General features: G+C 42.4%; 2 protein-coding genes across 2 annotated transcripts; both read right to left on the bottom strand.

Moving 5' to 3' along the window:
• Positions 1–15,309: 15,309 nt before the first annotated feature.
• On the bottom strand, positions 15,310–54,356 carry RESF1 (retroelement silencing factor 1). Its single transcript, XM_030959497.1, is given in 8 exon segments — positions 15,310–16,984; positions 18,134–18,208; positions 18,964–22,680; positions 22,683–24,255; positions 35,810–35,913; positions 39,074–39,158; positions 45,565–45,742; positions 54,149–54,356. Coding segments are annotated over 4 exon segments (5,469 nt in total). The 5' UTR covers positions 24,217–24,255; positions 35,810–35,913; positions 39,074–39,158; positions 45,565–45,742; positions 54,149–54,356; the 3' UTR covers positions 15,310–16,841.
• Positions 29,806–33,090, bottom strand: LOC115909986. The gene is given in 4 exon segments (XM_030959756.1): positions 29,806–32,061; positions 32,063–32,509; positions 32,511–32,714; positions 32,785–33,090. Coding segments are annotated over 4 exon segments (3,213 nt in total).
• Positions 54,357–72,089: the final 17,733 nt, after the last annotated feature.

Here is a 72,089-nt window from a genome sequence, read left to right as displayed (position 1 = left end):
GAACTGAGAATCTGACTCCATGTTCTTAGAAGGCTAATTTATTATTTTGTGATCTATATTATATTAAAGAATGCTGTACTAAACTATACTAAAGAATAGAGAAAGGATACTTGCAGAAGGCTGAAAAGATAATAATGAAAAACTCGTGACTCTCTCCAGAGCCCTGACACAGCTGGACTGTGATTGGTCATTAAGTCAAAACAATTCACATGAAACCAATCAACCAACCACCTGTTGGTAAACAATGTCCAAACCACATTCCAAAGCAACAAAACACAGGAGAAGCCATCAGATAATTATTGTTTTCATTTTTCTGTGAGGCTACTCAGCTTCCCAGGAGAAGAAATCCTGGTGAAGGGATTTTTCAGAAAATATGATGGTGACAATGTGTGAGCCCTGTATGTGCAGCTTTTCCCTGTGCAGCCTGTCCCTTGCTTGGGGAACTAAGTAGGTTGAGCTTGACAGTGTCACATTGGTGTTTCTCTTCCACCTGTGGTAGATGGGAACTAGAAAAACAGGGCTGGAGAGGGGAGAAAGAAGAGAAAGAAGGCTGGAAGGATGTCTTTGTCAATATGACAATAAGAAAAAAATCAAAATCAGAAAGTGTATGGGAAATGTGTGAGGCTTCAGTGACTGGCTGAGAATTGTCAGTGGATTGGAGACAGAACCAAGGGTGAAAGGAATTGTCCTCAGAGATGGCAATCTGCCATCTGATCCTTGTCAGTAGTCTGGGGATATGACCACACACTGAAACAGGTCCTCCCTTCCTGTCCCTTCAGAAAACACAACCAACATACCTTGCTGCTGCCATTCTCATGGGAAATGGATGTCAGGGAAGGAGCTGCTAGGGATGACAAGCCAGCTGCCTGCTCCCCTGTGCAGCTCTCTCTTCAGTCTAGGTCTGTGTGTGCTCCAGATTCTGCTGTCTTGATGGAGGAGCTTGAACAAAAATATCAGAAGAAAACTTACTTGGGTGACTAAGCACTAAAAAATGAAGTAAAAGACTTATTATAGCCAGCTGATAGATGAAATTATGTTGAAAAATGAGATTATATTCGGGAAAGCTGTTGGCAGCCTAAGGGGAAAAGAAACCTCACTATTAAGCAAAGTTTCTTTTCAATTATTGCTATTAATAAGCTGTGGTTGTAATGATTGGATACAATAAATGTAGGTAGAGTCTATATTAGCTGCTCTGAGACTCCCGATTTTCCTTCTAACCAGTGATCTGCCTAAAGAGAAAAGCAAAATGTATTACAGGTGCCCAAAATTTGCTGGTGGATTACTTCCCTGACCCTATTCAGTGCACAGCATCACAGCTGCCAGGCTGGCTCAGGGAGGCAGCAGGATGGGGATGCTGGGACACTGGGATCAGGCAGTGCCCGAGGCACAGCTCCCCAGACACCCTCCCACCTAAACTGACAGGCTGTCCCAATTCTGCATTAGCCTGAGCATGGCTAAACTGCTTCCTCTGACTGCAGTTAACCTCTACATGAACAAATCCTTCAGTCTTTGGAGCGTGAGGTACTGACTGTCAGTGGGAATTTTAAAAAACCCTTCTCTGCAGCCTTTTGTTTCATTTTCTGCACATCACGCAGATCTGATGTTTTCAGTGAATGCCTCTGAATTAATGGTGTTTATTCCTTGAGTTAGGAATGAGATCTGGAATAAATGAGTATGTCTCTAAACAATCCTTCATGCTGAATGTTGCAGACCTGCCAATACATGTGGCAAATCACATTTACCTGCTCCACAGACTATTTCATCATCTTAACCACTAACACAGCTCCGCGCTGACGCAGCTGCAGGGACAGCAGAGCTGTGCAGTGCCCAGGGTGTTTGGTCTCTCAAATGGCCAGGGCTGGTTTCTGTGGTACATTCCAGATGTGTTCCTGCACTTCCCACTGCATCACTTGCAGACATTTCTGAACAGCAGGGAGCAGCAGGCAGGGCCAGCTCGTGCCTTCTACAAGAATTATTTGCCATAGGCATGGATGTTCTACATTTCTGCTCTCTGTTCTTCCTCACAGATTTATATGTCAGTAGTTCCCAAGAAGCTTCAATTGGTTCCCTGGGAGTCAAAAAAAAATTTTTGGTCTTTGAGTAGCTTTGTTTTTCCTAAATCCACCTTCAACACTATGTAGCACTCTGTTCTGCATATTCCTCTTCTTTTTGTCCTCTCTCCATTCCTCTTTATATTCTCTGCTTTCCTCAGGTTTCTTCTGCCACCCTACCACTGATACTATGAAGCTGCACAACAAAAGCCACATTTCTTTACGTGATTTAATTTCATATTCATACTGCATAGAAGACAAGAAGTTCTGCAAAGCCATTAATAAAGTGAAAATTCACAGCATATCTATATATAAACCCTAATCTAAATAATACTGTCATTGTTGCTGGGCTCAGCTGCCATGTGCTGACAGAGCACTGATAAAATACACATGTGATATATCTCCATCCTTAAAAACACATATAAAAGTGCAATATACCAATGAGACCAGTTATTGTTCACTCTGTGTATTGAAATGTGCCAAAGCCAGCAAGGACTCGCTGTGAACAAATCTATCCCCTGTCTCAGGCTTTTCTGGTTGCAGCATCAGAGGAGTTCTCAGACAGACCTCCCACTCCCAGCAGTTATTCTGCCACTCCTTGCAGCTGTCTTTGTAGCCTGCTCTTGAAAATTTTGCTCATGGAGACTCCACAAGTAGATCAGGGAACCTACCTTTAGTCTTTGCCTTCAGTTTATAACTGAAGGAAATGGTTCACCTGAAACTCTGGAAGGCAAAGTATGTTGGGGGAAAAAAGAATTCTTATGTTTATTTTTGTTTCTTTCACTCTAGGGTGCTCAACAACTTGAAGCAAACAGAAGGGGAGCAAAAAAAACCTTCAAAGAGATGTAGCATGTAAACCTCTATAATTTCTGGATTTGGGTTTTTTTTATCCAGGAGGGATAATGCTTCAGAGAAACAACATTTAACTTGCTAGCCAGGAGTTACAGAAAGATCTGGCAGGACTGCCCAGCTAACAAAGCAGCAAGAGAAAAGCAGCACAGATGAATGCAGAGCAGTGCACACGGTGAAGTGACCTTAATTCTACGTTCTCAACAGCTTTTGTCACCAGGCGTTCTCCGACGTCACTGCAGACAGCGCTTGCAGGATGAAGCTTTCTATCCCCTGAGCAGCAAAAACACCAGCAAGGGAATATATGGATTAACTATCTTATATATATGGATAAACTTTTGGTACTCCATAAGGCTGTGGTGTACCCAGGCATCTGAGAGGCTCTGGCCACTGCAAAAATGAGATTTTCCAACTAGAAAGGATACAGATATGGGGAGTCAGATTGTTTCCTATTTCTGACTCATGTCAGCTATAGAAAAAAGCAAAAAGATTTGGTTTTCTCATTTTGAAAAAAGAAATTAAATGAGGACATGGTAGAGGTCTAGAAAAACATAACTGACATGGAGCAGGTAGTGAGGGAATGATTAGTCATTATTTTTCATTAGATAGAACCATGGGGCATTCAATGAAACCATCCAGCAGCAGGTCAAAGATAACTGGAAAAAAAATCCCACTGGCACATGTAGTGCTTAATTGTTTTGCAGGACATAACATCCTGTTATTTTATAAAATCCTGAATTGTTTGGATGCCCAAAGTATAAATAAATTCTGAAAGCTGCTAGATGACTTCCTAGAAGGAAAGATCTGCTAAGGACAGTTAGACAACATTACACAGATACAATTTCTAGATGATAAAGTTTCTAAATTAAAACTTGCTGGAAATTGGAGAAATATCTTGGAAAAAAATATGAATCCAAGATTGGTTTTATGACTTTTTCTTTACCACCAGTGCTGTAGTAGAAAAACAACAGATCAGATGGGGTATATGTCTATAGTACAGCTGTTTGTCTTCTCTTTCATCAGAATGACTATTTACAAAAGCTATATATAGTCAGAAAGGGGAAATTATATTAGAGTAATTGGTACTGATTGTTTCCATGAGAACATCAGACACTCAAAACCAACACTACTTCTCCCTTAGAGAAAAATCTATGGATCTTGAATTGTAAAGAAAGTTCAAAATTTTAAAGTTGGAGGAGTGGAGACATGAGAGCAATAGAAATTTATACAAGTGAGGGGAAAAATGGAGAACACACTGAAGTGGCCCTCCTGTGAGGTTGATATCTGATCTCCAGTAAAACAGTGAGCTTTTCTGTTGTTTGCAGCATTGTTTTCATGTGCAGGGTTAAATTTTGCAAGGAGTCCATAGGGCAAAATGATGATGTTTTCATATCTGTCATTTTTCTCTGTCATGAGGGGTAGGAGGAAAAATTAAACTTTATCCCCAAAAGCTGATTGAACCCAGAATTTGGTAATCAAATCATATAAATTCAGGAAATGCAGAGAAATAAGAAGAATAAAGAATGGAGCACTCATGTACAACCAGGCATTTTTCTTCACATTGTTTCTAAAGGCGATGCCAAGAAATTTAAGACAGGCTTAAATCAAAGTGTTGCCTTAAGCATCAGCATTTAATTTCCTTCCAGCTCACAGCCCAGACAGTGCCAAAGAGAGATTAGGAATTGGATCAACAAGAGACCTGATTTCCATTTTGATAAGGAACTATAATTACTAGAACCATCTTGATAGATAGGTACTGTTAGAAATTAGTATTGCTGGAAGAGAAATTTGTTTCTTCAGCTACAATAATGAACTGGTTTTACTGGCTATAGAGGCACTGGTTACCTCAGTGGCTCTTTAACAGATTTTGAGAAAAGACTCTTCAAAGTATACGTGCCCAGGAAAGATGATAATGTTCATCTCCAATCACAGGACAACTAGATTAATCATTTCAACCTAAAAATTATTGCAGATTATTCAGACACATACTAGAGATTCTTTATATCCCCACTGAGTCTTGCAACTTTAGAATGTTGTTGTTTAAAGGTGGTGATTATTTGTAATTTTTGGTATCACACATCTTACTGAAATTTAAATCACATTACCAGATATGAAGGTCTAATTAGTGTCTCAATACAATGCAGAATCAAGTTAATTGGTCCAGATATAAAGGACAGTTTTGCTTTCATTTCATATCTGTAAATCTTTAAATCTCTTCAGAGTCTAAAACTTAGGCATAGGGGTAGATATTTTGTTTGGGTTTTTTTCAGCACATTTCAACTGAAGTGTTTCAGATTTTTTTTCTTGGGAGGATGGGCCATGTATACCTTTTCTTTTAAGGGGGAATCCTAATAAATTCCGTCAGCTTTTTTTCATGGGATTTTTTGCCCCCAAAGACCTATATCCTGGTGTCTGTGCCCAGACAGAAAGGTGTATGTATATACTCCTTGGAAAAGGAAGAAGTTCTTCTAAAATAATTTTTTTCTCTATACTCCTGTGATTTGCATTGTTATCAGACCTCACTTGTGTCAGAAAAGCAGCAGGAATAGCTTTTATTTTCCAGCAGAAATTTCCATATGGGTCAGCCTTTTTGATCTTGTAATATTCTGCAGCACTGGAGAACAAACTCAGACAAATTATCATCAACACATGGAAGCTGGAGATAGATGACTGGAAGTTTTTTGGCCCCATTTTTTCTCTTATTCAGCCCAAGCTACTTTATTTTTAGATTATGCTACTTTGTACCCCTTCCATAAATATTCCACTCTTCCCTTTGATTGCAAGTTCATAATTAATTTATATTAACACATTTAAATCCAGAACAGGCACTCATGTAATGATTTGCAGATTTTAATAGTTCTTTGCCGTCTCCTGTCTCTTCCTCCATTGATCATCTACCCCACTATTTCTTACCAGAATTAATAAACTTTAATCCAATTGGTAAAGCCCTAGATAAGCTTCATGTGCAAAAATTACAGTGCTGAGCCCACACTTCCTTTTTCTTGTATCTTGTGCTAACAGATTCAAGAAAATAATAACCCATGAACAATACTTGTTCATGAGTCCTGTGTCCTTCAGATCCAGTGCTCTCAGTTCCTAAGCCAAATAAATGCTCTGTAGCCACCAGTTTGATGTATTTTATTTGCCTGACCTAGAAAACAACTCCTGGCTCATCTATATCCTACCTGGAGTTTCTGCACAGCCCAAGGGTGCTCCAGGCTGTGAACACTCCAGGCTGGATCGAGTTTTCTTGTTCAGGGGAGATGCGACAGAGCAAGTTGCTCACAGAGCCTTCAGAGGAATGTCTAAACACCAGAATTACTCTAAAAACTGATCAGGAAATGATACAAAGCTAATTCCTCTCCTCAGCATTTTTCCACATTCCACCCCTCCAGTCCTCAACTTCTGGGCAGGCAGCTTCAGCTTTGTTCCACCCAGTTTCAGGCCAGATCTCCACCTTCTCACTCTCTCCAGAAACTGGTCATCAAACAACTCATTTTTTTTTAAAACTGCCTTCTTCTACCACATGGCTTTCCTTGAAGACTTCCATGCCTTGCCAGGTAGTGCAAGGCTTATTTCTGCTCCTCAGATAGGAGGCAATGTTATTCAGATTACTTTAACTAGAGCTTTGTTTATTTTCTCCACAGAAAATATTAAAGCAACACCCAAAGATCCAAGGTTCCAGTCAAAAGTAATTTATTACAGCCCTTTCTGCTTTTGCAGGTATGTATTTTTCATCAAGCACCACCAAAGTGGCAATTAATGCATTTCTGTCCTTTTTTTGGCCCATGAGAGCAGCATAGTTAATACATGCTAGTTTCCAAACCCAGATGCATCATGTTGTCATACCAACCTTAGTTTGATTTTTCCAGCTCACATGAAGAAGTAGCTCTTGATAACTGGGTCAACAGGAGGACAACATTTAATTACAGTTCAGAGTAGTCTTGATCATGTGTTTCCTTCTTTTTGATGAAGCCCAAATAAGATCAAAGACTACAGGTCTTCTTTTGTGCCATATGGACCCTGTACTGAACAGTTGATTAAAAGTCTTTTTGGCATTAAACAGTTGGCTCCTTTCCGAATATAAAAACAACTTTTGCAGAACTAAAATTTTCCACTAAGAAAACTTTCTGTTTACAATTAGAACAATTGAAATAATATATCTTCATTGCACTCAATGAAGAATATACTGAAGTTCAAGTTCAACTTCCTCCAAGTTACCCAAAATGTTTCATTCTGAAGGACTTCTACAATTAACTGCAAATGCCAATTGCAGTGTCTTGTATGACACAAATTAGAGCGTCAATCTCCATTCTTTCTTAATGTCTTGGTATCTGTGACACAATTCAGTGCATTCTTTATTTTAAAAACATGAATGTTTCATTGTGGGAGCCACGGGATTTTTATAGCTTTATGGAAAATGTGTCTGAGCAGAAAATTCTGCTTTATAGCGAGCATCAGGTTATTCAAAAGCAACATCCAAGATGCAATGCACAATGTTGGAAAAGCTTCATGTGACAAATCACTCTAAAGTCTTTTTTAAATTAAGAATTATTTTACAGATAATATGACTTGGTCCTGTGAAGTTATTAATATGATTATTGCACAGTGCAGCAGCATTCACTGGTTATAGAATGAAGTTCTGTTAGCAGTCACAACAAACTGACTCCAAAAACCAAAATTTGGTCTGTGTGACTGTAGATTCACGAGAAGTTAGAGCAAACTATGTTTCCCTTGCTCAATGTCAAGCTGCTTTGTTTTCACACAAATTTTTAGCACTTCCAGAACAAAATCTTAGAGGGAAAACACTTCATATTTGTATTTTTAAAAGTGCCTAAAACTTGTATAAAGATATGATGTAAGTTTAATATGAATATTTTTCTCTGAGAAGATGCAAAATGAGATCTTTCTTTCAAAATCAGGATTTTTCCTGGTTAATTATTTAACTCTTTGTTCTGCTGGCCAATTACAAATCATTTTGGCAGCATCACACAGTCAAGTATTTGCAAGTTTATACTGCTTCACAGTGCAAGGAGTTTTTTGTGCAAGTACCCAAATTAAGCACTTGCACATTCAGGAAGTACTTATCATGGTAATTCTTAATCCATAAGTACCAAGAGATTTTACATCATGGAATTTTCTTCTGTTAAAGGGTCAGATCCTGTCCCTGCCTACAAACCACTGAGGTATGTGTGATACCAAGCTTGATCAGCTGAGCTGCTGTGACTGATGCACTGAAAAATAAAAGCAGATAAATTTGATTATCAAGGTGATGTTTGTCTGACCCCTGGGCAGGTGAGCTTTTGCCCTTGACTTCAGGCTACCCAAGGAAGTGGCTGGGTCACCATCCCTGCAGATATTTAAAAGACCTGTAGATGTGACACCTGGGGACGTGGCTTTGTGGTGGGCTGGGAGTGCTGGGTTAATCATTGGAGTCCATGATTTTAAAGGTCTTTTCCAACCTAAACGGTGCCATGATTCTGTGACTTCAGATCTCTGAAGCACAGTTTTAAATATCTCCCTCAAAGCGTCCCTCGATTTCTGCTTCACCAAGGTAAGACCAGGCTAGCTGAGAGAAGACAAACCTTTTTCCTGAAGTATCCACCATAACCTCATCCTCTCCAATGAGGACTTTCATCATCACTTCAACTGTGATATCTTGTAAAGGGTCTTCTGCTGCTAAATAGTTTTATGCAACAGGCAAAGAGACTCACAGGCATCACTTGGAGCTTCAGCAAAGGCTTTCCTAGGGCCTGACACCTTCTGACAAAAGGAATTTACAGCATAGGCATTTGCAGACATCTCCCTGGAAAATTAGGAGAAGGGAGCCAGCCATGTGACAAACCCATCAGAGAAGCTGCCCCAGTCCCAGGCTGTCCATCATCCCTTCCAGAAGGAAGCAGTGCCACTCCAGAGGATTGTTTCTGGCTTTGTTGGGCTGGCGTCAGAAGCTCCCCGCCCTTCTGAGTTTAAGGGTTGCAGAAGCAAAGCCCAAACGTTTGACAATTTATAAAAACAAGGTTACTTTGTTTTCCACCCTAATTTTTCATTGCCTGGGCTGCTCTGCTGGCAGGCAATTCCATGAAGATACGGTCTGATAAACTGACTTTGAACACTGAATCAATTGTGTGATTTAAAGCAAGAGCCCAAACTCTGCCAGCAAGTCATAAAGCAAAAAAATTCATTAGAAAGGGAGCTGCAGTAAGCCACTCTAATAAGGGGCATCCTAATAGTTTTATGTTCAAAGCAGCCTTTAATGATAAATAATACTGTGTTTGAGAAGTAAAGAGACTGAAATAATTGTTTATGAAATTGCAATATATGGTTAATTTAGAAGAAAAGAAAGAATCACAGACATGCAGATTTTTAAGTCCTTTTCCACAGAGCTGCCTGATACAAAGGCCATGAAAGACTGGTTGTTATTAAGTGAGATCACTCATGGCATTTCTTTTCCTCTTTCTAGCCACAAAAAAGGCAGTAAGGAAAATTAGACTGACAAATCTTCCCCTAGATGGAAAGAAAAAGCAGAGCAAAAGAAAATCCGTCTGTTCTCACTTGTGGAATTTCATGTTATCCCATATAAGGCCAAGTTTATGCAGCATATGCACTAAAAATCCTAAAACCCTGAGTGTTATAAAATCATCAGGACAACTGCCAAATGCCAGTTTCAAGGCATCGGTAAGAGGCTAAGACAAAATTCAGGGCACTTCAGGATTCCAGTGCATGGTAAACTGCACTAGAATAAATGGCACAAACAGATTAATATTTCATGTCTCTCAAGCTGAGAGATATATTTCATGTTTCTCAAAGGCATCTTTTTTTGACAGGGGACAGACCCAGCAGAAGGGAAGCGCTGATCAGCTGAGCCTCACTGCCAGCAATGGGATGTTTCGGTGCCCTCTGACCAGCGTGTGCCCCCAAATATTCCTGCTCTGGGTAGGCCACCACATGAAGAGCAGGAGACTCAGAGCCCCACCCAACCTGACCTTGAATGTTTCCAAGGATGGGGCATTCACCACCTCTTTGGCCAACCTATGCAAGTGTCTCACCACTCTTGTCTGAATCTACCCTTTCCTATTTTAAACCCATTGCCCCTTGTCCTGTCACAACAGGCTCTGCTAAAGAGTCTGTCCCCCTCCCAGCCTGGCTGCAAGGCACAGCACAGAGGTGGCAGGTGTCCCTCCATTCCTCAGACCACCTTCCATTGCCACTCCCCAAATCCAAGTCCCTGGACCTCTAGGCTTTGGAAAGAACAGCCAGTGCCAGAGAAATTATCAATTCTTTCATGCCAGTGTTACAGTGTCACTATAGGACATGACATAAAACAACATGGATACTGCAATCTCCAAGGTAAAAAGGACATTTAATTTCTGACTCCAATATTTATAGATTTTCAAAAGTGACAGTGGATTGGAGGGTGACAGTGCCACCTCTCCAATGACACTGGACGAACTAACAGTCCATCAAATTTCTCCTCCTTCAGAAAAGAATGCAGAACAATAACTATTTAGAAAAAAATGCATTAAAAAGTCCTTTACAAGAAAGTAAACATCAAAAAGCTTAAAAAAACTTAAAGTAACAGGGCGACATTACAGTACTGGCCAAGACAACCTTCTCTCTGCCGACAGGGCTGAAGCCCCTGGATGGGAGCAGAGGCACGCTGCAAACTTTGGGTTTCTAGCAGCGAGGCAATGGCCACAGGCCCTTAAAGAACAGACAGATGTTGCTGTAGTGCCGAATGCAGTCTCCACACTGTCATCTAGTGGATTTAGTGGTGATAGACAGAGCTCAGTTTAATACTACGCTGTAACTGCAGCTTAAACTTTTTTTTTTTTGCTGTACACTTTCTGCCTTTTCTCACCCAGCTCTCCTGGGATTTCTCCTTTCTGAATGTTCCTTTTACAATAATTTTATTCTCCTCGTTTTAAACCTTTACTACAACAATGCCTTTTTCTTTGGGTTTCTGTAATTCCCAGGCAGGCTATGTCCCCACTGCTAGCCAGTGACTACAGAAAGTATTTCCCTTTCTTTTAGGAGACTCTATCTTTTCCTTAAATTAGGGTAGAAATAAGTTTCTTGCGTGTGCAGGGCAGCCCTTAGAGATTTATTATGAGTGAGGTAAGTGCCCTCTGATACCCCTCCAGGCTTCAAATTCAGCTCTACAGGCTGCACACACTGGGTGTCTGTAGCTACACAGCGCCTCTGCCTCTCCAGGCTCCAGCCCCACAGTTTGCAGGCTCCTGCTCTGAAAAAGTGCCAGATAAATTCAAGTACTACAAACACAAGGAAAACAAAATTATGCCAGTTATGTTTTATGCCTAAACCTAACAAGCATGGAACTATGATAAACCTAGCAGTATGCATGTATGATAAATATTAGCAAAGCAGAGTATGACAGGCAGCCCAAAACCCAGTTCAAGAGGGTCTGCAAGATGCAGCCGTTGGGTCCATGCCCATGAGGGCATGGTGGTGTGGAGGTGTTTGTCTTTGTAGCTGTGGACTCCCAGACAGTGGGATTCTCAATACTGATCCTATTTTGCTAAGCCTACCTCTTGGTATTTGATTTTCCCTTTCATCTCTAGGTTGTAGTGACCTGTGACTTCTGTACTTGCTCATTTATGGAGCCAGATTGCTCCTCACTCCTGGGGAGTCAGCTCTGAGTCTGTCCCAGCGGCAGCCCACTATTGATAAGCAGGGCCCCCAATGCAAGGAAGAATGATGAGGACTTTATGATATCAGAAGGTTAATTAATTACTTTATTATACTATATTATTCTATACTATATTACACTACATCTAAACTGAAACTGCACAAGCACTCAACAAAATTTCTTTACTGCCTCCAGATTGACCATCAGGACACAGTTCGTAGAGATTGGTTAAGAAAATAAAATACTTATATTAGAATTTAATTAAGTTTTTTTAGGCAAATAATTTTCTAACATGTTGCCATTATATTGCAAAGGTTCCATATTGCTGTCTCCTTATTGCAAGAGTTTCATACCTCCTTGGTGTTTCTCATAGGCAACTCCTCAGAGCACTGACTCTTCCTTCCTCTTGAAGCAGCCAGCTGACTCCAGCTCCCTTCTCACCCAGCCACCCCACTCTTTTATAGCACTCTTCTCCTCATTGCTTACAGCTGTGGCCTGTTAAAGTCAGGCCTGTTCCTAATCTTTGATAATTGGCCCAGCTGCAATTCCTTAGGGGTAAGATTACTTTCCATATTATCTTTATTTTCTTATATTCTATCCCCCTACACTAACACATCCTACATGTTTCAAAACACAGGAGCAGTAAAAGAGATTAGAATTGATCTCTGCTTCTCTCAGGTTCAGAGAATGTGAATCCCACTGCCCACCACTCCATCCCCATCCCACAGCTGCCTTCCTGAGGAGTCAGCTCCCTAGGCTCACCCAGAGACAACTGATCCCTTCTCTCTTGCTCTGCAGCTGGTTCAAGCACTGGGATTTTGCAACATCAACCCTATGGTCTTACCAGATGTTAAATCAGCAATTAGCTAAATATATTACCTCCAGGTCAGCAATTCTCTCCCCATTTTGCAGTTATAGTAAGTCTGTGATTTGGCCAGTCTCTGTCCTACAGAAGAAATGCTAAATATGTTTGTGCTGCTTTAGCAATTTTGTCACTGGCCCATCTCAGCTCAATAGTCCCTTTTCTGTGACCATCCACTGCCTGCAGCTTCTCTTAAAAAACTGAGAGGGAAGGGAAAAGGATTTGTCAGAAGTTGTAAACAAAGGATATGAGGCCATTGACGTGCAGCAGAAAGGAGAAATGCAACTTCAAACATTCAGTCTAACAGTTTACAAACCACGCTCCAGAGCAGCCTTTCTTCTCTGCATCTGTGCTTCTGCATTCAGACGCTCTACGAAAAACCTCTTGGATGAGTGCAGGTTATTTTTAATGAAAAATTTCAGTTTAATAATCATTTTAATGAGCCTCTGGGAAAATAAAAAAGGAGAGGTATCTTCCACAGGCCATGGTATTGATCTATCAGGGAAAGAAACCCATTGCCACATTCATGGCTGACTCCTAAATAAAAACTGGGAGTGCAGGAATCAGTCAACCTCCTCTAGAGAAACCTGGATTGGCTTCTTCAGCAATTAATTTTCAAGAATTGAGATTGACTCAAATGATAAGCAAATGAAGAAGGGCATGACACAAAAAGGACAAAGAATTAGTAGCTAACAACAACTGCTGGAAATCAAGTCTGTGTTAGACGTTGCTAACAGGCAGCCACTCTCTGGGAGATGACAGCTAATCCACCCTGTCACCAAGCTTTTACCAGAAACTGTCCCTGCTGAAAGGGCCACTGGAGTAACAGAAACCAGGACAGGAGAACAGTTATTTCAGAACAGAATTCCCCTTCTGTATCTTATCAGGAACACACAGACTAAGTCTCCCAAGTAAGGCAAGTAGATATACTTTAGTACTGGTGCTTAAGCTCATTTTTGGGGGGAAGCAATGTGACACTCTGTTCTGCATTCACTGAGAGCTTTCCAAATAGGTTTGATTTGTTTTACCCTCACTCCAGGCAGAGCATCCTGCTACAGGATGAGACTGGCTTCAGGGAATTCTGAAGTTAATTAATTTCCAATTATTAAAAACATGAGTAGTGATTTGGATTTTTCTTTTGGAAAAAAAATATTTATGCACAGGTAGCCCTTTTATATTTAATATTAATTTATTATTTGTAAGAAGTAATCCCCATTCCAGGCCCAGCTTCTCTCCATCACCCCAGGCACCTCTCCTCCCCCTCTTGCAATCACTGCAGGGTGCAATACACTCAGTTCTTTCATGGAGGCAATGGACAGAGCAGGGCTACAAAAACACAACAGGGATTTCTTCTGCTGGAATCCCAGGAACACCTCTGGCCAGCTCCATATAGAAAACAGCACTTGCAGGTGTAGATAGCATCCATGTCTAGTCCTCATTAACTGTGCATTTGGCCCTTGTCCTGTTCCCAGCACACAAAACAATGGAGTGAGTGAGGTTCTCATCAAAACACTGCAGAACAGCTCTCCGCAGTTGCTTTTCTCCCTTGCCACAAAGCCTCCCAGGAGCACAGAACAGCTGAAAGCCCCTTGCACTAACCCAGAAGAGTGCCTCCCTCCCAGGCAGCAGCGGGGCTTCTCATCTTACTGCACTTTCTAATCCCTGAGAGACTTTCCTTACACTGTGCATGGAAACTTATCATCACAGTACTAAATGAGTACAAGTGCACAAAACCAGTGAAATTTACAGAACCATTAAACCCTAAGAACTTACCATGTGTATTGAATAGTCACCTCCAAATATTAAACACGTCCATTTCGTCCTGTGCTCTCTTTCCCATACTCCTTCTATATAAAGTATATTTTTGTCATAACATTTTAAAATTTAAGGTTTAGGAACTCGTCTGTAGCTGTTTAAGGTCTTATCGGGGGAGAAATGTGCATTGGATGTACTTGCACATCAGAACAGGTTCAACCACAGACAGCTGCATGAGATGAAGAGCAGAAATGCTGAGAAGCAGCACAAGGCTTCCCTATGCAAAGTTTTTCTCGTTGGCTCCTGTCGCAGACATCTTTCCATGAAAAATCCTTTCCTTAGGATTTTTCCTCCTGAGAAGCTCAGAGGCCTCAGGAAGAAAATGTAAACAATGGTTATCTGCTGCTGTGGAATGCAACAGGTGGATCTGTGATTGGTCTCATAGAGTTGTTTCTAATTAATGGCCAATCACAGTCCAGCTGGCTCGGACTCTCTGTCCGACACAGCTTTTGTTATCATTCCTTTCTATTCTTAGCTTAGCCAGCCTTCTGATGAAACCTTTTCTCTATTCTTTTAGTATAGTTTTAATGTAATATATATCATAAAATAATAAATCAAACCTTCTGAAACATGGAGTCCTATCTTTGTCTCTTCCCTCATCCTTGGACCCCTGTGAACATTGTCACAGGCTCCTGTGACAGCCCATTTATCTTGTAGCTGCTGGAGATGCCCACAGGTGAAACAGGCAGTGTTAAGAGACAGTTGTGTCTGCTCTGTATCTGTCTGTCAAGCCAGCATGACCACAGAAAGGCCTGGTGTTTACATGTGACATTTATGCACATATCCACAGTGCTCATTCTGTGGAGCAGATGGTCTCCAGGCTTTTCTCTGCAGGTACTCCTTGCAGCCCTACCACTGCTCCTTACAGATGTTTTCCTTCCAGCAGCTGTCTGAATGGATAGAGGCCAACTCATGAGCCACAGCAACTTACCAAAGAGATTCCAGTATCAGCAAAAAGTGTATTCCAAAGATCCCAGCCACACCAAATCAGTGCAGGCACAAGTCACCATTGTCACAGAGCCAAGATGCACTTCCTGGTATAAGGGAGGAAGGACACACAGCTGCATCCACTGGGACTCAAAACTGGCATTCTTGCTTATTGGATGCACAAGATCAATGAGAAGACTTCTCCAAATATTTAGAACATAAACATCACGGGTCAATGGATCAAATAATTTCCTACTGAAAAGAATTCACTCAAGCATTTATGTCAGCTTCATGTATCATTGTGCTAACAAAACTCAGATTAAATTCCTGATAAGAACGCTGTTTTGTTTGGACTGGGTACACTTAAGGCTGCAATAAATCTTCCTTCATGCAGGCAGCATAATACAGGTAATTAAACTCTCAAGCAAATGAAAAACCCTTTTCAGAGTTGACAACATTACTACAAAATCCTCCAGTGGCAACATTCCCCACAGACTAATCCAGAGAGAGAAACAAACTAATAAACTTGCAACTACAACAAGGAAGATCCATCACTTATTTTAAAGTTGCATTTCATCTGCAGGAATATCTTCAATTCCTATTTAACTAATGGCAATAAGCAAATTTCGTGTTTTTAGGAAAAAAAAGACAAGGTGTAGTCCTCAAAAGTTTATTTCAAGTATAAAAATTGTTCAGTAAGGTATCTACAAGTTTTTTGTTCAGCATAACGGTTTAATAAGATAGAAAGAATCAAGTACCAAACCTCTGTAAAAATACGATTTGATTTTAAACTTTGAGTAACAGTGAAAAGGCACTTAAACAAAAGATAGCCAATGACAAATACAACTGTTATGTCACAGTGAATGGGTAAGCAAACATAATCTAACACTTTATAAACAAAGAAACTAATCACAGTCTAGCTGAACTCAGCAACATAATCCAGACAAGAGTGAACTCGAACTTCCTGCACTTCAACAAAAGAAGTGCAAAGAAAGAGAGAAAGAAAAGCAAGAGAAGTCTCCAGTAAACTACGGGTCTGCAGCATTGTTCTCAAACTATGAACTCAGAGCTCAGTTCACACAAGCTCCACAAAAAGACCTGTAACAAAACTGGGTAGCAGCATAAATACTTCATAAATGCCCCTGATCTGTAAGCTTGCATTGAGGGGTTTATATTTCCCAGTTTAGAAAAAAAAAGTTTCTACAAAAACAGAAGCACAACCATCAGACTACCCTAAGTGGGAAACAGAAGTGAAATGCTTGGGAATCCACTGCAGTCCCTTTGCAGCAGAAATATTCTTCCACTGCCAGCAATGGAAAGTATAATAAGTAGAAGTTTTTGAGAATCAGGAAAGAAAACAGGCTACGACAGTTTAAATGAGTTTGTTATTTTTTGGTCAAGATTCAATCAGCTACTCTATCTCAGAAAAAAAAAAAGAATCAAAAATGCCAAAAGAAACAATACGTTTAAAACAGCATTTACAGCACCAAAGAATATCTGGACAATAAATACAGAATAAGATGGTAATTATTCACAAATATGAGGAAATGGGGAAGGAAATTTTCAACACCCACCAGAAAACTGTGGGCTTTTACAACTATTCAGCAACATGAAGTAAACAGAAAAAAAATCTTAGTGTTGGCATTTTTTTCTCAGTGATAGTAAGACCTTTGATACAGGAGTGCTATCAAGACTTTTGCATCTTTTTTTCCAGATACATTTTCCTGTAGGTCTGAAACATCTCTTTTGAGTCTTTGACAGGAATGTGAAGAGTCTCTCCATCTCCTTCCAGGATCTGTATAGCTGTATCAAGGGGAATACTGTCCTCAGCTGCAAGACAGACAAGCACGTTAAAGCAAGAGTCTCAAAGGACTCCTCTCCTTATACATGTGGTACCTAAGACCTTCCTTCCAGTGTCAAAAAGGATGCCACAAACTTCCTTCCTAAAGCACCAGGCAGTTCTGATTTAAAACAATCTCCAATGCATCTTTAAGCACAAAATGGCTACTTGGGCATCTTCACAGGAGAGATTTCTGGAGAGTATTAAGAAAGGTATGACAGAAAACATGCATTTATGAAAGGAAGAGAAGAAGCAAGAGGAAGGGCTAAAATGATGGCAGACACCAAAGCCCAGGGACACAGGCAACAGCAACAAAAGATGCAAAGGATGCAAACTACGTTACTTGCAGCACCACAACACAAGTACCAGCATGCAAGCCCTCTGTTCTAAAGCTAAGAAGCAGATGGCAACAAGGCTAGAGAACACATTCTGTTTCCTGTTAGACCACTAAAAAAACAAATTAGAGCTAGAGAGGTACCTAAAGCAAAGAAACAAGGACAGCTGGGAGCAACCTCACCCAAGATTTACAAAGGATGGAACAAACAAGATCCTGAGATGAAAGTTGCCACTGTTGTGACAGTTGATTCCTAGAGGGTATAAAAGACCATCCAAAAAGCAATTTGCCATTCAAGAGAAATGAGGAAGATGTCAGAGTGGCCCCACTTCTCCTCTGGGTGTCACAAAGATTATCTCGTCCAGACTACTGGGACACACAGGTCCTGGAACTTGTGAGCACAGGTGTTATGTGTGGACAGCAGCAAAGTACTGAAAGCCACATTTATTTTAAAAATCACTTTCTGTTTTTGCACTAGATTCTGCTACTTCACTTTCTATATTTCAAAGCATGAAAGAGTCTTTATATACAATTGAAAACTGTATTTAAATGTTACTAGTGCTACATCCAAGTTAAGGGCACAGGAAAATTTCAACATTTCCAACAACATATTCATAAAGCAATAAAAAACTATACAAATCTTTGAGACTTGTAAGTCTATTCTATGGTATCCATTTATTCAGGAGAATGAGTAAATAATAATTTTCAATACTTTATTAAGATTTACTACTGTAAAGGAACTTTTAAAACCAAGCAAAGAGGATTTAACGTGTATTTCAAATGGGACATTCAGAAGTCACTTCACCTGTAGAGATCTCTTCCAGTTTCTTTTGCTTCACTGGTTCACATTTTAACCAATCTTCTTTTTTACTCTTGACACCTAAAAAGAAATTTTCAAAAAATGTTTCTGAGGTTCCTTTATCACAAGTTTTGGCCTCTATTCAGCATTAAATTCTAACACATATACTAGCACACACAAAAGGAAATTTCCTTTGGGTATGAAAATAACTCGAAGTGCTGATATATACAGCTTGAGAAAAATAAAACACAACACTTGACATAAATATGCTTCAGAATGCACCATGTAAGATGTTGAAAAATGGGGCGGGGGAGAAGAGAAGGAAAAATGGATGTTTAAAGCAAATGTGGCAAAGATTATGGAGACTATGAGCAGGATACACCTGGACTAAGTTCACTCTATTCCTCAATGGCACAAAAGATCTCTCCCTCCTCTGCCCAGGCAGACTGAGGCACAAGCAGGTGAACAGTGAGTACAGATCAGATCACCTTTGATAAGATCATTCTCACTATGCCAAAGGAATCTACTTTCTAGAACCAAGCCAAGCTAACTTCTACAAGTACTTTAGAAAGCCTTCCAACCAAAGTTACTTGAAACTGCCATACTCTTAAGTATTCTAATTTCATTCTCCAAGACTTACAGAAAATTGAAAGAAAACTCCCGTGTTCTTTTTCAGCTGAAGACACAGCTGTGGTCTGTCAGAGAGCAAGTTAGGGTATCTCAGTCTTCAGCCTCTACAGTCCCATGTTTTCACTGTCTGCAGCTTTATGCAACATGAATTGAAAAATGAATACATAGTTTTTATTTACAAATGAATATTTAAGAGAACATCATACCTTCTACAACGACTTTATCTCTTTCTGGAGAATTCTTTGCAGCTAAGCTTTCTTCACCAGGGGCTGGATTCCTGAAGAGTATCTCTGGACACAGCTTGAACTCAAGGACTTCCTGTTTGCATGATTTCTCAACTGTCGAGACAGACACATCTTTTTTTGAGTCGCTGCTTTTTGACACTTTGGTGGTTCTATGCCAGACAGGTCTGACAGGTGATGTCTCTAATTTTGTCAGAGAGATGCGCTCCTGTGCCGTACGTTTGAATGCCACTCTGTTCAGGTAGTGTTTTTTGGGTTCCTTTTGAAGATGCAGCTTTAGTCTGTTATTTCTTCTGTTTAGGTATAGAAGATTTTTATCAGGAAACATTTTCTCAGAGCACTTGTCTTTGTTTTGACCATCGAGATGTCTTTCTTTGCTAGAAAAGAAGTTTTTAGACATGCTAGAAGATCTAGCCCTTTTTCTCTGCAGTTTAAGCACAGAGCAATCTGCTAAGGAACTCCTTGGTTTCCAACCATTTTCTCCATTCAGTTTTTTAGCTTTGTCAGCATTTAGCAAACAATTGTGTGCAAGCTGCTTAGAACTCTTTCCTTCGGATTGTTTCAGTCCTTCCTCTTCCAGCTTTGCTTTCTTAAATTCTCTCTTCCCAACCATATTTTCCTTCATCTTCCGTTTGTATGGCTGCTCTTGCAAAGGATGACCTTTCAAAGATTTATGCTGAGAATATTTTGTGTGTCTTGATTTGAAGTCTATAGTGCTACTATCTGAGAATTTTACAGCATCAGCTCGGTAACTACTCAATTTTTTATGTTTCATTTCTGCTGGTAATTTTGCTTGCACTTTGACACTTATTCCTACATCTTGCCTAAGCACCTCCTTTTGTTCCCTACAGTTTTGTTCTTCAGCTGAGTTCTCTTCACAAGTTTTCATTTTTTGTCCTTGACTGACTTCAGAAAGCTTAATTTCAACTGTTTCTGACTTCACAGACTGGCGAATGTCTGTTTTGGGTTTTATGGTCAGACCTGTTTTAGCTGTATCTTTTGAAGGGGACTCTGTTTTGAAAACTCTCTCCTTCTTTATGGACAACTGTGCCATGTTGTCTGCATATGTATGATCAGTTTTTTCTAGTAACTCCTGGGAGGCTGTCTGGTGCTCTTTTTTGAAAGAATTCAATTCTTTACTTGACACTTGGGTTCCTTTGTCAATTTGCAGATGTTCCTTCAAACCACTGCTTTTGCATTTATCAGCATCCTGATTTTCAAAGGAATTAACTGGTCCAGTTTTTTCCTGCTGTGTTGTAGGCAGTTTGTATTCATTATCCACCTTCAGCCTAGGTTTTTTGGTTATTTCAGAAGTGTATGTGCAACTATCTTTATTTTTGCTAATACTGTCTGGGATTTTTTCAGAAATTGTCAGGTCTCCTCCCACTGCACCGTTTTCCTTTTTCAAGGCATCAGATTGGCTGGTTTTTTCTTCTGTCTCTGCAGAGTCAGTATTTTCAGCTTTTGAAAGTCGACAATCATTTTTCTCTGAACCAGGTGTTTCTAAATGAGAGGGACAATGTGGTGTTTTATATGCTGCAGCTACACCACCCGTTAGAGAGCCATCTTCACTTTTTTCACTGGGCTTAGAAGTTTCTTGTGGGGTTTTTTCCTTCTCACATAGATCCTGACTAGGCTGGACACTGCCTTCAAGGTTGTCCTTGTCAGCTGAAGCCTTTTCTGACTGTTGACTCACTTCTCTCTTGCTGTCACTAGAGGGACACTGGTTGTGCCCGGGAGACAGTGCTTGAACCTGATCAGATCTCAACACTGCAGTTTTAGTCTGATTTACTGGGTCCTTCAAATGAGAATTATTGTCACAAATTTCAACCTCTTTTTGAGACTGATTCTCTGTCACTTCAGCCACTGAACGATTTTGTGCTGCTTCTTTTGTTAGCATATCAGCACCTTCAATGCCATATGGAAACTCCTTCACTAGAGCAAGCAGCTGATCTTTTAGATATTTACTAGGTTTTGCTCCAAAAAAGTTCACATCCTTTTCCATGCTATTTTTACTGGGCACGGAATTTTGTTTACTGTGGTCTCCTGAAACAGCAGGTGCATTTGTTTTAGCAGTTATGCTGATAGAGGAATCCAGTGAATTTTGAGCTAACTTCTGATTTATATTAGCAAGACTTTCTAGGGAATTTTCAGGATGCTTGGAAGATGCCTTGAATGACGTGCTTTGTTCAGAGGTAGAAACTGCTTTAGGAGGATTGCCACTGCTTTCCTTCTCCAAATGACTTGATGATTCTTCCAACATCTTTAGCAGCAAGCTCTCTCTTTGGGCAGTGTTATTGCTCAGCTCAGTTTTATTCGAGTCCAGATGTTGCTCCTTTTGCCTTGCACCAGATGTGTTTCCTTCTGATGCCTGTGTCTCATAGACTGACTTGAACATGCCTGCTATTTGCGGGTTATAAAATTTATCACCTTCAACAAGAGAGCATACACTAGAAATACAAAACATGTCATTTTCCAGCAGAGCTGTGGATGTATCTCCTGCTTCTAACACAGCTTGCTTGTCTTCATGGTGTCTAGTACCTTCTTGAGAGATTTGACTACAAAAATTTGTGCCTGATTCAGGAAGAGGAACCTTGTTTTGTAATCCAAGCTGCAGACCTTTTCTTGCATCTTGTGCAGATTGACTAACTTCCCTTTGGTTTTCATCACCAGCTTTGATCTGTTGCAAATGTGAGTCCACTATTTGTTCCAGAACACAATCACTGGGTGATGACCAACCATTTTCTATAGTTCCTTTGACAGTATTTGCCACACTTAAACCATTTTCCCCCTCTTCTTGCAAGCTATATGTGCTCTCTGAGTTGATCACTGGATAGGTTTTACCTTCAGGTGTTGGGATCTTGCCTGCCTGCTCACTTAGCGCTCTTTGTTCACTAAGTACTAAAGGAGAGACAACTGCAACTTGAGGTTCAAAATTTTTTATCAAACTGGAAGTCAGTGTATCAAGTTTTTGTCCCACAGAGGTAGTTGTTACAGGCAAAACAGCCTCATCCATGCTATCCAGCACATTAGCTTTTTCTCCCTTCTTTGTGTTTTGGTCGGAGGGTGAAGCCTGATTTGCTGTGGGGCTTTCATTTGACTGTTTATTTTCCACACTTACAGATTCTGGCGGATACTTCCCCCACAGGCGCAGGCATGCAACCACCTCTTCCATAGAGTAACTACAATTGCTCTGGCTACAGGATGCATTTTCAGGAAATGGTGGTTTTTTCTGAGCTACCTCAGCCTGCAATTGAGCATCACCAGATGCAGATGTTTCTGATGCAGCTGAGTTTGTGTGAGCCACAGATGCCTGCTCACCTTTCAGACTTTCTACATTCTTCTCACTGCTGTCCTTTAGCAAGCTTCCACCCGAGACAGACTTATCAAGCAGTGGTTTTTCACTACACAGGAGATTTGTCAGTATTTTATCAGCAGTAGCACCAGCTGTCTTCTCTTTCAGCGCATTTGTGCTGCTCAACACGAACTGAAGAAATGATGAGTTCTCAGGGCCAATTTGCAGAGTCTTTGATGCAGCCCTGACAGAGCTCCCTGCTGGAGTAAAACACGAAGCACTGTTCGAGGAAGTCACAGTTCCTGGAGAAGAGGCCAAGGCATGCCCATCCCTTTGTTCCAAGGTACTCTCCGGATTATTAAATTGAGCTGGGACTTTGCTCTGAGAGGAATAGGAGTGAAACTTGATGAAAGACTTCCCTGCTTCACCTGAGGGCTACTTTGAGTCACCTCCAATCTTCTGTTATCAGCACTGGCTAGGTTTTTGTCATTTCTTTCTTCATGTGGAACCATGAATGTGGGCCTCTCTGTCCTCACTGCTTCAGATGGGGGAGGCTGTACATTTTGTTTGGGCACACACAGAAGACAATTAGAAGGAGAACATGGATAACTAGGAGGAAGAGAATGAGTATTTTTTTCATTATATATTTTTTTTTTATAATTATGAACCGTTTCAAGCAGGACAACCCTTTTTTTAAGACATTTCAGCTTTTCAGCTTCCCAAGCTAGTCTCTCCTTTGTAATTCCTCCATGTGTTGCTGCTGCTGAGGAAATCTGAGCATTAATAGGCCCATTTATCAAACCACTAGTCTGGCTCTCTGGAACTGAAGCAGGATCACTCAGTGGCTTCGAAGAAAGAGCTTCTATTTCTTTCACAACATCAAGCAGTTCTTTTGGAATGCCAGGGGATGACACAGAACTTTCACTAAAAGACCGATTTGCTGTCACACTTCCACTTGGATTACAGACATTCCTGATGGATTGACTGACTTCTCCAGGTTGCTGCTTCTGACAGTGTTGCTGAATACTGTTAAACCCAGGAGTATTTTTTGGATCCAGTGGGTACCTCTGCTGGTTAATGTTGTATCCGCTGAGTACATTTTGCATTTCCTGTGGTACACCCATTGAAGATCGTGCTGCAGGCCTTGAAACGCAGTTGGCAGGCAACAAAGATGGTGCAGAACATCCTCTAGGAGCTTCTGATGCCATCTGACTCTGCTGAAATTGTGGCAGCTGTACGTTTGTCCCAGTATTTTGATTCACTGAATACAAAACTTTACACTGATTATTGGAATTAAATATTTGGGGTTGGACATGTTGCCCGGAAGTAGGAAGAGGAAAAGAATTATTCTGGGGATGAATGCCACCTTGATGTAGCGTTGCAAGTCTCAGGGAATTATGCTGCAGCATTTCTGGCTGCGCCGTGTAAGCGTTGGTGTTGGTGTACTGGGGCTCCCCAAGCACGTTCCTTACATTATTCCCTGTGTTCACTTGGGAGGACAGGGGGGGCACATTCCTGCAGGGATAACTGTAGGGATTAGACACTGGCCAAGAAGTCGGAGTCATCTCTGGCCGCAAAGGGGAATTCTGAATGGGAGGTTTCAGACCTGTTCCATGCATCTGTTGATGTCTTTTAACTGAGAATTTTGACATAAAAAAATTATTACCAGTTACAGATGCTCCTGGTGAGGTTTGATCTGAAGTTTTGAATCCTTCAGCATTTACAGCAGGGAAGGCAACATTGATAGTTGGCATATACACTATTTGGTTATTTTCAGCATGAGTGCATGCATTTTTAGAGGAGTTGGCATTTGTCTGAGGAAAGCCATGTCCATTAGGAAGTATCTGAGTGAAACATGCTCCTTCACGTTGCAGGTTTGTATTTGCATCAGCATTCTGGACTGGCCTTACATTCCAGTCCATCTTTTCTTGTTTTCTTTCTCTTCAGGCAAAACCAAAATGCTAAAAAAGAATTTTACAAAAATTACAACCTTTAAATCAATACCTATTTCATTTACTAAGAAGTGATTTAGAACGCATCATGAACAGAACTGTTGAACCTAAACTGCTGGGTAGGAGAGCAACCCCAGTAGCACAACTTGTGGACATCAATGCTGTCAATGTCAAGTTGCATAAATTGTTTCCCAGAACACAGTAAACTATAAAAAGAGAAGCAACTAACAATTCTATTGACTATCTAATGACTAACAAAACCTTCACATTATTCTGCTAATTCTATTATCTATCAACTTTTAATTTAACAATAGATTGCTGTATCTGCCTTCTTCATCCAAAAACAATGGGAAAAAACCCCCAAGGCATGTGTGTAACACAACACAATAAACAATACTTAAGAGCTGAACATAAGAAACACCTATAGAATAAAATAAAGACCGGGGTTTTCAGACAATAATACTCAATTTCAATTACACCTTTAAATACAACAAAACAAATGGAGAAATTAATGTGGGTTTAGTAAAAATCTCCCAAAATAATGCGGCCCACTAGTTTAATTTCGAGAGATGTGACTGTCTCTAGTGAGCATGTAAACAGCACATGAACAGGAAGCTGATTGGCTGGAGGAACACATGGACAGCACATGAGCAGGAACCTGATTGGATGGTAGAGCACATGGACAGCAGCATGGCAGCTGAGCCAGCCAATGGGTGCCTTCTTTCTGTTAAATTCCGTTAGGTCACGGTTTAGTTTCGGTTATGTCAGGTAGAGATTACAGCTATAAAAAGGGTGCGATTTCTACAATAAACTGATCTCCCACAGATGCTTAAGGCAGTCTGTGTCGCTTTGCTCTCCTCTGCTACAGATGGCTGACCCAAATTGGGACCTATAGGGTGCTGCAGGGTGTGTGGACTGCTCCAGTAGCAACTTCCACTGGGTCAAGGAACCGGCCAGGAAGAGTCCGGAAAAGGATCCAGGGACAGATCCAGGAAGATTTTGGGAAGGAACTCAGGAATTTAAAAGTGTGCACACCTCACCTGGAAGGTGAATGGACTACTGGGAGCAAATATGGGAGGTGGAATATCCCTGGAAAAAGGCAGGAGCTTGGGCCAGGTATGGTGGCTCCTATATCAGCAACCTATTAATATGGCTGATGTGAAACTAAGCACCCTGCTGGACTGGGTGTCTAATCATGTTAAACATTTTCCTTTCAATGGACCCCTTCAATCAGAAAGCTGGAAAGCAGTAGGACAGAGACTTTTTCCTACATGGGGGACAACCATGGCAGCCATTAAAGGAAGTCACGCGAATGTTGGTGGTCATCACAGGGCTTCAGAAGCTGAGTCCCCTGAACCCTCAGCACCACTGGAACCCAAATACAACCCCGAGATTGACCCAAACCCCGCAGAATTGCCTTATCCTGAGATAATCCAAGCCCTGCAGAGCTGCCTTTCTCTGATAAAAATCCCTACCTAGCTGGCCCCCTCAGTGCAGAATTCCCACATTGCAAGCAGGCAGCGGGCTCGCTCCCTGCTCAAGACAGTGACGAAGCAGTCCAGCAATGGCAAAAATGCAGGAAAGCCACAATGAAGGAGGCAGAATTGGCCTCCTTTGTTACAGCCTGCCCAGTAATACATGTGCCAAACCAACACCCAGCATACTAAGCGCTGGACTATAAGGTAATTAAAGAACTGAGGGCTCTGGTAAAAGAAAGCAGTTTATCCTCCTTTCCATCATGCTAAACTGCCTAGAATCCATGAGCACTGCATACGTCCTCACACCCCACAACTGGCAGAGCATAATGAAACTGTGATAATGGATGTGATTCATGCTTACAAAATTGTAATTATATCAATATTTTGGGAAAATAATTGGAAAAGTATATGTTATTAGAGAAGCAGATGGGTTTCTTTGTAGATGACAAATGTGGAAAACAAGATATAAAAGTTGGATTTGGCCTTGGGAATGGATGAAGTCAGGAAGACCCCCGGACCTAAACTGGCATCAACTGAAGTTAAGACAACTCCCAGAGCAGGGACTGATCTTGAGTATGAATAAAGTTGGGACAATTCCAGACAGGGAGTCTAAAATAGTGGTCTTATCTATGAAATAAATAAGCTTTAATTGGAACCTAGAGCTTACTTATGTAACGCCAAGCTTAATGCTCATGCGCCACTGCCAGGTTATTCAAAGGACAGTGAAGAAGATGATGAGCCTTCCTCTGTAAAGACCACCGAAGAGCCAGAAGATCCCTTGGAAACAAGTGGAGCATGCACTGTGTAGTATAGTGACATAGATATTAGGAATTGAAAACAGGAGGAGATTTACAGAAAGTATTAATGAATATGTATTAGCACACAGTATATAAGTTGCATTTGGATCCTTTCGTATGTGAGGCAGGGTGGGAAGCCCTCCCCGTATCCCCATCAATCAGTTTTGCTTATGCTTTATCCAAACCACTGCCAAATTTCTTTTTGTAACTACTGGATTATATTTGATCGTATTATTTTATCTCAATTAAAACCGCTGCAAAATTTTAAGTTTGTAGTTTATTAAATTAGACATACGGGACCTCATTCATAATGATGCCGGATTTTGCCCCAAAAGGCGAGAATAAACTGCCTCAAAGACTTGGTTTAAGTCAAATAGGCAGGAGGTATTTTATTAGCGACGCGTCGGAGAAATCACTAAATGGATTTCTGAGTTACCCGTGACAAAGGCAAGCCTTTTATACATTTTGATTACAGGATTACATCATAGTACATACATAATCATATCTTTGCATGCATATGTATATAGAGGCGTGGTATAGGCGGGGCGCAGGGCGGGGCTTTTCTTTTGAGGAGCATCTTGGTGGTTGTTCCGGTTGCCTTCATCATTGGCAGGGGCGTCCCGTGACTCTTCCTCCTTTAAACTTTTGAACTCCTTCCTAATTTGGGCAATCCCCGGTGTACTTGGCTTGGCTCCCATAGCTTGGCAGAGGCCTTTGGGTCAAGCTGACCTTGTTGGCTCCGAAATGCGCTGAGCCCATCACTCCCTGTTCCTATCTCCCTTTCCTGTCATTGTGTCCCATTCCTTAACCAATTTATTGCTCTATGTGGTTTCCTAAACACTGAGCTTTCCCCAAATGCTTTACATCCTATGCTTTAACCCATTATCTCTTGAAAGTAACTGTTTTGGAGGCTTCATTTCCCTCCTTTTCTTATAACTTACGAATTCTTTCGTCAAGTTCTAATCCTAAGGGGCGTTGATACGCCCGCACCATCGCCCAAATCATTTGGATCCTTTTCATCATGGATTTTAGCTTCCACCACAAGCACATGTTCATAAGAGTTAGTAAAAGCATTGCTATAGTTATAATTAGTATCGGGTGCACCAGGTAATGAAAGACCTGTGTTGCTGTTGGGGAGAATCCTGTAAAAATGTCCCACCAATGATGTTGGCCTACTTGTTCTACTTCGGTCAGGACGTTTTTTATTCTTTCCGAGTCGTGTTCCACCCGCAAGACCATGCGCTTAGCTGTTTGGTTTACCTTTTGCACTAGTTTCTTTACTTTCGGATGCACAAGCATCGCCTTGAGGACTTCAACATCCATACCTATCTGTAGTTTTGGCAGTCCCTGTTACAAGTCATACTCTGCGTTAATTAGCTGCTGGGTGGTTACGGGAGCGGTGTAGTTAAAATCGCAACCTATGATCCTGGTGAAATTACATACACAGAAGTTAGTATTGTTAGTTTCCTCTTGGCAACTATCTACAGTTACGTTACCGCAAGCCGTTCTGACACAGGCACATCCATTCCCTATATAGTAAACTTGTGACCGTACTCTATTGTGTGAAAGCATTTCGAAAGTGCATACACTATTTTCAGTATCTAAGCATAAATCTTCTGCTTCTACTATAGCATTTTCGCAAATGTAACCTAATTGCCCCCTAGGAATACATGCTTCTGTACTAACAGACTGCCACTTGTTTTTAGCGTTGTCATAACTCGCCCAGACATTATGATCCACTGGCCTAACAAGGACATTCTGATGTACCGTCCCTAAGGTAAGGATAGGGAAAATCGCCCTTTCTTCTGCAGCACCGATGGTGAGAACATAGGCCTCAATGTGCTCATGTTGTGGCACATAAGTGAAGTTTACTAATTGCCACCAGGCTTGATGGTCCCTTTCAAATTGCGTAGTGTGACTATCCTTCAATATAGTTTCCCTTACTTCCTGGGGCAACGTCCCTGACATTCCTTCTCTCGTTATTCCTGCCGCCACCGATTGCACCCACTGTTGTGTCTGTATGCATTGGATAGCAAGCGCAATTTCCTTGCTAATGTCTCCTGTATAGCCGGCAATTTTAGCAAAATCTTCTGCAGTATGGTTCGCTACCAGAGCTAATAACTTAACTACCAGTGATTGTGTTTCTGCTAATGTAAGCATGGATGAGCTCAGGGGCACTTTCAGTTTTCCTAAGTTAGAGGTAACAGTACTCAATTTGTTTACCAACACCTCCTGATCTATGGTATTCAATATTCCAAATCCAGTGCCAACCCACCCACTGATATCCCTTTGTGCTCGTCTATGATAGGACCTAGTTGCTAGCCATGCATTCCAACCTTTAAGGCTCTGTTGTATGAATGGCTGACAATCCTTTTGTAGGTGGGTGATATTGGTCTGGATATTCATCTGCACCTTTTTCAGAGAATACGTGGGGTCTAGCAGCAGTTTTAGTTCGTTTGATCTCCTTATCACCTGAGGCCCTACAAAGGTTAAGTTATGTACCTTTCTTCATTCAATTGGTGGAGTGGTTTCCTGGGGCAAGTCTAGATTCGGATACAATGGGACCATGTCTCCCGGTAGTGCAATCTTATATCCAACAGCACGCCTAGGGAAGTTAAAACCTAGCTCCAGTGTTTTCAACTCCCTCTCACATGTGAACTGCATCGACTGATCCAACCTAAATGCTATCTCACACTGGGCTTTCCCTTCCTCAGGACCACTGGATGCTACAATCTTTCCTGCAGGTACGAGAAGGGGGTGAAGATCAAGGGTTATATTCTGGGGATGTAGTTCCCCAAGCGCATCTTCCCTATAAATTACTGAATTTCGGGGTTGTGATCCAGGTGGGTCTTCTCTGAAGTCACTCCACTGACATGAAATTGGGCCCTTTTGCTGAATCCAGACTGTAGGCTTGCCCATTTTCACTGGACTAAAGGTAATTAAGTCATGTTCAGATGCTCCCGTCAGGGATTGGATTGTTAGTACTAGCCGCCTTGTTTTTCCTTCTACTGGGTCAAGCTCTCGACACCCAATTTGGATTTGGTCTCCCTTATATGCTAGCATGTAGAGCTGATTCCATGCTTCTCTCGCGTATGGCTGATTATTACGTAGGGCATAAACCTCAAAATATGGTCCTTTCGATTCCGTTTCCAACTCCGGATGGATACACTGGTGTGCATTAGACCATGGGTCTATTGGGGCAGAGTTTTGGGGAAGAACTATACTTATCAAGAGTCCGATGATCAGGGTGGTAGAGGTCTGAAGTGGAGTCCGGGTCATGGTGTCTACTCCTCTTGTTTACTCTCCGGTGCTTTCTTAACCCGTGAGTAATGAATCCACGTAGGTCGCTCCTTGATCCGAACCGCGGTGAAGGTGGTCAGCAGCACTTGGAAAGGCCCCTCCCACTTCTCTTGCAGGGGTTTTCCTAAAAGATTCTTAACATACCCCCAATCACCGGGATTAAACGGATGCAACTTACAATCAGGTTGTTTAGGTTGGTGATCAATCACCACCGTAGCATTCTTGTCGAATTGCTTCCCCACCATAATCACATAGTCATAAATATACTGATTACCTATTTGATCTACAGCGTCCCCATTTACAGTTTGCATAGCGTAAGGTCTGCCATACAGAATTTCAAATGGGCTTAACCTTTCCTTTGATCTTGGCTTGACTCTCAGCCTAAGCAGAGCAATAGGCAAAGCTTGATACCACTGCAAATTAGTCTCCTGGCATATTTTGGCAATCTGCTGTTTGATAAGATGATTCATCTCTTCCACTTGCCCACTAGCCTGTGGACGGTAAGGCGTATGTAATTGCCATTTAATCTGTAACGCTTTGCTTATTGCTCTTACCACTTTTGCACAGAAATGTGTACCCCTATCCGAAGAAATACTCTTCGGTACCCCAAACCGTGGAATAATTTCATTCAACAGTACTTTAGTTACTTCTCTTTCCTTATTCGTTCTGCAAGGGAATGCTTCAGGCCACCCAGAAAATGTATCAGTTAATACTAACAAATATCTAAACCCTCCTTTTCTTGGGAGTTCAGAGAAGTCAATTTGCCATACTTCACCTGGGAATTTACCTCGATTTATGGCTCCTTGGTGTATCTTAGTCCCTGTATTCGGGTTGTTCTTCAGGCATCTCTCACACTGGGATGTGACATGTTTTATAGTGGTAAACAATTTTGGTCCCGCTATCCAAGCCTGCAGATACTGATATAGCGGGTCTAAACCCCAATGGGCTTTCTCGTGTTCTGCTTTCACGAACTGCCACATCGTATTTCCTGGTATTATTAACTGTCCTGTTTCCAATTGACCCCAACCATTTTCTAACATTTTACCTTTATTTCTCTGAATCCACCTGTGATCTGACTCCTGATATTCTGGCCGGAGGTTTGTGTCTAACTCACCTGGTATTAGAGCTGTTATTTTTATTTCCTCAGTCCTTGCAGCGGCTAATTTAGCCTCTGCGTCCGCTTTTCTGTTCCCTATCTCCGGGATAGTGTTTCCCTTTAGGTGTCCCTTACAATGCATTATGGCCACCTGTGCTGGGAGTTGGACTGCCTCTAGCAGTCGCAGGACCTCCTTTGCATGTTTGACTGTTTTCCCTTGAGCAGTCAACAGTCCTCTTTCTTTCCAGATGGCTCCATGAGCATGTACGACGGAAAAGGCGTACTTGGAGTCTGTCCATATGTTAATCCGCATGTTCTCCGCCAATTCCAGGGCTCGGATCAAAGCTATCAGCTCTGCCTTCTGGGCTGAAGTCCCTGCAGGCAAAGGATTCGACTCAATTACCTTTTCTGCGGTGGTAATTGCATAACCAGCCATTCTTACTCCCTGCCTCACGAAGCTGCTTCCATCCGTGAACCAGTTGTCCGCATCTTCGAATGGTTCTTCTTTGAGGTCCAGGCGACTGGAGTAGACGGCTTCAATTGTTTCCAGGCAGTCGTGCTCGATTGGTTCTGCTGGGGCCCTCCCTTCTAGGAATGAAGCTGGGTTCACAATGTTAGTCACCTAAATAGTTACGTCATCCGATTCAGCCAAGATGGCCTGGTATTTTAGGAATCTGGAAGGTGACAGCCAGTGGTTACCTTTCTGCTCTAACACAGCAGAGACGGTGTGAGACACTAGCACCGTTACCTTTTGGCCCAGCGTGAGCTTCCTGGCCTCTTCTATGTTGATAATCACTGCGGCCACCGCTCTCAGGCAGCCAGGCCATCCTTTGCTTACTTCATCCAACTGTTTGGAGAAGTAGGCCACAGCTCTCTTATGTGGCCCTAACTGCTGTGCTAGGACTCCTAGGGCCATCCCCTGTCGCTCATGGGAGAACAGCCAGAATGGTTTTGATACATCTGGGAGACCTAAGGCTGGTGCTCTCATTAGCTCCTGTTTCAGCTTTCTGAAGGCCCCCTCTGCTTCAGGAGTCCAAACTAGGACACTCTTGGTCTCCTTCAACAAATCATACAGTGGTTTAGCGAGTATCCCGTATTGGTAGATCCATAGCCGACGCCAACCTGTCATCCCCAAAAAGGCGCGACAGATCTCTTACTGTCTCTGGTTTAGGCATCTGGCAGATAGCTTCCTTTCTGGCTGCTCCCAGGGATCGCTGTCCTCGGGAAATTTCATATCCCAGGTAAACCACTTCCGTCTGCACCAACTGTGCTTTCTGTTGAGAGACTCGATATCCACTTAAACCCAGAAAGTTTAACAGGGAAATAGTCCATTCATTGCACTCTTCCTCTGTCACTGTTGCTATTAGGAGATCGTCTACGTACTGCAGAAGAGTGCCATCTCCCAGCGGCCTTTCCCACTGCTCTAACTCTTTGGCTAACTGATTCCCAAAAATCGTGGGGGAATTACACCATCCTTGGGGCAATACTGTCCAGGTAAGTTGGGTCTTTCTTCCTCTATCTACAAATTCCCACTCAAAGGCAAAAATCTTTTGACTTTCTGGAGCTAAAGGAAGGCAGAAGAATGCGTCTTTTCAAATCTAATACGGTGAACCATGCCAAATTATCTTTCAATTTAGTTAAAAGTGTATATGGGTTAGCAACTACCGGGTGTAGTGTCTTTGTTATTTCGTTTACTGCTCTTAGATCCTGAACTAGCCTATAAGTTCCATTAGGTTTCTTCACTGGCAAAATGGGTGTGTTGAAATCCGATTCGCATTCTACCAGCAACCCTAACTCCTAAAAATCTTTTAATTATGGGCTCAATTCCCTTCCTATCTTCTATCCTTAGAGGGTACTGTTTTCTTACTACTGGCCTTGCCCCAGGTATAAGTTCAATGATGATAGGTATTGCTTGTCTTGATTTTCCAGGTATATCAGTAGCCCATACTAATGGGTATGCTTCGCTCAGGATTCGCTCAATGTTGTGACTTTCAGGTTTTGGCTCTATACAGCTGATTGTCAGGCTTAGAGCTGTAATCAGCTGTTCTTCGTTTACTCGAAATTCCAATTTGTCTTTGTTGAACTTTATTATGGCTCCCAAGTTTTCTAGCAGGTCTCTTCCTAATAAGGGCTTTGGCGAATTTGGTAAATACAGAAACTGATGGATCCCCATCTGTTTCCCAATTTTGTATTTAATGGGTTTCAAAAGTACGCCTTTTCTGGTTGGCCTGTTGCTCCCACAACTTGTACAAATTCATCACTTTTAGGTACCAATTCTTGATTCAAGACCGAAAAGGTTGCCCCTGTATCAATCAAAAAGTCCAATTCTTTTTTACCTTCCCCTAGCTCCATTTTAACCAGTGGGTCTGCTAGGGAACGACCCACCGGTCCCCCTCATTCGCTACCCTGATGTGGCGGTAGTAGTGTCCGTTAGCCTTTCCCTTAGCTGGGGGCACTCTCGTCTCCAATGTCCCATTTGCAAACAATTGGAGCACTGATTTGGTCCTATTCTGGTTGGGTGAGGTTGGAATCTCCCCCCCCTCTTGCTGGGTTGCCTCTACCTCTTCCCCTGATCCCTGGGTCCCGAGTGGTTTGTATTCTGGGCTGCTACTGCTACCGCCACCACTCGGGCTATCCTCTTATCTTCCTTTTTCCTTTCCTCTATTTCTCTATTATTATATACCTTCCATGCCTCATTTAGCAACGTCTCTAAATTTTTATTTTCTGGATGTTCAAGTTTTTGTAATTTTTTCCTGATGTCTGGATTACTCTGTCCCATCATCAATCCTAATAACTGTTATTTCCCCTCTTCTGACGCTGGGTCCAGGGGTGTGTATTGTCTCATGGCTGCCCTAAGTCTATCCAGAAACTCTGATGGGGTCTCATTCTTTCCTTGCCTTATATCATATAGCATTGACCAGTTGATGGCCTTGGGTATTGCATTTCGCAAGCCTGCCGCTATCAGTCTTCTATACTGTTCCAGCAGGTTATAGTGATCTCCGTTACTTGGGTCCCATTCTGGTTTACTGCTGGGGAATATATCTTCTATTCTTCTCCCCGATGGGATTAATATTTCTGCATGTTGTCTCCCTGTTTTCAACACGAGTTCCCTTTCTGTATCTGTTAATTCCGACAACATTACTTCTATATCTTCCCAGTCAATGTCTAAATTCTTTGCCAACAGCTCAAACCTCCTAGCCACTCCCTCTGGATTCTTCCTAAAGTTTCTTGCTTCATCCCTCCAGCTATTCAAATCACTCGTTGTGAATGGCACCCTTATTCGTACCCCTTTCCCCTACAAGCGGCATGACTTGTCGGAGAGGAGCTACCGTATAGTTCCCTCCATCCTTTTCCTTTGCTTCCCTCCGTGCCACAGATCTGGTGTAATACGAGTGACTGGTCCCTTCCCCAGGATCTTCCTGGCCCTCAATGTCTTCCCGATTCTTTCTCTTCTCTTTTCTCTTTCCCTTTTCCTGCTCTTCACCTTCACCATCTATTTCTGTTAACTCTTTCCCCACTACTCCCCTAGCATGGTTTACACAATCCAACCGCCTCTCGCTCTGCATCTGTCGCCTTTCTTCCCGCCTCTGCCGACGCCTATCCTGTTCCGGGCTACTGTCCTCCTCATCTTCTGTTTCCCTTCCACCTCTCCTATCCTCTATCTGAATTACTATATTCAGCCTCTGTGAGCTGTTCTCTGCCTCTCTCATGTATGTCTCATTGTCATCCTTCTCACTATACCCCAGCTTACAGGCGTCGTCTCCCAGTGGGTTACTTCTGTCTCCAGTCCTTGGTGTGCTGGTTTCCATTTTACGGACACCTCCATTCCTGGGTGTGCTACTATCCCCATATGGGCTTAGTTCGGGGTGGGCTACGCGTCTCCCCTCGGCTCTCTGCTCCCGGCGGACTGCCTTCCTCTCTCTCAATTTCTAGTCTAGGTGGGCTTCCAGCATCCCTGCAGCTCCCCGACCCCTGTGGACTATCCAGTCCCTGCGGGCTGCCTTCTCCCCCGTCGTCCCCCGACCTTAACGGGCTAACCCCCCAACTCTTGTCTAACTTATCAGGGCTACACCCAAACTTAGATTTCCACCATCGCTCCAGTTCCTTTAATGGGCTAGCTTCCCCTTGCTCTTCTTCTGGCCTGGGAAGAGGCCCTTCCCGTCCGGGGGCGAACGGATGGTACTCCCATAGGCTTATTTCGCTCTCCCTTCCACTATCCTTCCTTGTTAACTTAAGACACTGCTGTCCAATGCTACATGCATCACAGCAACGTTCCTTAGGCTTTGAACCTTTCTTATCTTTCTCCAGGGCTAGTACTAGGGGGTCCTGAGGGGCTACATTGATTCCGCACTCTTTTTGCCACTCTGGTTTATTCCTCAGAGTAAAAAACATGTCTGCGTACATCACCTCATCCCATTTATTGAGCCGACGAAGGAAAAGCATCAGTTGTAAGACTGTATTATAATTAATTGTTCCCTCCGGTGGCCATTTTTCACCATCATCCAATTTATATAGCGGCCACCATTGCGTACAGTATTTAAGGAGTGTCTTCTTACTTACATTTCCCCCGGAATCCCCCCCAAGTCCTTCCAGTGCTTTAGGATACATCCTAAGGGGGTTTTCATATTTATATCTTTACTTGGTTGATTCCCCATTGCTATTTCCTGGGTCTGTGTTTTCTATTCAACTGAGTCAATCTCCTTCCCGCAAGCACTGTATGCCAGTTTATTTTAGTACTTCATTCATACAATATCCAATCGCTTTGTCCTTTTCTGACCTGGCCTCTCGTGAGGAACAGGAACTGCAGAGCGGGACTCCCTTTCGCCTCGCAGCGATGCTGCGTCTCATTCACTCTCACTCATACCCACACACCTTTATTTAAACTGTCCTACCTTTCCGGTCTATCAGAGTACACTGCTTTACCACGAGATGTCGCTGGCAGACCGTAAGGTACCGATACTGGTCGGCTTCGGGCTGTCACACACCCGCAAAACAGCTGTAAACCAAGGTACGGTTTTGCAGATAATACCACAACAAATTACAGACAACACAAAAACACTAAATTCGTCTCCTTGCAAAATTCCTACAATCAATACGACAAAGTCAAACAAAAGCATACGACAGAGTCAGACAATGGCATAAAACATATGTATCCCTTCAAAGTTCCTCCAAGGGAGTGGAGAAAATTGGACAGAGTCCCGGGCTTTGTTGGACGTGCTCCCGGTCAGCCTGGAACTATTCCTGGGTTTTGGTTCAGAAAGGAAACAAAAGACCAACCGCTCTTTTTAACCCTTAGATCACAATGTTATAGTTTTAAACACAGTTTCGAACAAACCAACGATATTAATACAAGAGAAAAACAAGTACCCTTGAGCAAGGTAGCAACATCAAGACTGTGGGGAAAACAAGTACCGCTTTCCTGCAGGACTCTAACCTGCTTCTTTCTAGCAGGACTCTAACCTGCTTTGCCTGGGCGTCCCCACGGCTTCCCTTCGGGCGGTCACGTCTGACCCCAGTTCCTCGACAAAAGCGCTTTATCCAAAACCTATAGACAATGGTAAATACCTCTTAATTTGGAGCAGGAGATGCAGAGAAGCCTTCGTCCACCGAAGAGCGCTGGCCCGGGGGGGGGAGTCTCTTCTTCTGACAGAAATTCGTCAGGGGCGCCCAGAGGGTCCCGACCCCCGGACCCGGCTCAGGAGGACCCCCTTAGGGTCTGGATCTCCTGTCTGGTCCCACCTGGGTCGCCAGAAATGATGCCGGATTTTGCCCCAAAAGGCGAGAATAAACTGCCTCAAAGACTTGGTTTAAGTCAAATAGGCAGGAGGTATTTTATTAGCGACGCGTCGGAGAAATCACTAAATGGATTTCTGAGTTACCCGTGACAAAGGCAAGCCTTTTATACATTTTGATTACAGGATTACATCATAGTACATACATAATCATATCTTTGCATGCATATGTATATAGAGGCGTGGTATAGGCGGGGCGCAGGGCGGGGCTTTTCTTTTGAGGAGCATCTTGGTGGTCGTTCCGGTTGCCTTCATCATTGGCAGGGGGCGTCCCGTGACTCTTCCTCCTTTAAACTTTTGAACTCCTTCCTAATTTGGGCAATCCCCGGTGTACTTGGCTTGGCTCCCATAGCTTGGCAGAGGCCTTTGGGTCAAGCTGACCTTGTTGGCTCCGAAATGCGCTGAGCCCATCACTCCCTGTTCCTATCTCCCTTTCCTGTCATTGTGTCCCATTCCTTAACCAATTTATTGCTCTATGTGGTTTCCTAAACACTGAGCTTTCCCCAGATGCTTTACATTCTATGCTTTAACCCATTATCTCTTGAAAGTAACTGTTTTGGAGGCTTCAATAACAAAACTGATTCTAACAGCAAGGCAGTTTGTACTCTGGCTAACCAATTACCAAGAGCTGTGTACAGCCCAGGCAGAAGTGCTGCAGGACAGAAATCCATCAATCACATTGCACAGCTGACTGGAGAGGGTCTCTTTGCAGTCCCTGCAGTGCAGGCAGGCTGCCTGCGTGGTGCATTTATATCATCGCTCACCTAGCCCTGCAGGCCCTGGGGTGACTCCTAGGAACGAGTATCAATCCTAATCTTCTTTTGCTAAGATTTAACAGGGTCCAGCGCAGTCGTTCGTGCAGTTCCTGGACACACTGCAAGCCATGCTCTCCCGACAAGTCAACAGTGATGAGGCCAGAACTATGCTGTTGCAGCAGCTTGCTTTCATAAACATGAATGAAGATTGTAGAAAAGCACTGCTTGCTGTTCATAACCCACATCCTTGTGACATAGCAGATATTGGTTAGAGCGTGCCAAAATGTGGGAACTGCTGCTTATAACACTAACTCTCTCTTTAGCCGTGCTCTTCCAGGTATCAGAGACACATGCAAGGGATATCACTGCCAGAGCGGCTGAGTGACAGCTGGGAGATTGTCCTTGTCTGGAGGAGCATGTGGACAGCATTGTAGGATGTGCGCCTCTGTTGATGGAGTGACAAAACTATCCTTTGTCCCCTCAAAAAGGAAAGAAGCCCTTAAGTTTCTCTCCTCGATTAGGTGAAGAAAGGCACCTCATAGGCCCAGAAAACTTCACCTCAAACTTACGGACAGCTAATTGGACAGAAGCCAAAAAGTCCCACCTGGGCAATTTAGTAGAAAAAGAAGTGAACAAAGAAACTACTCGCTTTTGTAAAGTGTTTGGTTTTTCTGTTTGTTATTTTGCCTTTTATTAAACGTTTTTGTTTCCAGCACTGCAACAGAAGCCATCCTGTAGATTTGTATTGCCTCCAAGAGTAGCTGAGCTACCGTGGGTGTGTAATAAGCCTCCGAGAGCTTATTAGACCTGGTTCCATGAGGTTACTATAACACAGCATATAAGCAGGAAGGTGATTGGATGGTAGAGCACGTGGACAGCAGCATGGCAGCTGAGCCAGCCAATGGGTGCCTTCTTTCTGTTAAGTTCTGTTAGGTCTCGGTTTGGTTTCAGTTATGTCAGGTAGAGATGAAAAGTATAAAAAGGGTGCAATTTCTACAATAAACTGATCTCCTACAGATGCATAAGGAGGTCCATGTCGCTTTGCCCCCCACTGGTACAACCAACAAACCCAAATGGGTGAGCATGTTGCTCTGTAAAGTTTTTAGAGGCAGTGTTTTCAAAGCCAAACACTATTTCAGCCTCCAAAAATGCACAAAAAGCACAAAAGCCCCCATGACAAAATACAAGAATGAATGCTCGTCTGCATCTCGGCAAGCTCTCCTCAGTATGGTGACACCCAGCTAGCACAGAACAAACACCTTGCTTTGTGCAAGGTGTCAGACAGTCTCTAAACAGAATGTTTCATGCCATTTCTCCCAAATCACCAAGGCTCCTGACTTTCCTTCACGGACTCTTTTAGATTTTAGGATTCTTCTGATTTCAAATTTGAGAATGAAAAGTACCACTCATAACTAGCCTATAAAAAATAAAAGACCCAGTGTTATGATTTCATAGGTGTTATTTTCGAGATTCAAAGACAGCTCTATCTTTCTTCACTCTTTGACTTTCTCTGCTCTCATAAGACACCAATAACAAAAGAAGACAGGAGAATGAAGTGGCATATGAAATTCCCAAAAAATATCAACATCATTGTCCAGGCAATACTTACAGTGATGCAGGAATCTTAGCAAAGAAAGCAGAGTTTTGCATCCAAGGTAAACCTTTCAGGCTGCTAACGTTGCACTGGGTATTTCCTGAAAAATGATTGGGGATAAAACAAAATCACATCCTTGAATTAGACAAATGCTGAGGAAACTTAAGATGTTTACATTTTCTGGGAATGTAACTGTGAGAGAGGCAAACAAGACTAAGATACCAACCAATAGTAACTGTAAAATCCTTGCTAGAGGAGGAACTTTGACTACATGCAGCACAAATCTTCAATAAGAGTAAAATCCATCATTGTTACTGTCAAGACCAAACAAAAATTAGGAACCCCTTGCAGAAGCCAGGCTGGAGACAAGGGGAGGGGTTCATTGCCATGTTTAGTCCTATAACTTATAATGGATATACCTTGAGATTCTTGTAAGCCATGAGTTGTGTGTCACAAGAATCAATCATTCTTTAGATGTAGCCCGTGTGCCAGATAAAGTCCTATGAGTTTGTCTTCCATCTGAGGCCCAGCAGCACCCACTAGTTAAAGTCCCGGCCCAGTCAGAGCCAGCTAACATGGTGCCCAGCACCACATGGTCCTAGCTTGTCACTATGGCTTCGAGTTAGAGACAGGAATGAGATGGATGAGATGATCATCTTCAAACAGAATGGATGACTCTTCATTGCACACAGCTCATTTTATCTGGTATCAGAAGGCACCATGTTGGAATCCAATAGGTCAGAAAATCACTGAAACTCAGTTCATTGCTTGGTAATGGCGAGCATACGTGTCCATCAAACTTTTTTCTTTCTAGATAGGTTTACATTTTTTCTTCACGGACTCTGACGGGATAGATTCCTTGTTTTTGCAGGTGGAAACTGTTCTCTCACAAAAATAGATTGTTACGCAAACTGCTTCTCATTCTTATGATTCTTTCCTCATGAGAACTCAACAGGCCAGCTTAGCCAGAATAGCGAGGCCTAAACCATGTTTTACAACCTTTCTTTTATAATGTTTTACCTGTACGTACTACCAGCTATTTTCTGCTATGCTCATTCTGTCATCCTGCCTCCTCTGTCAGGATGCAGCCACAGTTACCACCAAACCTCTTGTGTCAGGGTAGTTAAAAACCTCCTTAAGCCTGTGCTAAAGGGTCCTGACACAAGTAATCCTGAAAGCCTCTTCAGATCCAGGTATTCCAACCAGGCAGCACACAGAGCCCCTTGTTGAAACATTTGTTTTAACAGCTTTTGCCAACAAGCCCCCAAAAGCTGCACCTTTTCCCACCAGGGCTTGAGCAAGGGCCCTAGTGCCTCTCCCATCACTTCATCAGCTGGCAACCCCCAGCCCTTGGTTACCAGGCTTATCAGACACACAGTTAGCATCCTAGACAGAACCTGATGATCCTTCTCAGGTGCCACCTTACAGAGACTTCCCATTTGGAGGTAGATGCCACCATCAATGGCATCATCATCTGTGTGCCCTCATGGACAGTCAAAATTCTGCCTTCAGCTGATCACAAGGGAGGGGAACACTTCTCTCACCCTCTGCAGTAGTCCACAGGTTACAGAAGCCCCTTCAGCCCTTCCCAAGGTCAGTCAAGTGCAACTTCCTAAGAGCCAGGCAGCCTGAGGATCTGTTTTCGAGAGGTTCTAACCTCCACTGTGGAGTAACTCCTATACAATTCTAGTCAGGTCTGCACAGCAGCAGTTTATCACTGCATGCAGCTGCAGAGCTATGCACCACAAAGAGCAGGCAAGTAACAGCCTCTGCTGAGCTGAACCTTGCCCAGCTGGGTCAGTGACAGAGTTTATATTTATATACCTCTGTGTTACATGCCTTGTTTTTCACTGGTCTATAGGTACTTGTCAGATAAGCAAGATGCAATAAGCTACAAGAAAGAATGGTAACATACAGATAGCTTCAGATAAGCTCTAGACAGTACATTCTTTTACAAGTATTCCACTCCAATAATTTGTCCACTCTTACTCAGTGAGGCCATGCTGCAGATATTTCTAACTAGAAAGGCTTACAAAGGCATTAGCTTTTTTACTTCCACAGACAGAACCACTCATAGACCAGACCTTCCATGATGCTCCAGGGAAGGTACAATCTCCTGGTACTTCTGAATCAAACTCCCCCTACTTTGGGGACTCTGAGAAGCACCTCCCCTGCCTCCAGTGACCCATGCTGTTAGCACCCTGTGATCCTGCAAGCTCCAAAATTCATTGTGTCTCTGTAGAAGGATTCTTAGCAGAACAAGGCCATTCTCCTAGAGGAATTGGACAACCCTGACTTGCAGACTACAGAGTTACTTTGAAGACCATGTACTATCCTCAGAACAAGATAGACCATGTACTCTCCTCGAATGGATTCAACAAGGAAGAATGAGCATTGTGCCAAGATGAGACCAGATGCCAAGCACATTGTGGGAACCGCTAATTTGGCACACCTTAGCTAAAAATGCTTATAGCGTGACAGCCAATCAGTAATTAACATGTATGTGTGAATACAGCAACTTAACCAATGAGCTTTAAGCATTAGTGGTGTGAGACAGTCTATAGAGAAGGATAAATATACCAAAAATGAAGGATAAATATGCCTACTTTATGAATAAAGTAGGATGACATGTAGCCACGTTGGGTGTGATTGTTGTTACTCAGCTGACTCTCTGATCGGGACTCTCTTCATGTCTCTTTTCAGAGAACTCAAAAAACAGTGAGCATTCGCTTGCACCCACTTCTCCTTTCAACAGCCCCAGCCAGTCAGCTCACAAGTCCAGTGGGTCCTGGCATCTGACCAGGGCCACTGGAGCAGGACACTCTACCTCCGTGGGGGTAAAGCGGCTGGAACAATACCCTGATTGTAAAAGCTGTCAGTGATGGATGGAGAAGGGGGATCATACTGCACTTGGTGTAGAAGAATGCTGAGACCAGCCTGATTCAATAATCTCAAAGGTGAACATTCTGAGGATGTGAGGAACAATGTTTCCTGGCAGAAATTGGCATGGGTGAGAACGTAAAAAAGTTCCTGATAAAGCAACAAAGAAGTGACAATATTGATAATTTACCTGACACTGCTTAGCTAAAGGCTGCCGAGCTGAAACAATTGGCCCAGAAACATCTGACTGACAGTGGATCTCTATAAAAACCCAGTCCCAATTTTTAACAGCAGAGACTTGTTACAAATACACAACTAAAGGCCTGGCACTGGGTGCTCCAATAGTCTATTTGCATTCAAAAGAACCAGCCAGGTTCACAAGTGCTATGGTTTACTAAATGCAACAGACATGGCTCTTTTGGAGTGCCAGCAGTATCTGCATAAACTACAGAGAAGCTAAATATAGCCCTGACAACAGAATGGCAATCACAAGCTCAATTTCTCACGTCAAAACACGCAGCACAGCCGAGGGCACAAGTCTTACCAAAAGGTGCCCCTTCTGCAGAGGGTGAGGAAAATGCATTCCTACAATTTTCATGTCAAATTCTCATCCCTCAGCTGAACACAAAATCAGGGTCCTTTTATACCTTATTAGCCATTATTGTGCAAAGTGCTGTGAGTGGTCAAATTTTCTGTTCTTAGTGGTTGTGTTGCATGCAGTATTTCTTGGTAGGAGATATACCTGGTAGCAGCTGGACAAAACATTTCCTGGTATTGAGACTGCACTGCTCCATTCCTACTTTACATTCCCACCCGATGCCATGGCAACAAAAACCTCCATCAGGTTTCAATGTCTGCTCTGATCACTGATGCTCTGATGTGTGGGGCCCATCTCATATTGAGCTTCACTATTTTCTTCACTGGTTTATAGTTCCCACACTTTTAACACACCCCCTTCTAGAAGGGTCTGTGGAGATTCCTCCTTTGAGTGAGGACACCTCCAAGGTTATTTCCTGAGGCTGAGTTAAAGAGCTATGCCCACAGACATTGGTATAAGTGAGCAACATCAATCTCTACTTGATTATTTTGCCAGCTTTATTGTCACTGTAATTACAGTTAACTATCTATACTGTGTAGTAATTAATTCTGATTAAAGTCCTTTAGTCTAGCTAGCATTACGATCAAGATCATCAGTATTAGCACCATATAAATAAATAATTTTTTCATATTGGTTTGCCTTCCTTTATCCTGTGGGATGAAGTTGTATAAAGATTCAACTACACCTGTGGAATTCTTTAGACATAAACCTCTGAGTAAGTCTGGAGCTAGGACTGGATCCAGCCACACGCAGACTCCTCTCTGAGGAGGAGTTTAGAAAGCAATGGGATCCTTTCTGCACCCTGTGACTCAACAGGAGGGTTCATGTGATAAACCTTGGGTGAAGCTTCCATCCTGCCTGTGACAGCTACCTAGGCATAAATTTTGCCCCCTCTCTGCCTCATACTGCAGTCACAAAAGCTGCCAAAACCACCAATGCCATTTATCTTTCCTCTTATCTATGCACAGTCACTTTGGACATTAAAAACATTATGCCACTGTCCCACCCACCAGACCTACCAAGCTCACTTTGCTTGTACTTGGAATGGCATTAATTATACCATACTCATTTATTTGCATTAATTATACCTTTACTCATTTACCTGCAGGCTATGCCTATAGTCCTGCCATTGATGCTAAGGTAGCTCAAGCAGTATTAGCTGAAATTTCTCCCACTCCTGATGTCTCTCATCACCATTATCTTGCTGAGTTTCCTACCACATATAGATGGGAATCTTACACAAGAAAATATTCCAAATGTTAGCCCTCAAAGAACACCAGGAACTTTTTATCTTCCTGGTAAATGCCAGGGTCCTGCCCAGAATGTGAAATGTTGGGGTAATTTTTAAAGGAATCTTTTTGCATGCCAGTACCAAAGGTATTTCTCAAACTGTCTTGCAGTGTTTTTTTCTTTACCCAATCTACTCACTCTTCCAAATGCAAATATCAAGTCTTCTAGGTTCTAAATTGTTGTCATGAAAGGCCCAGGTTTTAGTCAGCTGGGCTACTCTATCCCTTGCTGTGCACACATTGCACCTGGGAGTGGAGTATGAGCCACAAACACTTCCAACCCTTCTCCTAAAAATATTCCATGATATCAGTGTCTGTTTGTGCAGTAGTATATAATAAGCATTAATTATAATTATTAAGCTAAGCAACTCATCAAATAACTGTACCCTCACCACTTATGTGCAACGCAACACACACTGATGACAGAGGCAAGAGGTAACTGTACTAACACTCTTACAGTCAATAAAGCAGATTGACTTCAGGAATGAGCTCAACTCCTTGACCAAATTATTGACAGTTTGGCTCAGGCTCACAAGGAGGTAAAGGCCTAGGCCATGACCAGGTCAAGCACTTTGCTAGTTCCAACCTGTTCTTTGAAAACCCACATAGGAACAGGGAGACACAAAGAGCTTTGATGCATGAAAGTTGGGAACACCAGCCAAGGGAATAAGACATCAATAGCAGGTAGTTCTTCCAGAACTAATTAGTAAGGAACAAATAAAATTGTGGGTGCAAGGAATTTCATGGAAATTCCATGACATTTAACTTGACTGCAAGCCAACCATTTTATTCCACAATTATGAAAGCCCAGGTGAGGTTTTTTTTTTGATCTCACCCAGCTGCATGGTTGTAACCTCTCCTTGAGCTGGTTTCTCGCCTCTAAGAGAAACTTAGATCTCAGGTGATTGATATTGTGCATAACTTTCTTTCACAGAGCATTAAGATAATGTATTAATACTTCTGAATTATTATTGTTACTGTATCTGTACAGTAAGATTAAACCTCACCAGGGCACTTCCTTAAACCTCACTTTTACATCATTTTACTTCAATAAAACCACTTTTCCAGCTATCTGTGCCAGTGGTTCTTTAAGTGGTCTAAATCTCCTCTGCCACAAGCGTAACTGAGGTACTCGCCATAGCTCTAAAATATTCTTATTCATTGCTAAAAGCTCCCTTTAATAGAGTCAAAACCCGATAAAATGTGCATTTCAGTTCCAGCCACTGTGATCACAGCTATTTTGTACCTCTGCAGAATGTAGTTCAGCAAACAGAAGATTCTAAGAACTGAAAGGACAACAGTTCAGCTGCCAGCCAGCAAAATTTTACTCTCCTGTTTCTGCTTCTGGACTTGTAGTGGCATGTCTCATTTAACCTAAAGTATTTAAATCTAATTCAGCACATCTGATTTATGGTGTTATAGAAAAACAACCTGAATCAACTAAACACACACAAAGAAAGGAGTACATAAACATCCATAATTCTCATTTCCCTCTCTTTATAACTGCATTTTAGATACATTTTAGATGTCACGACAGCACCAGCACACAGGAGTTTTCCTGCACCAAAATTCTTTACAACTACATAAGAGATAACTTGGTGGAAATTGCCATAATCTCAGATTGCCAATCAAACACAGAATGTTTACAGTAAACTTAAGCACATGTAGACCAGTAGTCACTTCACTTTGCAAATTCCCATTTCACCACTTCCAACAGTGTATTTCCCCCCCACTTTTACCTATTGACTTCTGACAAATCCTGATGGGACTCATCCAATCGTCTTTAAAGAGCTGCTGATGTCATCACAAAGTCTCTCTTGATGGTTTTTGAATGATCTTGGGAGTCTGGATAAGTCCCAGCTGACTGGAAGCTGGTGAACGTTGCCCCAGTTCTCAGGAAGAGCATGAAGGAGGACCCTGGAAAGCAGAAACCTGTCAGTGTCACTTCAGTGTCTGGTAAAATCATGGAAAACATTTTTCTGAAAGGTACTGTAAAACACACAGAGGACAACAATCATCAGTCACAGCCAGCACAGCTTCATGAAGGGAAAGTCAGCTTGTCACACCTGGCTTGCTTCTACAACAGGGTAATCCACCTAGCTGATCTAGGAAAGCCAGTACATGAATCTTTTTGGACTTCAGTAAAATGCTTATAGGACAGTTGTGTTTTACTCCTGTAGCCTTCATGTGGCATCAGGCTGTCCTTCCCAGCCTTCCTTTTTGTTTTTAGCATTGTCTCCTCCCAACACCAGGACTCTTAATGTGATTCTATTCAGTGTTATCCAATACTGAATAAACCGTATTTCTCAGTTTGTTAGTGGGGTTTTTTTCTTTGGAGATGAAGTGAACACACTTCTTTCCCACAGTCTTTAAAAGTCCAGGTGCTCAGGTGGAGCTTTCTCTTGCCTTTGGCATGCCTTTTGGCTCTACTGTAACAGTGGCAACTCCAGAAGCTGCATTTCCCAATCAAAAACTATCTCAGAGTGAATTTTGCAACACCTGCCTGCAGGCACACTGTTGAGCCCAGAGAAGCAGAGCAGCCCAGCTCCCTGTGTGTGCAGGATGCCCCTCCCTACCACAGATGGCTGGTGCACATGGAAGAGAGACCCCAGGCAAGGCCAAAGGCCTGGCAAGGGTCATCACTGGTGTCAGAAGGGCTGAGACCCCCAACTAAGAATCAACATCTTGGTCTGGAGAGAAGATGTGGGAAGAGATTAAGAAAAGTAAATGTCATTGACCAAGACACTGTTCTTTACAACTATAAAAGCCACACAAATTATTACAGAGATGGAAACCTCTCACACACTCCCTGGAAGTGTGTAGGGTGGCTTCTCCTATGAAGCTTGGACACATCTTTGTAGATACTTTTCCAGAAACTGAAAGATTTGATGTAAGATTCAATGTATTTTACTATCCAGTCCATCAGCAATTGGATGGTAAAATACAGTGAATCCCAATCTATATAATTTCTTCACTAGCTGTAATATAGGTACCTCAATCACACAGCACTGTCTGTCTACTATCAGTGTCTCTTTGTTTATCCTGTGTGGTAACAAGTCTGGTTTAAGCCTTATGTCTGCTTTCCTTGGTCTATTCAACAAATCATTCATTTTGTAATAGACCTAATCGGCCATTTTTAAGAAGTTGTGAAACGAGAATGAATTTTGGGGTGTTGGCCACCTCACTTAAGTTACTGTCTACTGTCAAGGGCCTGGTTCAAACTCCCCTCTCCATTGGTGTGGAGAGGGTGGTCCAGCATGGTGACCCCAGCCCACCAGCAGTGCCCAGCCAGGCCAGAAGGCTCCAAGGCTTTGCCTTGCTGTCTTCTGCCCAGAAGAAGGCTAAGTCCCTCCACAAGTTCCAGCCCTTGACAGAGTACCAGCTACCAGAGAGATAAAGGGAGAGGAGGGGGCTGCAGCCATTTTCCCTTTGTCTTCCCCATGGCAGGCACCATCTTGGGGAAGCCATCACTCTGCCATTTTGAGTTTCTCTTTGTTCCCTGGGAGTCTGGGAAATTTCAGCAACTTCCTAAAAAACTGGTGCTCTTCCTGTTATGTTTTACCTGTTGCTATTTTGGGGTTTTTTTAAGTAAACTGTTATTTTTCCACTTATATCTCCTCTACTTGTTTCTCCTTATTGGTGGAAAGGGATTGGTTAAAACTAAGGGGAAGTAATTGTAGAGTGTTCCCCTAAATTGTCTTAAACCAAGGTTGGTCAGGCAGGATCTGCCTTTGACAAGCTCATGCTGGCTGGGCCTGATCCCCTGGTTACCTCATAGGTGCCATGAGACGTCATTCAAGATGATCTGCTCCATGACCTTCCTCAGTACAAAAGCTATTGTAGTGCACTATTTATTAAATTGGTATTTTCAAAACTAGCTTAATATTGTCAAGAAGAGATTGGTTTTGGTCACCCACCAAAACCAATGACCATGGGCAAATTTCTTTACTCAGCCCCAAGGAGTTACCACAAGAAGCATCCCCACTTGAAGGAAGAATCTCCACACGCTCTCCTAAAAGGAATGTGCTAGAAATCCTTACCATAAAAAAGAGAGCTTGGGCTTTTATACGATAACGTGATTGACTGCCATGACCTACATTGCTAGGCTAGCTCAGCAGAGCATAATTCATTCAAAATACATGATTAGTACTACCACCCATTGGTTCCTTTTATCAGGAAACATCTGTCTCCCATATCTATGCCAGTGCCAGTTCCCATCAGGAAACACCAGTTTCTTAACATCCTCATATTGTTTAATTTTGAGGTGTTTCAGTTAGGCTGATATCAGCATTCTTCAACATCAAAAACAACATGGCCACCCTCCCTCCATCACTGGTGATTTTTGCAAGTAGGGTGAAGTTCAAGCTGTATAACCCCCACTTAAACAAAAAGAACATCCTGTTATGCTCACAAATTTTCAATTTTAATATTTATGTCAAAAAGTTTTTAAATAAATAAGGATGCTTGATGCAGGACTACAGCTGCAGATTTCTACTCATTACACTTCATGGTAACAACAGCAAAATGTTGAAGAACTAAGACCTGAAAACAGACCTTGGGACAAAGCTGACCTCTAGATGAACCTTCCAACCAAATGTTATATGTATCTGCTCATGGGCAAAATATGGTTTCAGTATTTAGAACCCAGGCAAGGCCAAATCTAGCCTTGGTTGGGAGTATCAGATCAAAGACAACTCCCTTGGTTTGTCCTTGAGCCCTGGCCAGGCTTTGGAAGAAACCCAGCAGGAGAAAGGAAAACCCAGATGTTCCTGCACTAGAAGTTATGGTAGCTTGTTTATTTAGCAGAATAAAAATGGGACTCTCTCACAGCTAAGTCGGAAGCCTCATTTCCTGTGGGTGGAAACACCTGCAGGATTTCCCAGTTACCAGGAGTGGTTCTCCAGTCCTTTGCTGAGAGAGTAGCTTCCCCCAGCTGATGCCTATCCTATCTTATCTTTTTGTAATTCTTTGCAGTTTCATATTATATTAAATTACCCTCATTCCTTAAGTTGGTGTCTGTGTCTTTTCTGACTCTGCCCAAGGCAAAACAAATTTAGAAGCACAACAAAGTGAGCATCAATCTCTGAATGTGCCTTAAATCTTAGTGGGAACTCAGAAATTCTGCAGTTGAGAAATTACAATTTTGTAATTGCATTTTAGGACTTTTTCAGGGGATAGTACAAAAATCAAAAATCAAGGAAAAGGCATGCCATGGCATCTGGCAATGGTCCCAATCCACTGTCCTAAAGCTGCTAATTGCACCCAGTAACACTGTAATAAGTGTCATGGGAACTGTGGTCATAGTCAAAGGGTCAAGAATAAAGAAGTCATTCTTCTCACCACAAATGAGCTCATGGAGATAAACACCATTCCACATATCAACAATCAGAAGCACTAGATACAGAAAAATCTGAATTTGTCATAAGCAACATCTAAACTGAGCTGCAAGAGGTTATTCTGAAAGGCAAAAGGGACTCTTCTACAAGCACTATGGACACATCAGGCATTTGGAGGAACCATGCTTCAGAAGGAATTTAAACATTCTAGTTCTCCATGGCACCAAGCAACACACCAACACAAGCAATGCCATTGTTCAGAGCAAAATTAAATATTCAAGACTGTATTTGATTGCTTCATTGTATTGACCAAGCCTTTATTGCTTTTGAATAATAGCTGTAAGCCTGAGAAAGCAATTTTCAACAGAAAAGATTTGTGGGGAAAAGGCATTAATAACAGGAACTGGATTCATCAGGCAAACTGACATCACCAAATATTCCATTCGGAATCCTACAGATGAAAGCTTTCCTAATGGTAGCATCAGACTCCTTCATACAGGAATATCCTTACCTCTGCAGAAAAGTTCATGTATATAACTGAAACACATGGCTGTAAGTATTATCTACAGCTCATGCTTTTCTGGTTGTCAATATTACTATGATGGAAGAAGATGATGGAAGAAGATTACTATGATGAAAGATTACTATGATGGAAGCTAAAGATGAAGCAGAGTACTTAGCTGCCTTTTCTTGGATGGAACAACATTTTTAGAAAATACCTACACCCCTACACTTCAACTGCAAATTTCTATCTACCATCACACTGGTCTGCCAGTGGACATGGTCAGCACAAAAGACACAAACACCAACATTAAGAAATAAGTGTAATTTACTATAGTTTAAAAAAGCAAAGAATTACAAAAAGAAAAGCTAAGCAATGCACATAATCACTACTACAGAAGATTGCACAGAGTAATTAAGAAAGGTACATCACCTAATATTTTATTATCATCCAGATCTGCACTTCAGCTGGGGAGCTCCAACCACAGCAAGGACTGGAGAGCCACTCCTGGTAAATGGGAAATTCTTCAGGCACATCCACCCACAGGTGAGGGCTCCGTCTTTGCTGTGAGAGGGTCCAGCTTTTGTGCTGGTGAATAAACCAGCTTCCATACCTTCTCCTGCAGGAACATCTGGTTTCATTCTCCTCCTGGGTTCCACCCAAAGCCTGGCCAGGGCTCAAGGAGGAACCAAGGGATTTGGCTTTGACCATGTATCTCCAAACAAGGCCAGGTATCTGATTTCATGGCCTCTGAACACAGGAAAAAGTACATTGCTATCACACTACATGTTTCACTAATGATCATGCATCTTTCAGTAATACATGGATACAAATATTTGGCTGGAAGGTTAAGAGTCAACTTCAGCTCAGGGCCCATTGTTCAGGCCTCAGTACTTCACAGAAACAAGTGAAACGCAGAGAAACCATGAACATGCTTCAGCCTCTGAGGAATTTCCAAATTCCTTTCAAGTTTCAATGGACATTTAAAGAATTGTCTTACATCCCCAGTAGTTGTAGACATTCCCTTCTAGAAGTACTGTCCCCTAATCATCCAATGCCTAACGACCACTCATTGGAGACAAGCTTGCAATCTATGAACAGGATACTGACTGAAGTGCAAATTAAGAAGTTAACTGAATTTCAGTCATTGAAATCTTTCACAAGCAGATACTTACTAGAAGAGCTCTTTGGCATATTTGCATTTTATGGAGACCATTTCTATCCAGCATGAAGGCATAGAGCTACCTTCAAGGTCATAGAAGTATTTTTAAAAAGTCTTCTCAAAAATCTTCTGCTTGGTGAAGTTTCCTACCTGCTATAAGTTATAATATCCTTCCATTAAATTAGCTTCCTTGAAATTCGTCCAATTCATACAGCATTTTTGCTCTACATTTCCACTGCCCAATGCAGTTTTGAAACTCCTGAGAACTTGAATTGCTTGTGTTTATCAGAAAAACAAATAACAGTAAGAAACATGATAGTAGTGTCTAGAAATCAGATGGGTGAAAAAATAAAAATTCATTCCATGTCAGAAATGGGAAATTACTACAGTTCTTTGAAAAACTGCATGTAACAGTACTGAATATGGCTTAGAAATGCTTTGAGTAACAAAGGCAGGTTGGTAGGTTTGTATTCTCCTTAACCCTATTTTCTTCCCCATTTCCATCTCTTCACATGCACTGATGCTGCCAGTTGTGGTGCTTCAGGATGAACCAAAATAGACAATAAAATGGCATCCACAATTTCACTTTAAAAAGGAAAAAGGAAAGATCACTTCAGCAATCTTGTGTGTCTCTTCAGACAGATGTGGAGTGCTCACTGGAGGAACAGGAGCTCCTCACTGGTCTTGGCTCCTAGAAGGGACAGCAGTCAATAAGCTTCAAGCGCTGCTTTCACCAAAGCAGCAATGACCCATACCAACAATACCATCAGAATCTCCTATGTTCTGATTACCAGTGATATATCAAAAGATCCCTTGGCAGATTTTGAATTCCAATTTCCTGTGCAGCACCAGCCTCCTTTCATCAGTACACTTTAACAGTTTAAAAAGGCAAAGATTAGCATTACCTAATGCTAAAAACCACAATGGGTATTTTCACCATTTTTCCTTGCTTTTCTTTTTTCCTTCTCAAGTCACCAGCAGGCTCTAAGGTTTTCCACAAGCTCTCATAGCTATGCCTAGCAAAGCAGGAGCTCCTCTAGGAATCAAGAGAATTGAACTGCACCTTCTCGGCTTTCTGCTCCCTCTTTTACTCCTTTTGCTGTGTCTTCATCCATGCCTTTTAATTTATGGGGTGGGGAATACTGCTCTGCCTCTGACAACTGTTAATCTTCAACACAAAGAAGAAAGGCTCAACATCAACCTAACAGGTTAATTATTACAAGACCACAAATGCTATGACAGTCACACATCCCCAGCCATTGATATGACATTCATGGCTGCAGCAAATGAAACTGAACAGAAAAAGGCAAATAAAACAGTTGGGAAAGGCTGATTTGCAAAATTTTAGAAACGCATAAAAATATTCTCCTAACGAAACACCTTAGCCTGCAGAAAACAATCCAAGTCAGCAATTTGTTGGCTTCTAAAGAGTCTGTATTTGAGGGAAAGCCTCCTGCAAATCAGAGTATTTTCTGATTTACAACTATTTTTTTGAAGATTAGTAGGAAGGGGGAAGAACGAAAAAGCATCTGTGTTCTAAATAGAATTCAGAACCATAACAATAAAAATAAAACTTCTAAAAATTCTAGCAGACCAATGAATGGGAGAAAGTTTTAGCTTTTATTTAGAAGGAAACCAAAACACCCCATAACAGACTTGACATAAAGCATGCTGTAATGCTTTTTGTCTTCTGCCAAAACATCAGATAATATATTATTTCCAGGGGAAAAAAATACTGTTTAAGCTTAAACTACAAAGAGATTTGGATCCTTGAATTCTGCCTCCCAAATCACTGCAGTGAGCCACACAAACACACTGAACTAGTGGGTCCTGGTAAACATCTTGGGAACCACAGCAGTAAATTTTCCAAGACCCTGCACCTTGAGACCCAGGGGAACTTTTATGCTGGCACAGGCATCAAGAGTAAAGGATTTAATTTTGCAGACAATAATAAAAAAACAATCATTATCACAAGTCTGTTTTCTCTGCCAGGAATATCTGTTTGAATGTTTTGGAACATCAGTTGGCCAGTTCAAGGGAACAGGGTGATAAGAGCCCGGTAGGAGTTTTTGATGTTTGTAATAAGTTTTACTCCCATCATTCTCAGACGAATATTTTCTCAGGAGAAAATATTTACCAGAAGTCATGACGAGCTGGGTTTGTCTTATTCTATTTTTAAGTCCTCCCAGGAGGCTAGTTAAGAGCAGGGAAATGCCCAAAGTTACCACGGAGCTCCTAGAAAGAGTTGAGTCAGCCTCTAACAACTTCTAGGAAAACAACTGCCAGCATTCCTATGGGCTTCTGAAACACATCCAGTGCTCCAGCAGAATATCTACTCATGTTCTACCTGATGCCTGCAGTTTTCACTGATGCCACGGACCAACAAAGCACATCTTCCAAAGCACAGGAAGAAAGCTGCTACACATTGATGGGGTACTTGCACTATTTTCTCATATTTCCATCTGCCTCTGCAGATGGAATAAATAAGTTAATTCTACCAGCTACACTACAAAGCAGAAACAGCGAGCGTATACCTCTTTAAATACGTTCTGTTGTTTTGGGTTTTTTTTCTTTGATAGTATAAACAGTTTTATCAGTTATACCATAACACGCGACTGCAGGTGTCCCTCTTACACAAAGCAGAGCACCGGCTCCTTACCGCATATCTTGTGATGCCTATCTGAGAGGCTGCAGCACAAAAATCACTAACGCTGGACTTTTATCGCAGAATTTAAGCACAGGACACTCGAAACAGCCAGTCTTCAACTCTGACAGCGATTACTTTCTCTTGTCAGTTTTGTTTGGTGGGGGGGGGCAGAGAGAGAGGGAGGGATTTCCTCGTTTGTTATTGTTTTGGGCGTTTTTAGTATCTTTCAACCGCACCTCCCTGCACTGTCATACCCTACGGAGAAACACAGCAAAAACAAACCTCTGCCTCCTTAAGGTGCTCGGGGCGGGCGATGCGTTCCGGAGCCTGCGCATCGCATTGTCCTTGTTCAGGCAGGACTCGCAGGACTCTATTGCTAATTGATGGTAATTGGTTCTGCAAGACGAGCAGCGGACGAGCCGCCGGGCCCCGCCGCCCTCCGTGCCCGCGGCCCCCGCTCGCTGCTGCTGCTGCGGCCTCCACGCTCCCGGGCCCGGCCACCGAGCGGGCTCCGCCCGCCCTGAGCCCTCCGCAGCCCGGCAGCTCCCGGGGAGCGGCTCCTTGCAGCCCCGGGGGCCGGCCCCGCGGCCGGAGGGGAAGGGAAGGGAGGACAGCACGGCCCGGCCCCGCCGCCCCCCGCCCCGCTCCCTCCCTCCTCGCCGCCGCACGTCCTCACCGAGCCCAGGCAGCGACTCGTCCGGAGCCCCGAGTGTCGACCCCGATGGGAGACGGAAGGAGAGCCCGGCTGGGCAGCGGGGCGGGAGCTGCGGGCAGCGGAGGCGGCGCGTCCTGCCCGGCCCTGCTCTGCGGGATCGGAGCCGCGCTGCCCCCGGGCTCAGCCGGCGATAGATTGAGCCTCCTGGTCCTCAGATCCCTCCAGGCTAAGCCCCTCCTCCCCTGCCCCTTTCCCCGCCTCCCTTCCTGCCTTCTCAGCTCTCCAGAGAACTCCCACAGCTCCCCGCTTCGAGCGCGTCACGTTTTTTTTTTTTTAAGAAAAATAGAGCGGTTCTTTCACATTCCCCCACGGACTGAGGGCCAACTGAGACTTCAGTTAGAAGAAATGTTATAAAAGAATCGTTTTAATAATATAAAAGAGGTGGTTAGGACTGCAAGTAGAAAATCGTGAAGTATAAGGTATAGGAATGTCAGGAGTGCTGTGTTTAAAATATGCAGCAGAAACCTCGCCAAGAAGCTAATGAATGTCTTATGTTTTGTTCAATAAACTCTGGAGACCATCATGCAGAGCAGTTATGCTGCTTGGAAACCCCCTACCCTTCCCACTTTGATTGGAATAGCAAGGATTCCAATCAGTAGAGCTCAGAAGAGATGCCCTAATTGTCTTAAAGTAAGAATATTGATGAAGTTATTTATTTAACTAGCAAAACTAGTTATGGTGAAGGTTAAACTTAAGAGCAGGCATATTATGCATAAAATGTAAAAGAACTTACATAATCATGACCCAGCATCAAAAGGATGGATTTTGTTTACAAAGTAGAACATGCTAGGAAGAATAATTCCCTGTTTTCCTGGCACCAAAATAAAGAAGCATCTGCTTATTCACATTGTATGGAAAAGTAAAGGAGAGAGAGGAGTCCAGCAAATTCCAATACAGGGAGAGAGTACACTGGGCAATAACCCTGTGAAGTGTCCCGAGGTTTTGGAGGGCGCAGCCTCCTTTTATCCTCAACTCCTGACTGTGTGTTGCTGTGTTCCTTTCCCCACTGGCTGAGGTACTAGGAAAGCATGGATTTCCTGAACCACCTACTACAAATTCCCTCTTGAACATCCATGGTCATTTTCTCCTCAAGTTCGGAAGTTCAGGCTTTTTGAGATCCAGACTAGACTTTCTGCAGATCCCTTTCTCCTATTACTCTCAAGTCAGAAAATCAAACTGTCTGGGTCCTGTAACTTGCTTGGCTTGATGTTCATAAAGACATGATGACCCATTTCCCCTAAAGGCGCCCACAGCCATGCCATTCTTCCAGAACCTGACTGGTTCTTTCAGTCATTCCTGGAAACAATAACACCCTATTTCTCCTATCATTTGTGAAGGCCCCCACCCATCCAGTTGTTTGTGAAGATATTAGCATATATTTTTCCTATCAGCATAAAACTGATGTTGGATAAGTATCTTTCATGCCATTTGCTCATACAACTGGAGACTAATAAAAATTCACTGGAGTTATCCCTGTGCATCCTGCGCCATCATGAAGTAATGCCTGCTTCTTAAAACTACATTGGTGTTAGGGAGTTTTATTCCTGCATTTCGGTGACAACTCGACAATGCTGAAGTCTGACATCCTGAGGATGTGAAGAACAATGGCACAGGTGAGGATGTGGCAGGCCAATTTCCTTATAAAGCAGCCAACAAGTGATACTACAGATAAGGTTGCTGGGGTGACACAGCTGGCTTATGACTGGCAGTCAATAACCTCATCCTATAAAAGCCTGGTCCTTATCTTTACTTTTTTGAAGACATTTTATATCACAGTTTTGAAGTATTAGAAAGCAGGCATTCCTTATTGCATTGCTGATCACCTGGAGGATATTTCCTCTAACTAGGTGTGTCAGGACACTTTACAGCAAAGCATTTATTGCACTATGCTCATATGTATGGATTACAGTGTACTTCTTGGCCAAGACATGAACATCACTTTTCCTAGAACTAATTTCCACACATCTGCCTCATACTGGAAGTCCTCTTATGATTGTAGAGGGTTATCTGAAGGGGTTTCTGGTGGTCCCACTCACCAAATGCCCACAGTGTTACAGATGACCATGTCTTGACCATCTCTTCGGGCATGTGCTGTTGCTTCCTATTACATGGCTGTGCCACAAAAGCCACTATATCCCTTATTATGTGTTCATCCACTGGTTCCAGCTACATTTAGCATCTTGTGTGTCTACTTTTACATTCTGTTATCTGCTTCTTTGAGATGCACTGTTCCTTTCTTTGGACTAGTAAAGCATCGTTGTGTCCTGTTCCTGGCTAGGCCTGTGCAGAAGCCTGGGCACCAAGGAGTTCATGTTCTGCTGTTTCTGAAACAGCAGCAGTAGCCACTGTACTGCAAGTGGGCAAAGTTGAACAGGATGTGGCAAGAGAGGAAATCTGCATGTAGGAGGAGCAGCACCTTTTTGGGGCCCACTTCCCTATCCTGAGACTACACCCACAAAACAGTGCAAGTGCCAAGATGAGGTCAAGAAGCAGGCATGAACTGTTGACCAAAGCATTGAGACCACCAAAGATCCCCTCAATATCCCCAAACCCACTTCTAGAGATATCCTACAGAGAGATCTAGATTGACTGGAGAGCTTTGGCAGTCATCCAACTCTACGAATATATCAAGAGCAAGTGCTGGATTCATCACCTGGGATAGGGTAATCCTGGTTATCTGTGCAAATTGGGGGCTGTAAGGAGTTAAAAAGCACAGTTGCCTACCTGAAACACTGTTTAAGGCTAGGGAAAGACTTGCAATAGGATAAATGTTGTCATCTTACTGCCAAAGTCCCATACCTTCTTGGTGATTGCTCATATGCAGCTCCTCACAGCACTGACTCCTTCACAGCACAGTCAACAAACAGCATCTCCCTCCTCACCCAGCTCACCCACTCTTTTGTAGCCCTTGTCTTCTTATTGGACACACCTGTGGCCTATTAAGGGCAGGCCTGTTCCTAATACTTGGTGATTAGTACAGCTGCAACTCCTCAGGGGTGAGATTGCCTTCTGCACTATTCTCTTACATTCTATCCCTCCACAGATAAACACAACAAGAAGGAATTTACGACAGGAAGGCTCCCATTCCAGGCCTGGTGGAGGCTTTATCTGGTTAGCACATCCTGGTCAATGTATCTAGACAAAAATTTCTGCTGCAGCAAGCTGTGTGAAAGGAAGCAACTACTTATACACATACAACTGGTCAAACAAAGATCACCCCACATTATGGACAGACAGTACCTGCAACCAACAGAAGCCCTCAAAACCTCGGAGGAAGCATTCTCAGAAAGAGGACCTCACCTACCCTCACTTTTGCATGCCATGAAGACACACCCAGCCTCACTTCACATGTAAATTAGGAACACACCTCCATCTATACTCAGAACTTGGGCTGCATAAAGGTGGGACCACCAAAAGAGCAAGTATCCCCCCACCACTGAGAAGCCCAGGGTGAGGAAGGGCCAATGGGACACCCCTGGCCCCACTGATGGTGCATCTGCTTGATATCTCTTTCTCTCCTCCTGTCTCTTCTCTGTTTTCTAGTTCTTCTTCTATCTCCCTACCTCATGATTGTTGTTACATAAAGTCAATGTAATTGACTCCAGCATAGGGTCTCATTTGCACCTCAATTCGGGCAGAGTCAACTCTTACTCTTACAGAGTAACAGGGATGTGAAGCTGAAGAAAAGGCCCATGAAAAGAGATCTGGTGATTTGGATTGATGGCAAGTTGGGTATGAATCAACAGTGTTCCCAGGCAGCCAAAAGGGCCAACCACATCCTGGGGTGGATATCAAGCACAACACTTTGAGCCTTTTGAGGGAGGTGATTGTCCTGCTCTACTCTGTACTGGTGTGACCCCACGACTGTGTGAGTTTTGGGCACCTCAATATAAGAATAACATCAAATTACTAGAGAGTGACCAGAAGAGAGTGACTGAGATGGTGAATGGCCTCAACTGTAACCTTTACAAAGAGTGGGAGAGGCCACTTGATTTCTTCAGCTTGGAGAAGACTGAGGGGTGTCCCCATGGCAGCCTACAACTTCCTTGAGAGGGATGTCATGAATGAGTATTTTGGCTGCTTAAAGAATCGTCATCAAAGTTATTAGTAATCGAGGTTTTAACATATTTTTTGAAAGCATGGCTTTCACACTGACAGAGTTCAGTGTCAAAGTTTACTACCACATAGAATAAAGCATATAAAGAAAAACAGGATCAGAAAATGTTTAAAATAGGTTTCACAGACTCTGGGTTACAAAAGGATGAGAGTGCTAAAGTGTAACGGAGACACTCCCATTGGGTCATGAAGCCACTTAAACGAACAGTCTTTGAAAAATATGGGGTTAAACCGTAAAATGCAAGGCATTTGTGAAAAGCTTAGCATTGAGGAATCATGGAAGCAATAAATTGTCTAAGAAAATGGAACACACGGACAGGAAACCATAATAGGTAAGATAAAAACAGGGAAATTATAACCCAAGCAGTTTTCAGAGCCAACAATGTCAGTTTGACCTAGTAACTCCTGCCAGGCTACTGAAAGACCATGCCAACTACACCAGGAAGCCACCCAAATTAGGAGAGGTTCAAAAGTTTAGCCCGAGGAAGTCTCACGAGAGAGACCCCCGCCTGATGAAGGCCACCGGAACTCCCGCCAAGATGACTCCTCAAAATGAGAGACTCCGCCTATGCTCCACCTATATATGAATATGCATGTAAAGATATGAATATGCATGTATATGATGTAACCTATACTCAAACTTGTATAAAAAAGCTGCTTTTGGTGCTAACAGTAGAATCCTTTGTTCCAGGGAGACCTGGAGTATTCTCCAACGCGTTGCTAATAAATACCTCCTGCTTATAGACTTGGAAACTTAGTCTCTGAGCAGTTATTATTTCGCCTTTTGGGGCAGAATTTGGTATCAGTCACACTATTCAGAATGGATCCCCTTGCCAAACTTAGCCTCAGGCTTGCTCAAGAGTTTTATGTCTAAAGGATTCAGAAGCACTTAATCATTATTTTAACACTTACAAAATTATTCAATAGAGTTTGCCATAAGCAAAGTAACTGAACTATAAATCTAAGCTGGCAATATTCACACAGTACTTGCCCTAAAGGATCTAAAGCCATTCAGACACTCAGACACACAGACAGAAGGCAACGTGTACAAAGGTTCCTATTAAAAATCCCCCCCACGCCGAGGTCAGTGAAGGAATGCCTTTGCATCTCTCAGCAGGCTGAGCCTTAAAGAGTGATGTATGAACACAGGCTCCCTTAGCTTTCAGAGATGGTCCTCCGAGTGCCAGTGTGAGAGCTGGCAGTGCTGACAGGTGTCCCACTCTGACATCCAGGAGAGCTCTGAGGGTCTCACTTTAGACCGCTGCTCACAGGGTTGCAAAATGCTTGGCTTCAGTCAGTCTCCAGGATGATTCAGGCAGGTAATGCTCCAAGGCTGTCAGGGCATGGCTGATTATCTCCTGTCCTTTGTTAGGCAACAGGAGCTTCTGCAAAGGACAGTGCCTTCCCACTATAGTCATGCATGAGTTTCTGGTAAGATTGAGGGAAGCTTCATTGCCTAAGTCATGCCTCAAGGCTTAGTCCTAAAGAGAATTGCTGAGAGCAGCCTGAGGAGGGATGGAATGCGCCACCAAAGGGAGCAGTGGAGGAGGAGGTGCTGATCTCTCTCTGGTGACCAGTAATGGGAAATGGAACAGAGCTGTGTGAGGAGAAGTCCAGATGGGACATTAGGAAAAGGAAAAGGAAAAGGAAAAGGAAAAGGAAAAGGAAAAGGAAAAGGAAAAGGAAAAGGAAAAGGAAAAGGAAAAGGAAAAGGAAAAGGAAAAGTTCTTCACTGAGAGGATGGCCAGTCAATGAACAAGGTCCCCAAGGAATTGCTTCTGGCTACAAGTCTGAATTCCAGGAGCACCTGAGCAACGTTCTGTGTCATATGGTTTGATTTCAGAAAGTCTTCTGAGGAGCAGACAGTAGGACTTGATGATCATTCCAATTTGAGATATACTGTGATTCTGTCATCTAAAAATCAGTTGCTACAGAGTTGAAAATCCTTCTCAACATGCCAAACGGGTTTCAAGGGCACGTGCAAATGAGGAATTAAAACTTGTTTCTGAACTAAAACAAACTCAATATCATGCTACATTTCTATTACCCTTGCACACCCTCACAACTTCCCATCACAGCAGAGATATCAGGAGTCTGCTGCAGCAGATGCAGTTGGGATGCTCATTGTGCATTGGTTTACTTGTTGCCCAAGGCTTTACAGTTTCCTTGCCAGCCAAGGATCCCCAATCTTTTGGGGATCCTTGACCTTTGCATTCTCCAGATTCCAAGCTGTCAGAGCATTCCTCCCAGCCTAGTGCTGTTGGTGTGCACCCCTGCCCCTTCCTCCAAGGCCTCTCCTCAGTCAAGTATGTACACCTGCACAGGATCCAGTGCAAACAGGAACTGGAATACAGTGAAGTGTGACCAGCACTCTGTGAGTCAAGGTATCTGCCCCCCAGGCTGAATTTTCTGTCACCTTTTGTAAACATAACTGATGTGGTCAGATAACTTTTACAATAGAAGTTGCTTAAGGAAGAATTTTGGTTTTTTTAACTGATAAGATTCACCCAAATCACTTAAGCATTGTGTAAGATCACATCCTCTAATAAATATGCATTAGGTAGGCAGAGACTATGCATTATATGGGTTCATGTGAATTTTACTTTGTAAAAGAGAGAACTTTTTGTCCATCTGTGTGCTTGATTTGTAGAAACCTACACCTTGTAGTCTGCAGGAATCAGGTGTACTGAGCCCTGGTGTGTGCCATGGCTGAACTGTGCGCAGGAGAGCACACTGAAAAAGTAAAGGAGTCCGTGACACATAACCACCATGAATTAATTATTGGAAGGTGGTGTCAGGATGCTCTACTTGAAGGCTGGTGCAGTCCAGCAATTATATGCATTACACTGCATTGGGCCAAATTGCCAAGGTAGCAATGTTGGAAATACCAGGTTGAGAAGGAACATCAGCAGTAGCAGAATTCAGGTAAATTAGAAAGAATTACTATGATGAGTGTTGGGTTTCTTGGGAGGAATCTGGGCAGAGACAGGCAGGTGTGTGCAGGAACAGTGAAAAGAGCAAATGGATAATTAGATATAATATGAGGTGAAAACCAAAGAAGAATGGGATCTTTTGGCACTAGGACTTGGAATGATTATCAACACTGGCATTTTAAAGTGGAGGTACTATGGCCTAAACATGTTCTGGTTTCAATATCCATTCTGTCTTGGGTTCACATGCAGTCCATGGCATGTCTTATTTGTGTGTTTCAGCTCATCTACCTGCTTAGATGCCATTTATAATTGCTCTACATTATGTTGATTTTTGACAAGATTGAGTCTGAATAAACTGGTAAGGTCACTATGATTTGTAGTCCACACAAAGTTAATTCTATTCCAGTGAAAACCCACCATCAGTAACAGTATTGTTCCCTGCATCTTGGAACACAAAAAACATTACTGATCCATTGCTGACTTTCCATAATTCACAGAATAATGAAGGCAGACATGAATTCTCAGAATAATGAAGCTCCCAGACATACTCCCACACTTGTTATATCCGTGATATTTGCTAATAATAGGTGGAAATTGTGTTTTCACTGAAAGAAACAGTGTTTTGCTTGTTATGGAGATGCTGTTGAACAGTATCTATATTTTATTACCTGGATCCACATCACATCCCTGCTTGGGTCCATCCCCTGGCCCTTGCTGAGACACCCTGAGGCTCTGCCCGACCCAGCAGCCAGCCCTGCCCCACTGGCCATGGCAAGAGCAGACAGCTGGGCAAGGCATCCGAGGTTCAGCTCAGTGTTGCCCCTGCCCCCAGTTACACACTCCTTCCTTTTTGACAGCAGATTATCATACCCACACAGTTGCACTCAACCAATTCAATGTTGCAGTAATTAGAGGTGGGGGTCACTGTGAGCTGATGGTTGTCAGCAGGCGCTGGATGTTCATATTTCTGAACAGAGAGTGGGTCATGCACACCAAGCCCTGTCCTTGACTCCTTGCCAGTATTTCCAAGTCCTCCCCTTGCAGTGAGTAACATGGCTATTGTCATAAATATTCATTATAATATTGTCTTTTTGCAGGTATTAAGATGGATGCTGTATGTATAACGTTAAAGTAACTTTGTTATAAAGATTCAGTTTTTATTTCTGCTATTAACTAAACTTAGACATAGTAGTGAAATAGCTGATATAAGTATGCTTGTGGTAATTTAACTGCCTGCTTGGTTGAGATAACATCCAATGAATGTTATGATGAAGACCCCTGCTACTGATATGCCAACTATCAGCACCCACCATCTGTAGGAAGTATGGACCAAAGCCCAAGCTGGAGGTGATAACAAGAATGGTGATAACTAAAACCACAGCCAAGGAACACTCATGCTCCAAAAAGGTCGATAGAGGAAGAGCCATGCTAAACAGTTCTTGGAACATGTGGACTAGTTTGGGGAAAATTCTAAATATGTATAATTGTTTATGAATATGCAATAGTCTGACACAATAGAAAAGGTATGTAAAGGGTGTCTCTGAAACAGCAGGTGTGCTCTTGGCTGAATGCCAAGCACCCAGCTGTTAAACTTTGCTTTATCATCTTTGTCTCCTGTTGTCCTTTATTAAACTTTTAAATTTTACCAGGAGAGTGAACCTCGTTTTTCACAGCTATCAAAGGGACATAAACCAGCAGAATATTTTTTGTAGTCTACCCTTTTTAACTGTGGTGCAAGTACTCAGTTTTCATTATGGCATTTCACTGATTTTATATGACAGACAACCCATCCTATTTATAGCCACAGCAGGACCTTCACCTTTATCCTTAAAATTGTGTTCTGTCAAAAACTTCAAACACAAAGCTGCATATATGCATATTTAAAAGGGCACCTCCACTTCCATCATTTCTGTTCTTGCATTTTCCTATTTTATTTTGCATCTCTGACCATTCCTGATGCAACTCAGTTATCCAGGTTAAAATACCTCACTCTAAAGTAGAGTTTCTACTGAAGTTGAGTGCATAATGAACAGCATCTGCATTGCAGAAAGAGGTTTCAAAGAACTAAATCCCCAATGCCCATCAACCTGATTTTCTTTAAACTGTCAAGATCAGGGATAGCCAGTAATTTCAGCTCTTCCCACTCCTGTCCACTGTCTTGGTACCAACTCTGTAACAGTTTTTGTGCACCGCTTATGCAGTCAGGACAGCTGAAAGTCAACGCTTGCTGCTGTTGCTTCATCCTCAGACCTTGGAGGCTGGTCATGGTCACTAAACCCTTGAAGCCAGGGCCTCCAGCTGAGTCAGTAACTTGTAGAGTCACAAACACACCCCACGTGTGGAAATAATTTCCACTTTCCTGTTTTCTTAATCTTCCTGTTTCTGTTGGGCACCGATGTTTGGTTTTATTGACCGCATCACACACCCCAGGCTGGCAGTCTCTCTAACAGACATATTCACCATTCTTTCATTCGGTTTCCTAATCCTGTTTCTCTGATGAGCTTTCACATCTGATCCACAAATAGTTCCTAGACAGATTCATCCATTTATCAATGTCTTTACAGGTATCCTTATTGAAATAATCTTCCCATTTCCCATCTCTCCATCACATTTTGGCTCAAGCAAATATCCAGAATCATAATCCCTGCACTCAATAATCTGAATCTCAAACCACTCATCCTTTTATCACCTCATGACCTCTAAAATCACTGTCAGGCCTGCATTCTGGGAACATCTGCCCAGGAGTTCACAGCTGCACATCCAATGCACTTAACACTGAACTCCCAACAGCCAGCCACATTTTGCTTGTGCTGAAATTATAAATTCATGCTCCAAAGCCTTCTACCCACATGATATTCTTTCACAGTGGTTGTGCATTCTTGTTTTGGTCCTTCCTTTCTAAGGGCATGGAATCATAATCTGAACAGAATCAAATTTAAACTCATACCAGTAATAAGCCATAATGAGATAGCTAGTAAGGAGAAGTGGTTTAAAAAAGGTGTTGTATGTATTTATTGTATTACCATTAATAAATAAAGTGAATTTTGAAGGTTGAGTGTGCTAAGACTCACTCAGAGTGAATCTTAAACTCTACACCCCGATAAAACTATCAAGATACAGTATATTAAAGCATATCAAGTTACATCAGAGAAAACATGAGCCATGCTGCCAGGGCATTGTATCTCAATTGATGTAAAACCCATGGAGTCACAGATGGAAATGCTGTCAGGACACTGTATTCTGATGGTGTAGCCTTGCAGCCCAGGTAAATTGGTGTTGTGTTTGCTGGTACAGAGGCAGGAGGCTGCAGTTTAGTTCTGTACCGCTTCAGGGCTGAGATTTGCCAAGAGTTGCTTTGTCTGAGCTTGTTTTGGCCCGCAAGGGGCTCTGCATTTGTTTGTTTAGCTGTAGCAGCAGTTGCCTAACAATCAGATTACATATAGTATTATCTAACTGGTTTTGACATTAGTTAACTTTGTGCAATCGTACACTAAACTGTATTAGAATTTTTTTTGTGGAACTATGGTTAGTGCAAATAGGTCATTATTCTGTGTCTGTGACCTAGAATTACCTAGAAGAGTAGGAGTGCAGGATGATAGCAGAGTCCTTGAAAGTCCAGGCACATGATGATACCAGAGACCTCAGGGTCATAAACACATTACTGGCACTCAGTTATTGGTCACTAAAGAAATGTAGCCTTGGGAGCTGGATAAAACCAGTTCTAAGGGAAGGAAAAAAAGAGAGAACAAAGAGCAAGTGTCTAACATAATATAAAATAAACCAGACAGTGAATTTTGTTTTATAATAAGAAATTGTGAAACAGTGAAGAAAGAGGAAGATGCAGTGCATGTTACAAAATATATAAAAATAAATCCAAGCACAGACCCTAAAGAGAGGAAGTTTCCACCACCAGCATCAAATTTCTCCCAACGAAGAACAAGAGACATCAACAAATCTCCTATTTCATGGTCAACCTTTGGGGCCAGAGTGATTCTAACACCAGAGAACAGAGACAGCTACTAGGAAGTTTCCATACAGCTGTTTTAACTGCAAATTAATGTGGCTTTTTCAGTAAAAATGTGAAATATGAAGTTGTGTTTTGTGTCAGGTAAATAAAGGTAACCTGTGTAATTGTGAAATGTGTGGAACACTGCCATGGGACAGTTATAAAGATGAGTTCTAATAAACAACTGAGGAAAGCAAAGCATAGAAGAAGGCCTTTGAACCAATCTTTTGTTTGCAATTAACTATTATAAGTCTTAAGCTTATACTACAAAACAGTCTTACTGTTTTGTAGTAACAGTATTTGAATTATAACTTTAGAATGTTGCTTTTTGATAAGAACTTTTTGCTTGTAATTGAGTCTTAAGCAGTTTTGTAATAAGAGCCTTTGAATTATAGCTTTAGAGTGTTGCTTTGTATTAAGGATTTTTAAACTGTAGCTTTAGAATGTATAACGGATTTGAACAAAAGAGGGAAGTGAACCTATCCCAAGCTCCTAACGAAATGGTGAAAACATCCTGAAAAAGGAAGATGGACATCAATGTCACTGATTAATGATTTCAAAAAGGGAAGCTGGGCATCACTATAATAGATTAATGGTCCTAGAAAACAGAAGCTGGACCCCACATCTGGAAGCTAGACCCCACCATCTGGGATACACATCCTGGGATATTGAAACCTGGAATAGATCACAATAGAGTATAGAAATTGGAAAGGAACCAAATATCACCATCATAGGTTTACGGTCCTGAAGTATAGAATTGTGACGTAAAAAATTGGAAATAGAAACTGCTGAGAAAGCTCATGGATATGCATGAATATGATCACTAAATACCAGCAAGCCCAGCAATCAGTGTGCAGTTGGAGGGGAAATCCCCCACCACTGTACCCAGCGCTGTTTTCGGTCATATGTTACCATATTAATTAATAAATTGAATTACTGCTTGATATATTGGCTGAGTCAAGCTTCTCGTTTCTAACAAAAATTATATTATTTAAACTATTCATGTTTAAGAATAGTTTAAGAGCAATGCTTTGCTCTTAAAATATTAGTTATGCAAGCAATAAATTTTACTAGTAGAACATATTTTTTAGCCTGCAGAAATGGTGCATGCTGCAGCCCAATGTCAAAGGAAACCACCAAACATTGCACAAGGGACCTGCAACATGGCCACGTGTAGGGTCTGTTGAGGATGTGTATGACTGGTATCAGAACAGGAACCATCTTTAGATGTATGCCTAAGACTGGTACAACAACAACAAAGCCCACATGCCACAGGCAGGGTGACAGTTATATCTCCAATATAATAATGAATACTGATGGCACAGGCACCATTGTCTCAGAATCAGATGTGCAGAATCAATCACTACCATTCATAACCATGCTGTCTATTTCAGTTTTGCCTTAATAGGGGCAAATGCACCTCATGTTGTCTCCCATTACTTCCACTTGAAGCCTGTTGTAATATGGATGCAACTGTCTGGGACAAGAGATCTATTTACAGAAGTATTTTCTTGTTCAGGCAATACCAAATCAAATAAAGTTTTTCCTCCCAGTCAATCAGATAAGCTATGCCTTAAAGCAGTTTTCAGGATCTCTAACCACATATACCTGGAATATTTGTTTTGTCTAAGTATTTCCAAACATGGACTGTATCACCTGATTTGCAGCTGACTGGTTTTCTGATGGTGTTTTTTTTTGTGGCAAGAATATTGCCTTTGGCAATGCAGTTGGCAGGGTGGCTAAGAAGGATGTGTTGAATCTGGCATGTTTAGTCTTGCAGCTTGCAGAAAAGTTGCCAATTTAAATTGCCTTAGAGCCTCTTTCTGCCTTGGACCTGTCACAAAATGAGTGGTTTCGCTTGCTTAAAGAATCACCATCAAAGGTTTTGGTGAAAACAGATTTCAATATGAATTTGCAAAAGCACAACAAAGTTTGATGGTAAGGTTCACCCTACTACTTATTACATGCATAATACATATAAACAAAAATTTAGAGTGATTTATGTGGAGGGCAGGGATGCAAAAGGGGTAAGGCAGAAAAGGGTAAGGGTGATCCTCTCTAAATCCCTTCTCAGAGAGGAGTCTGGGTGCAGCTAGATACAAACTTAGGCTTGGACTAGGTCAATGGTTTAAGTCTAAAGGATTCAGGAGCCCTTAACCATTAAATTTACCAATAATCAATTACAATCATGACAGTAATGACAGTTATAGATTCAAGATGATAACATGTCTACGATATTTGCTATAGAATGTTCAAGTCAACACACACACACACAAAAATATATGTATATTTACAAAGGCACACCTATTAAAAATTTCCCTCAAGAATGAGTGAAACACCCACATCTAATGCCTTTTGGTGGTTCTCAATGGCAGGGGCTGAGCCTCGAGTAGCTGGGCTATTAGCCCAGGTCCCATTACCAGCCAAAGGTCCTCCAACTTTCACAAACTGGGAGTTCACACACTGAGAGGTCCCACTCAGAGGGAGATGCTGGTGCAGCCCACTGCACTTCAGAAGAGCTGAAAGGGTCTTGCTGAGGAATGCTGTTCATAGGGTCCTGAGATGGTTGGCTTCAGTCACCAGTAAATTTTCTGGCTGCAATCCAAGACTGGCAATTACTGAAAATTTCAAAATTCCAGTAAGGGTAGTACTGTTCCACTCAGGCAGCAATCCAGATAAGGGTGTTTCTGGGCTGCCAGGGGATAATACATTCCTACTCTCCTCTTCCACCTTGGCCAGGCAGCAGCAGTTCCTGATAGGGTCAGTGCTGCCCCCACCCCAGCCTTGCAAAAGTTCCCAGTACAGCCAAGGGGAGCTTCACTGCTCAGCTCTTACCCAAAGGCCAACGCCACAATTATTGAGATCACAGAGCAGATACAAACAGGCCAGAGAAGAGGGGGTGAGGATGCACCCCCACAGGACCCCATTCCCACTCATTAATTGGATTGAGCAAGGGTCACGTGGTGTTCGTGAGCCTAACATGTGTAATTTAAAGACTGTGTAATTAATTAATCGGTGTGTTTAATCATGAGCACATGTGCAGCATATTTTTCTGTCCGTGGGAAACACCATGTGTCTTTGATCACCAGCTGCATTTATTCTTCCTAGGAACGGTATGGTTATTAATGTAATGAGGATATTAGCATGTATTGCCAGGAGAGTTTCCAAAGCTCATCCCAAATCTGATTGCTATTGGGACTGAAGACATTGTGAGTAAAGCACTCACTGCAGGAGTGCACAGGTGACCACAGAGCTGGCCCCCCTCACCATGGATAGGGTCTGTGCAGTGTGCCATGCCATTATCAGTCCAGTGACCAAGCCCCTGTTCTTCAGTTATATTCAGGTGGGTGTTCCACCACAAAACTTCTATTTTCTCTTTTTTATTTCTACCTATTTATTGTCAGCCAACACCTATAATTCATCCACCCAGAGCTTTTATTTGTCTTTATTCAATAAGCCACTCCTCAGTCTGTGCTGCTGCTAATGTAGCAAAATGAGAATGAGAGAGTTCTTTTTGTTTTAAACAATACTGATTTAATGCCCATTCATGGTCTTATAGCATCAAACACACAACCACTAAGAATATCTGTCATACTTCATTTGTCTTGGCCAGATCACTAAGAAAGTCTGTGGTCTGGTCAAGATGACTTGGATATGATAAGGGAATATCAGCTGAAGAGTGGTCATCATGTCTCTTTTGACTGGGGAAAAACAAGTGGCTTTTGAATGTGCCTTTCACTCTTCAAGCTACTTCTTGAGTTGGCAGTGACTGTAAACGTTTTTTCTTTCATCCTTTCCAACCTACCTGACCTGCTTTTGCTGATACAGTCCTCCATGTGTCTCCCTCTGGAGATTTTATGGATCAAATACTGTTCTTTATTTTCCTGCCATTCTCCACATCTTCAGTTCTGTTCTTCATTTTCCCAGTATGCTCACTGATGTTCTGGGGTCTTGGTAACAATCTGGTCTCTGTGCTGCCAACAGTCACCATTCTTTTAATCCTCTTGTTTTACTTGTTTCTGCTGGTGCTTTCAGACGCATTTTGTATTTGCACACCTTAGTGTTCTGACCACAAATTTCTGCATCAAGAGACCCAGCAACTATATAGAAATAATTTTTTATGCTCTGTCTAAATTATCAGTCACTGTGTGTGGTTCCTACCTTTTCCTTCTTTTCCAATGAATGAGTCTAACCACTTCCTTCCACAATGAAGTGGTGGAAAGATCTCTTCTTGCCTTCTCACTTTGGATTCCCTGCCAACTTATATGGCAGTTAATGAAATGAAACTCACTTCAAGACCCTACAGATAAGGAAAGTGATTTCTGCTTCATAAATCAGCTGACTCTGTTTACTCATATTTTTCACCAGCAGAAGTATCAGTATGTGTGTGTGCAGGTAATCTGGCCAGCACAGTTTGTGCACAACGTGTTGGACAGGACATGCCAGTACTGCATCCTGTGTGCATTGCCTAAGTTCCTGTTCATTGCTAAAAGCAAACAGCATTTGGTTAGCCCTTGAGAGTCAACAGTGACTGTGATCTTGGTGCTTAGTTTTACTGCACATGAGTTTCAGACAACACTGCTGGGTCATTGTTTTGGTTTTGTTTTCCTTTCTTAGTTGCATTCTGGCTCCAGCCCTGTTTCTTTACCCTTCTGTCATCTTATCTCATGGTTTCATTTTCTTGTTCTCTGGTCATGGAATGAAATCATTCACAGGTTTCACTGTGATCCAGGTGAACTTCTGACCTTAGATAACAATATATGCCATTATTTTATTACTTGTTCTACTGTTTCTTCTCATATTTCCACTTGCCCAAGCACATTTTCACTCTCACTTCCAGAACAACCTGTTTTCATGATGCAAGTGTCTGCATAAGTTACAAATAAAAGTTTGGGGTTCATTTGCAGGTTAGTATTCCAAGTTGCTTTCTATTTGAACACCATCAATCACTAACATCATGCATATAAGTTAAATTGCTAGTTGAATTTGTCTATTCTCTTGCCAAACAACTTCTAGCTGGATCCACCATAGGAAAGTGTTTTGCTTCTGAGGTGCATTGTCTGTTACACTTTCCAGTTCTCTTTAGTAAGGATGCTTTCAGTATAGGTTAATACACTGTTTTAAAAGTTGTTAAGACATATTCAGTATTTGTGGACCTAGCAACCCAGGATTGTGTAGTGTCTTAAGAACAGAACTTATCAAATGCCCTAAAAGCAATCTTACATCTTTCTTGTCTCACCTCTCTGGAGGATATGTGTGTCATGCACAACACTGCAGAGAACTTGAGACCTTTCAGAGCATCTTGTGACAAAACAAGAGCAAAACCAGGCCAGTGACTGCCAGCTGCAGCAGTCCCAGTGCAACCCTAAATACTGGGGTCTTCCCAGCATGCAAGAAGCCAATTCCCACAGAGTCCAGATATTTATTTCGTGTCTGCTCAGAGACTGGTGCAACATGGTAAATCGAAGCTAGTGCCCACTCAGTAGACCAGCTACCTGCTTTTATGCATTCAGACTGATACGTGGAAAAACTCCACAGCTGGTAAAAGTTGTAATGTAAAGTAGGTGAGTGTTTATTCAGCGCTGGGTGCGTGTGGGATATCTCCACAAAGACATGAGTGCCTTCTGAAAAATGGAAAATGGTAACCCTCTGTTTATTCCCTGAAATGCTACATATGCATCGATTTTCACAATATACTCGTGCATATTCATTTCTTAGTCCCGCCCAGCCCCGAAGGCAAACGAGTTTTCCTCATCTTCTTCAGAGATGTGTTCACCTTCTCTTCTTGCTCATGCTCTCTGGTCTCCTGGTCGCAGTTCAAGCCACAAAGCCAGTTTAGGCTGGTTTGGGGTCCAAGGAGCCTCTCCTATGTCAATAGCCCTGCAAGTCTGGCATTCTTTCCATCCTGCATTTGCAAGCAGTTCCTCCCTTATCAGAATATCTTTGCATTCTCTCCTCCTGTCTTTGCAAGGGCAGCAAGCGTCAAGCAATATACATCCTCTAAACAGCTATTCTTAATCAATCACCCTTTAATTTCTAACCCTCTTGCCTCAAGACTGTGAAAGAGAAACATTTTCCCTATACACAGTCTAAACCCACATTCCTTGCGAGCACATCTTCCCACCTTCCTGTAAAGGCATAGCACCGCTTATTTTATCATGCATGCTTTGTGGGGAAGGGGCTTATTTGAGTGAGGGGATACTACAGCTTATGGATGTGCATTTCACTATGCAAATAACTAAAGGTTAGCACAAAAGTTCAACCAAAATTCTTCTTTGGCCTCATCAATAGTTGGTTCCAGTGTTATCTCCTTGTTTGGCAGATTTATGGTGTCATCTTGTTCTCACTTCTTGCAGAGGGGCCTTGATTCTTGGGTTCTGATGGTTATCTTGCAGAGATAGGGTTTATTACAACACTTGCCACCATTTGTTCAGCTCCTCTCTTGAGTTTCCATAATTTTCACAGGAGTCCCAGTGACGATATAGTCTGCTGGAAATATTTCACCCCAAAGCTAGACTGGTAAATTGCCTGTTCAGGGCTAGGTTTAGAGGTAATTCAGAGATCCGTCCCTTTGCTGACTACAAACCCTCTTTAAACACAATTCCTTTCTACCTAAATGCTAAACAGAATGCTGCCTTTCAAGAGCCAGTTTGCAGCCCTGTTCATTTGTAAATTGGTCTGAGGTTGCTGGAGTACCCCAGCTCTGAAGGGGGAACCTTTGCCATTTTTGATTCAGACAGGCTGATCTTGGCTGCAGCTTTTGCAGAGGATCAGCCTCTGGGATCTGTGGTAATTTAAATGCTGCAGTTACTGTTTCCTTTCAGGTTTTTCCAATGGTTTGATTTGA

This window comes from Camarhynchus parvulus, chromosome 1A (genome assembly GCF_901933205.1).
Source record: "Camarhynchus parvulus chromosome 1A, STF_HiC, whole genome shotgun sequence".
NCBI lineage: Eukaryota > Metazoa > Chordata > Aves > Passeriformes > Thraupidae > Camarhynchus > Camarhynchus parvulus.
Note: the sequence above shows the minus strand (reverse complement) of the source record. Positions and strands in the feature narration are given on the sequence as shown.